Genomic DNA, 72,089 nt, shown 5'->3' on the forward strand with positions numbered 1-72,089 from the left:
TTTATACAATCAGCAAACCTACAACAGAAAGAGAGTAATGTAACAACCATAAATGCAAAACTTCTGTGATGTGATGACCGTCGCTGAGGGAGCAACTTGCCATTGCGCCGAGCTGGCGCTCTCCCGTTGCAATTAGTGATTCCGTAGCGAGATGCATATTGACGAACTCGGTAAACATATCCGTATTGCTGTGTTTCACGATTGACGCACAACTAACAACGCTGGAGAAACCGAAACGAGACAGAACCGAGTACTACTGGATGTGAACTTCAAGGCGAAGAGCAAAGTCAGTATTACCGTTGTCAACAGCAAGTACCGTGACTCAAAGGAAAAAGTTTGTTTCCAAACAAGTTACACATATTTGCAGCAGAAAACGTTATTTTATAAAGAAACGTATTGATGTTCAACATGATCGCCAAGCATTCCACACACTTATAAAAAATACGCGTGGCCCATCAGACAATATATCTCAAATTTCAAGGCTGTCAATATAACTAAACTCCTAAGAATTACAGTTGTGAGCAACTTAAATTGGAACGATTACATAGATAATGTTGTAGGGCAGGCAAACCAAAGACTCAGTTCTATTGGTAGAACACTTGAAGAAAGACGTTTTTCGTTGCGGTGAGATCTTGTCACGAAATTCCAGTCACTAACTTTGTTTCCGAATGCGAAAACTAGCTTGAATTCCTCTAAGACTCGAAGTTACTAAAACTAGGGCCAGGAAACGTACAGAGGTGAGACACACAACATCCGTGCTGTCACTAGCTTCTTCTGCTTTCTCAGTTACCTTATATCTGCTATGGTGGCACTGTGTGTTGCCACCAGATACTGCTCCCTCGTGCACTTTCGTTTCTATGCTTATCAGTTACAGAAATCACACTACGCAGTATGTCTGCGCTCCGTTTTACACAGAAATGATGATGTGAAAGTAAGAGGCAGAAAAAAGGCCCAAAGTCTTGCACATAGTGAAAACGGGAATTTGTTACATTATTCCATCAATTTACAGACCAGCTAACACTCTGTAATTTTATTAAATTTTATTGTGGAAAATAGTGGTTAAATATACATTTAATGATTTCGGTTAGCGGAACGTTAAAAACCTGCCATTTTAATCTCAATTGGTTGGATGTAACTGATATTTCGTATGTAATGCGCAAAATTTCTCAGCCGCCAGTGAAAGACTGTTTTAGGTTAAAAATTATTTTTCGACGCACTCTCCTTTTACGTTAACACACTGTCTCCAACATTTTTGCAGTGAGTAATTCCATCCCATAATTATAATCCTGATATGTTAAAAAACCGTGCACCTGCAACTGCCACGTTCTCTTCTTTGGAATGAAAGGGAATTCCAGACAATAATTTCTTTAGATATGAGAGAAGTTGGAGGTCAGAGTGTGACACATCTGGTAGATTGGGAGGTTGTGTAGAGGTGCTTCGTCCCGAATGCTGATTTTTTACCCTCGCTCTAGTCGAAAACTGACATTTTGAGAAACGTGGCTGTAGTGCTATAAGGTTTATAATTTAAACAGAAGCGAGCCATAAACATGAATAAAAAAGATTTGAATCGATCCATGACTGGGTTCGGATGTCCTTCAAATCCATCTTCAGATCGTTGTTACAGACTTACGTGCTTTCTTTCTAGAGCCTCGTTTTGTATTAATTATGGGTTTACTGCACTAGGATAGTCAGAAAGTTTTTTGTTCACAAATCGGTAAAATTCACGAGAGATTTAGTTCCTTTGATTTCTACCAAACATTCATGGAGAGTTTTTAAAGTTAGAAAAACGTGAAATGTGTGAGAAATTGCGTGCTGTATGATTCCGCGTGACGAATTGGACCTATGTTTTGTTATGAATTTTGAAATTTACACACGATAAACATTTATAAAGGGTGGCCCAGCTTCAGTAACTTAACAATCTTTCAAAGATTTACAGTGATAAAGATTTTAGGTTACAGGTGCTGTGAGAGTGTTTGAGCATAGTAAAATATGTCTTTGTTAGTGAAAAGAGATTAATTTAAAAAACGAAAAGAGAAGCCAAATTACTTACAATAATTTCTTTATTTAAAATGTCTAATATGGCATTCTATCGAATGTTTAAAATCACCCATATAAAGATTACGTACAAACAATACCAAACACTGTGTTCGGTCCATAAGCACAATAAGATACGTTTTTTGTTATAGTGATAAAGCTAAGTTTGAACATCGAGACACTATTTGCATTTCACAGTATAAATACTAATATAATATAGTTTGATTGCTCATACAATTACAACAAATAGGCTGTAATATTTTGACACAGCAAGGTATGAATATTATTTAAATGTAAATGTCACAATAAAAGTATAAGTAGTTTATATATCATTCATGCAACATGGGAAAAAATGTTTTTATGTAACAACTTTTAGAGTACTGCGGCTCTCTTGGACTATGGGAATATTACGTTGGCTTAAACGATAAGAAGAGCTCACGGAAGTTATTTAGTATGGAAGTGTTGGTTGACTCTGTTTTTTCATCCAGAATGAGATCAGAAAAGATGTCCTATTGATCTCAACCTCTTCCAGAAGATTTATTGTGCTGCCCTTATCAGTAAGGTGTAAGGTCTGCAAGTTGTTTCATATGTTACCTGCTGTATGATTATTTCCTGCAAGATGGGCACATAGGCTGATTTGCTTACGTTATTCAGTCTTAGGGCATCAAGATGTTCCTTACACCTTCTTTAGAAGTTCTACCTGTTTGGTCAATGTAGAATTTGGGACAGTTATTATAGTTCAGTTAGAGATTCCTGACCTTTTTTGGGGGATGATAGTGTGTGGATGGCGCGTACGACTCTGTGCTGAGGTCTATTATCGGTGAAGAAGCTGATTTTGGCATTCTTCTTCTTGTATAGATTGAAATTTCATACGAAAGCGGGCTGTATATGATACGACTGCATAAGTTATTGATTTTTTCTCCATCACAGTTACTGTAGATGTTATTGCAGAGATCTATTGTCAGGATTTCTTGATTTTATTTTCTGGCTTATCTATTATGGAAACAACCTTAAGTAGTTCACCGAGTTTAGCTTGGAATTTTTCTATGGGATTTTATTCTAGTTCTGTAAAGTTATTAGTCTGGTAGAATTCTACAGTTTTCTCAATTTACACTGCTTCATACTAATGACTGCAGAATTTCCTTTATCAAACTTCGCCATGAGGGCCTTGTTAGAGATTAGTTTATCGTCGATATGTTTAATAATTTTTTGTTCATTGTTAATTATACTATTTGCCTAACTCGTGTGTTTGGTAATGAGTTTGTTGGCGTTATATACCAAGGCATTTTTCTCATTACACTGACGTTTGGCAGTATTACATGAAAGCTTCGTAGCTGATAGTATGTCTTTCGTGTTTTTGCTAATAATTTTTTGGGTAATATTACGCTTGAGGCCTCCGTGTAAAAGGTTAAGTTCAAGTTCATTAAAATTGAAAGAGATGTCGGTTGTGTTTATCACTCTATTTTCTTTTGCAATCAGACACGCTGCTCGTGTTTTTACATACATCTTGTGCAAAACGCCAGCGCGTTAGATTTTATTTTGCACTTCTCAAGTTAATTAACTAGGAGAATCTTTTCTTAATCGCACAAAATACTGCTCACATCTTTCCGGCAGAGGAAAACCGATTTCGCCTTCCTCGTGTGCTCCTCCCAGTGCTTCAATTGCCATTTCTAGCTTAAAGGAACGAACTCACGTCTCATCCACACTGAACAACTACCGCACAAAATTAGTTGGATTGTTTTTAAAAATGTAAACATTGCTAGAAAACTCGTTTTCACATCTGATTTTGGTCAACATTTAACAAATGTAGCACTATATTGGCGTAGACTGTTTTCATACTTAATTCTTCGCGTGAAATGTACCCTGCTATTTCTGCTCACATTCGTATGGCGTCAACCATTTCACACATCTTCAATTATCGTTTGTTCGATACCATAGTACGTACTTTGTCGATGATCGTCTTTAAAGAAAATTCTTCCGCGTCACTAATACCATGTCACATTCTTTGGCGTTCGAAACGAAAGAAAAGACTCTTTGTAAACTATCACGAGCTTCGTATAAACTCCCATTGCGATACTCTACGAAACAAAGAAGTTTATTAAGTTACAATATTTCACTTTACCGATCTGAATGGAACATAAACTGCAAAATTACTTTAAAACTCCATAGTGTCACCAAAATGAACACGGATGATCGTGAAACAATCTTACAATCAATACAATTTCGTAGATCAAGATAGCAACTGATTAACAGTTTTGAGCAACCCCTAACAACATACAAAAAACAAAATTTCTTTTCTGTCCGTGGCATTTCGTGAATGCCAAGAAGTTCTGGCCTGCTGTCGCATTTGCATTTTTGCTTTTTATGGAATTACTTTGCGCTTTGAAACTGTCTTCTTAATTCGAATTACAAAGACCAAGCTAAAAGTAATGCTGAGTGGTAAACTTCAGGTTTCTGAAGCCTTTGTGTTGTGTAATTTATCTTAAAATATTGCATCTATCCAACCTAGAGAAATACTTGTAGTGCCAAAACAGATCATCTTATCCTAAGGGTACAAAGTTGTTGTGGTGCCGACAATTTGCCAGATACATTCGTACGATATTAGATCTTGCTACATACACTTCCTTCTAGAACACTGAGATGAAACTCGTTTCTTGAAACCTGGTGGACAGTGGAGATAGTTCAGTGATTTGGTTGAGATGGTAAATTTCTGTTTGTGTGTACTTTTTCTCTGTGTTTTAATCGCCAGTACAGTAAAATAAAAGCCACCTTCTCGTACATAAGAGTGGAAAACCGCCTGAAAATTAGAAAGGAAGCATCGCATCGAATGGCTAAAACTAAATAAAAATGATTTGAAAATACGGGAACGTGTCTGTTGTACCACCCATCAAGGAATTTCACCTGCAGAACTCTGCATCTGTGTGCACTCGATGTCTCATTGTTAACAAATCTTAAAACTTTAGAAACAATACCTCTAACAGAAAAGTGTGACCATCAAATTCACAACACTCATAAGCGACGTATTATTTAACAAAAAGCTAAACTTTTGCTTGTAATAGTATATATTAACACATGCAGCCCTCACAGAGCCATATTTACAAAAATAAAAGTTCCCGTGTAGCCACGCTTTCTTCACTTACTCGCCATCGAAGTATAATTACAAGTATGGAGCTTCAGTTACGTACTTCAAAGACAGAGGTATTAAACAGTATGCACACTTAATAATGACAACACGTGGATATGGCCAATCATTTTCGATGTATGCGCACGGCTAGAGCTGAGGACATGAAGCCACAATGGTCGCGTTATCAAATGATGCAACCTAAATATCAGCTTCACTTGCAGGCCTTTGTAAGTCATGTGTTAACATAGCTGTATTCGGTTAAGAATGTGGGTTGTAGATAAGAGTCAGGACGGAAGATGAAATACATTCTAAGACAATGTGATGTGCATGTAGAGAGAAACAAATGATTAGAATTTCAGAAAAAATTGGATGAATTATGCAAGAGAAAGGGCTTCACATATTGAGCAAGTCAATACTCCGTTGGCCCACTCTGGCCCTTATGCAAACAGTTATTCGGCATGGCATTGATGAATAGAGTTTTTGGATGTCCTCTTGAGGGATATCGGACCAAATTCTGCCCAACTGGCGCGTTAGATTGGCAAAATCTCGAGATGGCTGGAAGACTCAGCCCATATTGGTCTAAACCTTCTTAATTTGTGAGATATCTGGTTTGGAATCTCGTTGAATGGAGTCGAGTCATTTCACCGATGCGTTCCGCTTCGAATTGAGACCCAATGAGCAACAAAGACGTGTCTAGAGACGCCCCAGGCAGCAGTGGGACAGCAACCTGACTGTCGACCGCCATACAGCCCACAGCGAGGAGTGATGGTGTGGGGGCCGTTACTTTTCATTGCACGACCGCGGCACCCTTACCACACAGCGGTACGTCGACGATATTCTACGCCCCGTTCTGTTGCTCTTCACAGCAAGCCTTCCTGTGCTTGCATTTCAGCAAAATAATCTACATCTACACGGATATTCTGAAAATACATTTAAATGCCTGGCAGAGGGTTTATCGAACCATCTTCACAATTCTCTATAATTCCAGTCTCGTATAGCGCGCGGAAAGAACGAACGTCTACATCTTTCCGTGCGAGCTCCGATTTCCCTTATTTTATCACGGTCATCGTTTGTCCCTACGTAGGTCGGCGTCAACAAAATTTTCGCGTTCGGAAGAGAACGATGGTGATTGTAATTTCGTGAGAAGATTCCTCCACAGCGAAAAACGCCTTTGTTTTAATGATGGCCATACCAAATTCTGTATCATTTCAGTGACACTCTCTCCCCTATTTTGCTATAATACAAAACGTGCTACCTTTCTTTAAACCTTTTTGAAGTACTCAATCAGCCCTATCTGGTAAGGATCCCACACAGCGCAACAGTATTCTAAAAGAGGACGGACAAGCGTAGTGTAGGCAGACTCTTTAGTAGATCTGTTACATTTTCTAAGTGTCCTGCCAATAAAACGCAGTCTTTGGTTAGCCTTCCCCACAACATTTTCTGCGTGTTCCTTCCAATTTAAGTTGTAATTCCTGGGTATTTAGCTGAATTTACGGCCTAATGTACTGGTGAATGCTGGGTCTCTCCATTGCAAATTAGACGTGCACAACTGCTCGCCAGTTACGTAGCACACATTCGTAATTCTCCTGAGCATCCAAGTTACAGTCTCCTTTTCCCGCCTGTGGCAGTCCATCTCCCGCATCGGCGGCCCAGGTCGTGGCTAACGATTGCGGTTCGTATGCGATCGCTTCTGTCTGGAGTCCTTGCCCGGACCACCTCTTCTCGAGGTCCATTCATGTACACCTCTGTTGTGTCGCTGCAGGCCGAAGCTTCACATGGACCTCTCGCGTGGCCCTAAGGACTCCGTTAACCCTGCGGCTCTCCGCTGTCACTTCCTCTCTATTCTTGACGTGTTACGGGCTCTGAAGTGGTTTACACCGACGGCTCGATGGCTCGATGGTTGATGGGTCGCGTTGGCCTTGCCTACGTTCACGGCAGCCATATTGAATAGCATTCCTTACCTGATGGCTGCAGTGTATTCTCTGCAGAGCTGGTGGCCATTTCTCGTGCACTTCAGTATCTCCGTTCATGCCCTGGGGAGTCTTTTCTTTTATGTACTGACTCCTTGAGCAGCTTGAAAACTATCGACCAGTGTTGTTACCTCGTCATCCTTTGGTAGCGTCCATCCAGGAGTCCATGTATGCCCTGGAACGGCCCCGTCGTTCAATAGTGTTCGTCTGGACCCCTGGTCACGTCGGAATCCCAGGAAATGAACTTGTTGACAGGCTGGCCAAACAGGCTACACGGAAACCAATTCTGGAGATGGGCATCCTCGCAACTGACCTGTGTTAGTTATTACGCCGCAAGGTTTTTCAGCTTTGGGGGACGGAATGGCAAAATCTCAGTACGCACAACAAAATGCGAGCAATTAAGGAGTCCACGAATGTGTGGAAGTCCTCGATGACGGCCTCTCGCAGGGACTCTGTGGTTCTCTGCCGGCTCCGCATTGGTCATGCCTCCTGCGCCGTGAAGACCCACCTCAGTGTCGGTGCGGCGCCCGGTTGGCAGTGGCCCATATTCTTCTGCTCTGTCCTCCTCTGTCTGCCCTGCGACTTCATCTTCGGTTCCCGCACTCGTTATCATTGATTTTAGCAGACAACGCCTCATCAGCTGATTTGGTTTTACTTTTCATCCGTGAGGGTGGGTTTTATCATTCGATCTCAGTTTTAGCGCATGTCCTTTGTCCCTCTGTGTCCACCCTAGTGCTTTTAGGGTGGAGGTTTTAATGTGTCGCAGAGTGGCTGGTTTTTCGTTTTTATTTCCGTGGTCGGCCAGCCACTGTAATCTGCTTCCTTGTTTTACTATCTTCTAACTGTTTCTTGCATCTCTCTGTTGTTTTCTTGTCCTCTTTTGTTCCTTTTAGTGTTCGTTGCCTTTCCTTCGCTCTTGTGGTCATCCTTTCTTTCTGTTTTGTCTTATATGTCTTGTCTGTTTTATGCTCACACTTGTGGTATTGTTTTATTAGGAACAAGGGACCGATGACCTCGTAGTTCGGTCCCTTTCCCCCTCTTTTAAACCCACCAACAAATATCCTGAAGACTTTGCTAGTCTATAAACAACAGCATCATCTGCAAACAACCTAAGACAGTTGCTCAGATGGTCTCCCAAATCGTTTATATAGATAAGGAACAGCTAAGGGCCTATAACACTACCTTGGGGAACGCCAGATATCACTTCCGTTTTACTCGATGACTTTCCGTCAATTACTACGAACTGTGATCTGTTTTACAGGAAATCACGAATCCAGTCACATTACTGAGACGATATTCCATAAGCACGCAATTTCACTATAAGCCGCTTGTGTGGTACAGTGTCAAAAGCCTTCCGGAAATCCAGAAATACGGGATTCATTTGAAATCCCTTGTCAGTAGCACTCAACACTTCGTGCGAGTAAAAAGCTAGTTGTGTTTCACAAGAACGATGTCTTCTAAATCCGTGTTGACTGTGTGTCAGTAGATCGTTTTCTTCGTGGTAATTCACAATGTCAGAACACAATATATCTTCCAAAATCCTGCTGCACATTGACGTTAATAATATGGGCCTGTGATTTAGTGGATTACTCCTACTACCTTTCCTGGATATTGGTATGACCTGTGCAACTTTCCAATCTTTGGTTACGAATCTTTCGTCGAGCGAACGGTTGTATATGATTGTTACGTCTGGAACTACTGCATAAGCATACTCTTTAGGAACCTAATTGGTATACGGTCTGTACCAGAAGACTTGCTTTTATTAAGTGATTAAAGTTGCTTCTCTAATCCGAGGTTATCTACTTCTATGTTACTCACGTTGGCAGCTGCTCTTGATTCGAATTCTGGAACATTTACTTCGTCTTCATTGGTGAAGGAATTTCGGAAGGCCGTGTTTAGTAACTCTGCTTTGGCAGCACTGTCTTCGATAGTATCTCCATTGCTATTGCGAAGAGCAGGCACTGATTGTGTCTTGCCACTAACGTTTTTCTCATACGACCAGAATCTCTTTGAATTTTCTGCCAGGTTTCGAGACAGAGTTTCGTTGTGGAAACTGTTATAGGCGTCTCGCATCGAACTCCGCGCTAAGTTTCGAGCTTTTGTAAAGGATCGCCAATCTTGGGGATTTTACGCATGTTTAAATTTGGCATGTTTGTTTCATCGTTTCTGCAACAGTGTTCTAACCCGTTTTGTGTTCCAAGGAGGATCAGCTCCATCGTTTGTTAATTTATTTGGTATAAATCTCTCAATTGCTACCGATATTATTTCTTTAAATTCGAGCCACATCTGGTCTACACTTACGTTGTTAATTTCGAAAGAGTAAGTATTGTCTCTCAGGAAGGCGGTAAGTGAACTTTTTTCTGATTTTCTGAATAAGTATATTTTTGGTTTATTTTTGGAGGATTTGGGTTTTACAATATTCAGTGTCGCTACGACAACCATGTGTTCATTAATCCTTGAATCCATTTTGACGCTCTTTATTAACTCAGGATTATTTGTTGCTAAGAGGTCAAGTGTGTTTTCACAACCATTTACTATTCCCGTAGGCCCATGAAGTAACTGCTCGAAATAATTTTCAGAGAATGCGTTTAGGATAATTTCGGATGATGGTTTGTGTGTACCTCCGGAATTAAACATGTATTTTCGCCAGCATATCGTGGGTAAATTAAAGTCACCACCAACTATAATTGTGTGAGTCGGCTATGTGCTTGAAATCAAACTCCAGTTTTCTTTGAACTTATCAGCAATTGTATCATATGAATTGGGAGGTCGGTAAAAGGATCTATATCCAATTATTATTTTATTCTGGTTGTCTAGAATGACCTCTGCCCATGATAACTCATAGGAACTACCCACTTCAATTTCGCGACTACTTTTAACAACAACAAACAGGCCACCGCCAACTGTGTTTAGCCTATCCTTTCCTTTCCTTTAGGGTCTTTCGAAAAATTTTGGCTGAACTTGTATCCAGCTTTAGCCAGCGCTCAGTGCCTTTAACGATTTGAGCATCAGTACTTTCTATTAGCGCTTGGAGCTCTGATACTTTCCCAACAAAACTAGAATAGTTTACAGCTGTTATACCGATGGTTCTTGTATCAGCGTTCTTCCTTTGTTCGACCTGCACCCTTTGTGACTGAAGTCCTTTTTGTGTTTTCCCGAGACCCTCTAACCTAAAAAACCGCCAGTCCACGCCACACAGCCCCCGCTACCTTTGTAGCCGCCTCCTGCGTGTAGTTGACTCCTGACCTATTCAGCGGAACCCGGAACCCTACCACCCTATGGCGCAAGTCGAGGAATCTGCAGCCTACACGGCCACAGAACCGTCTGAGCCTCTGATTCAGACCCTCCACTCGGCTCTGTACCAGAGGTCTGCAGTCGGTCTTGTCGACTTTGGTGCAAACGGTCAGCTCTTCTTTTATCTTACAAATGCACCCCGCGTCCCGCACACTGCGAGGGTTTCTACTGCTTGTCTTAGTACTTGCCAATCCCTATCCTGGACAGCAAGGTCGTCGGATCTCTCCCCAAATGGAGAGCGTTTAGAGCATTACGGTCAGAACCCTCCAACCAGCTCTGGATTTTGACGATTTAACGCGCCAATTGGACAGAATTTGGTACGCTAACCCTCAGGAGGACATCCAACAACTCTATCAATCAATGTTGAGCAGAATAACTGCTTGTATAACTTTTCTTTATTTTTCATTAATCCACTCTCGAAATTTTTGTACTGACTGGATAGATTACATACAGTTGCAGAGTTTTACTGTTAACTGTCGTTAATGGGTGGGTGTATTTTTAAATAATTTTTTTTTCGTATTTAGTGGTTGGAGCAGAGCTACTTCTTGTATCAGACCTGCTGGAGCGCTAGCAAGCCTTTTCGTCATTCTGCCGCACTGAAATCAGTAACGACTCGCTTCAGACAAGGAAGTAACACACTTCAATACGTCTACAGTGAATCCTGCTGTCTCATTACGGTCTATGGGCAGAAAGAGGTACTTTGATTTTCTTCCAGATTTTCTGAAGAGTTTACGACTATCATTGTAGTAACATTCCAAAGTAGTTCATTGCCAACACCTGATGCTTAACAGTTGCAGCTCTACGAAACTGCTTTCGTTGCAAGTAACAATACCGCCATGAAATTTGTGTATAATCACGAAGTCTGAAGTGGATGAATAAAAGGTACGAGAACCAGATCACCATGCCTCATGTATAACACGTTTAGGTCTAAAAAAGCAACAAAAATTGCTTAAGGATCAAATACTAGAAACACTAACGTATCTCGTATTCAATGTCCATGCTTTAAGCTATCAACACTGGCAGAAAGCTTTTCATAGCTTTTCTTAGTTTTAGTGCGATGAAGGAAGACGAAGGGGTTCCGTAACTAATAGTTTATCAACAGTGTTTGTGGAGTGTGTGTTGCCGTGTCTAGCATCATTGTTTCTTACTTCCAGAACGGTGAAATACGACAAACATATTCTTGACAGGAGTCAAGTTTGCTACTGTACTGGCTACCTTAAAATACGGCCGGCCGTGGCAGCCGCCGAGCTCCAAGAAGAAATTTTGTTGCTGGCCGAGAAATAAGCGTTGCTCTCAAACACCATACCCTTATTTTTGAACTTCTTAGTACTTATTTTTCGTCAAGAAGAGAGATAACAAGAGCTGTTGTACAGCTTACAGCCTGCGGAGCTATTTACGAGGGCGTGCGGAGAAGTAATGCCTCTGAATTTCTTATGTGAAAACGCTTAAAGCTTTTTAAATAAAAAAACGTTAATAGCATTCTACATCTTTATCGTTCACGCCTACATATTTGCAGCACTCTGCTGGTAGGGGGTTTCGAATAGCAGCGTGCTACATGGCGATTTGTAATGTAACTATGTTGGTGCGTGAGAAACAGCGTGCTGTAATTGAGTTTCAAATTCGAAGAGTTCGTCCACATGTGGAGCACGCTCTCCTTAAACATGACGAGGCCAGACCACACACGAGCGCTGCTACATCTGAAACAGTCCCACGCCTTGGGTTCACTGTCGTCGATCATTCGCCATACGTCCCGACTTCACTCCGTCCGATTTTCATTTGTTTCCAGAACTTAAAGAACATCTTCGAGCACTTCGCTTTTGTTACGGTGAAGATGTGCAAGCAGAGCTGAGGTTGTGGCTCCGTCACAGAATCAAAAATTCAACACTGACGGTATCAACAAACGGATCTCCCGTTGGGAGAAATGTGTCCGTCGCCACGGTGACTATGTTTAGAAATAAATATCTAGACACGAAGAATAAAGACGTAAAGTGTTAGTTGCGTTTGTTTTATCTAAAAAGCTTTGTTTTCACATAAAATATTCGGAAGCATTACTTTTCAGTACATCCTCGTAGTAAGTAATATGCATTATTTTTAGCACAAAAAGTTTAATATGTAATAGAAACTACATTAGCTATATCTTTTACCGTACGATCGAAGCTATTTATTCCATACTATTGACTGAAATTTACTGTCCATTTAGCCCTTTATTTTTTCTTTTTTCTTGGGGGGGGGGGGGGGGTTGTTATCAGTGTGGGTATTTGTGCACAAACACTTTTGTTTCTCCACCGGGCCTGGATATTAGGTTCAACTGATGAAATTTCACGATTTTTCCACCAACAGAAGCTGCAACATGTGGCAAGCTTTGTACTAGATCAGTATGGCATTTGAAACGCTACGTTATGTCGCTTGTCACGAAGTCTACCACCAAATTTCATCACTGTTTCCCCCTTGTGGTATTTATAGCACAATCCATGTTACAGAACACCATTACTAACTCCTTTTTCGAACATTACGTCACTCTGAGTTTGTTCTCCGACGGCGCATCAGTGTGATTCTGATCAGCACACAGCTACTTTGGGCGTGTGGTGATATGCGCAACAATTGTGATCACTTCTATAACGTCTTCATACCAACGTAATACAGTAAGGGTTTTAATAAGTGTGTCGTTGTTCGCTGACACTTCTAGTAGTAGTCCCTGAAGATCTTCCACATCCAGGAGGTACTAACTTCTCTAAAAATGCTCTTTGTCACGCAGAATGCCATACACTTTATCGTGTAAGAATGACGAAGTGATCTATCTAACTATGAAGGTGTTTCAAAACTTGACGGCAAAACTCTGAAATGGATTCCTCACATAACAAGAAGAAAAAAGTCTTGTAAACATGGGCCTTAAAACGCTATGAGCACTACTTCGTCTTCGATACTGTGAAACATATCTCATTTACTGCAAGCTATTTGCTTTCCATATTTTGGAAAGAAGTAGTATGGAGCAAAAGAATAAAAAATGTCCAGCAAACATGGACTCTAAAATGCATACCTTAAGACGTGTTTCACAGTAGCGAAGATGAAGAAGTGTTCATGGCTGTTAAGATATACATTTTAGAGCCCATGTTTACCGGAAATTTTTTCTTGTTCTGCTCCGTATTTCCTCCTTCAAAATACAGAAAGCAAAGAGTTTGCAGTACAAGAGATTTGTTTCACAGTCTCAAAGATGAACAAGTGCTCATAGTTGTTAAAATATGCATATTAGAGCCCATGTTTACTGGACGTTTTGCTCTTGTTATATGATGAATCCATTCTTGAAGTTTTGCCATCTAGTTTTGAAACAGCTTTTATAGATGGAACCACCAATGGTCTCAAGCTATTTGTCAGTGAGCGTGGCACTGGGAGATTTTGTAGATGTTACTGGTCAAAGTCAGCAGGGTCGATACTACTCTCTTAAAACTATTTGCGTTACGGGGAAACACTGCCATAGTCTTTATAGGCTTACTTCTACACGCCCATCATTTCGCTGTGAATTACATTCGAAAATTTTTCATTTGACCACAAATTACAAAGTACAGCTCTTTACTATTGACGAGTTAATATCAGTAACATGAGCGGTATTTTTTTCTGATTGTGAATAGTTAACGCTCCTCCTGGAAAAGCCCTGTCTGGTCGAATGTATGACGTATATGGAACAGACTGTGAAATTGAAGAGTCCTAGCTACATTACCATAGTAGAAAATATCTGCTACGCTTTATTTGTTGACACATCCTCTCGTGCTTTGCACACAATGGCTTTGCATAAACAGCATTCTCAATGGCTTACATTAAATGGTGTATTCGGGAGGATCAAGGTTAAAATACCACTCCAACCATCTAGGCTGGTAGTTTCCATAGGTTCCACAAATCACTCCAGACGAATGTCAGGGTTGTTCCTTAGGAAATTGCTTCGCCATTCGTTGTCCCACTGAGCTAGTGTAATTAATAAAGTTTATAGTTTAGTCTCTGTTAAAAATGAGACTATGTGGCTGCTATCGGTTGTTGTATGCCAATAGCCAAATGCCTCTAACAAAAACCATAAAGGGCGGAGAGCGTTTCATTCCACATCCTTATTTCAAGAGAACTACTACAAGAATGAGACAGAAGGCACATGTGTGTGCCCCGAAGAGTCGAGATGGCGTTCTCTGCATCAGTAAACAGTAAAGTCGTTCGTTAAAATTTAAATTTTCAGCTATTCGTTCTCATACGAATTCTGAGTCGAATGTCTGTTTAAAAGACAATCTGTAAGAGAGACATCAACTGCGTAATGTATTATGATCTTTGGCTGGTCGAGTGAAGGCAAAGATCCCGAGTTCGGATCTCGGTCCGGCGCACAGTTTTAATCTGCCAGGGAGTTTTCAAAGCATTCTGCATTCGGTTGCTGTTCCTTCTGCTTCCTGCATACATTTCTATTCTGGATAACTGGTGTCGCAGCTTGTTCATAGATGTTGATATTGGAACTTAGAGTACTCTCTGATGCTAGTTCTGAGTTACAAGCGACTGGTAAAAAGCACAGGTGACTCCAATATATAAGAAGGGTGAAAGAACGAAGTCACAAAATTACAGACCAATATCCCTAACATAGGTTTACTGCAGAATCCTTGAACGTATTCTCAGTTCGAATACAAAGAATTTCCTTGAGACCGAGAAGCTGATGCCCACGTACCAGCATGGTTTTAGAAAGCATATGTCGTTCGAAACTCAGATTGCCCTTTTCTCACATGATACACTGATAACTATGGATGAAGGGCAACAGGCACAGTGCATATTTCTAGATTTCCGGTTAGCGTTTGACACGGCGTCCCATTGCAGGCTGTTAACGAAGGTACGAGCATATGGATTAAGTTCACAGACAGGTGAGCGGGAGGAGGAGGATATTAGTGTTTAACGTCCCGTCGACAACGAGGTCATTAGAGACGGAGCGCAAGCTCGGGTGAGGGAAGGATGGGGAAGGAAATCGGCCGTGCCCTTTCAAAGGAACCAACCCGGCATTTGCCTGAAGCGATTTAGGGAAATCACGGAAAACCTAAATCAGGATGGCCGGAGACGGGATTGAACCGTCGTCCTCCCGAATGCGAGTCCAGTGTGCTAACCACTGCGCCACCTCGCTCGGTCAGGTGAGCGGCTCGAAGACTTATTAAGTAACTGAACCCAATATGTTGTCCTCGACGAAGAGTGTTCATCAGAGACAGGAGTGACCCAGAGAAGTGTGACAGGACCGTTGTTGTTTTCTATGTACATGAATTATTTGGCTGACAGGGTGGGCAGCAAATTGTGGTTGTTTACTGACGATGCTGTGGTGTACAGGAAAGCGTCAAAGATGAGTGACTGTAGGTCGATACAAGATCACCTGGACGAAATTTCTAGTTGGTGTGATGAATCGCAGCTGGTTCGTAATGGAGAAAAATGTGAGTTAATGCGGATGAGTAGGAAAAGTAAACCTGTAATGTTCGGATACAGCATTAATAGCGTCCTGCTTGATACAGTCACGTCGTTTAAATGTCTGGCGATATCGCTGCAAAGCGATATGAAGTGGAACGAGCATGTGAGGACTGTAGGGGGGAAGGCGAATGGTCGACTTCGGTTTATTGGAAGAATTTTAGTAAAGAGTGGTTCACCTGTAAAGGAGACCACATATGACGCTGTGGCGACCTGTTCTTAAGTATTGCTAGAGTTCTTGGGATCTGTACCAGTTCGGATTAAAACAAGACACTGAAGCAGTTCAGAGGCAGACTGCTAGATTTGTTATCGGTAGGTCTGAACAACACGTAACTGTTACGGAGATGCTTCGGGAACTCAGATGTGAATCCCTGGATGGAAGACGCTTTTAGAGCAACACTATTGAGAAAATTTAGAGAACAGGCAGTTTAAGCTGACTGTCGAACCATTCTACTGCCGGCAACATACATCGCGCGTAAGGACCACGAAGATAAGATACGAGAAATTAGGGCTCTTACGGAGGCATACAGACAATCATTTTTCCTTTGTTCTATTTGCGAGCGGAACAGCAATGGAAATGACTAGTAGTGGTACAGGCTACCCTCCACCACGCACCCTACAATGGCTTGCGATATATCTTTGTAGATGTAGATGTTGAACTACGATAAGTGTGGTGGGGTTTGACATACGTTTTGCAACTTAACATAATACACTCCTGGAAATGGAAAAAAGAACACATTGACACCGGTGTGTCAGACCCACCATACTTGCTCCGGACACTGCGAGAGGGCTGTACAAGCAATGATCACACGCACGGCACAGCGGACACACCAGGAACCGCGGTGTTGGCCGTCGAATGGCGCTAGCTGCGCAGCATTTGTGCAAAGCCGCCGTCAGTGTCAGCCAGTTTGCCGTGGCATACGGAGCTCCATCGCAGTCTTTAACACTGGTAGCATGCCGCGACAGCATGGACGTGAACCGTATGTGCAGTTGACGGACTTTGAGCGAGGGCGTATAGTGGGCATGCGGGAGGCCGGGTGGACGTACCGCCGAATTGCTCAACACGTGGGGCGTGAGGTCTCCACAGTACATCGATGTTGTCGCCAGTGGTCGGTGGAAGGTGCACGTGCCCGTCGACCTGGGACCGGACTGCAGCGACGCACGGATGCACGCCAAGACCGTAGGATCCTACGCAGTGCCGTAGGGGACCGCACCGCCACTTCCCAGCAAATTAGGGACACTGTTGCTCCTGGGGTATCGGCGAGGACCATTCGCAACCGTCTCCATGAAGCTGGGCTACGGTCCCGCACACCGTTAGGCCGTCTTCCGCTCACGCCCCAACATCGTGCAGCCCGCCTCCAGTGGTGTCGCGACAGGCGTGAATGGAGGGACGAATGGAGACGTGTCGTCTTCAGCGATGAGAGTCGCTTCTGCCTTGGTGCCAATGATGGTCGTATGCGTGTTTGGCGCCGTGCAGGTGAGCGCCACAATCAGGACTGCATACGACCGAGGCACACAGGGCCAACACCCGGCATCATGGTGTGGGGAGCGATCTCCTACACTGGCCGTACACCACTGGTGATCGTCGAGGGGACACTGAATAGTGCACGGTACATCCAAACCGTCATCGAACCCATCGTTCTACCATTCCTAGACCGGCACCCTTGCTGTTCCAACAGGACAATGCACGTCCGCATGTATCCCGTGCCACCCAACGTGCTCTAGAAGGTGTAAGTCAACTACCCTGGCCAGCAAGATCTCCGGATCTGTCCCCCATTGAGCATGTTTGGGACTGGATGAAGCGTCGTCTCACGCGGTCTGCACGTCCAGCACGAACGCTGGTCCAACTGAGGCGCCAGGTGGAAATGGCATGGCAAGTCGTTCCACAGGACTACATCCAGCATCTCTACGATCGTCTCCATGGGAGAATAGCAGTCTGCATTGCTGCGAAAGGTGGATATACACTGTACTAGTGCCGACATTGTGCATGCTCTGTTGCCTGTGTCTATGTGCCTGTGGTTCTGTCAGTGTGATCATGTGATGTATCTGACCCCAGGAATGTGTCAATAAAGTTTTCCCTTCCTGGGACAATGAATTCACGGTGTTCTTATTTCAATTTCCAGGAGTGTATTATCTGCAGTGTTTCGTGTCTTGAATGTGCCTTCACTTAGTTCAAACTCAACTGCTATTGTTCAGTGTGGTGTCACCGCCAGACACCACACTTGCTAGGTGGTGGCCTTTAAATCGGCCGCGGTCCGGTAGTATACGTCGGACCCGCGTGTCGCCACTGTCAGTGATTGCAGACCGAGCGCCGCCACACGGCAGGTCTAGAGAGACTTCCTAGCACTCACCCCAGTTGTACAGCCGACTTTGCTAGCGATGGTTCACTGACAAATTACGCTCTCATTTGCCGAGACGATAGCCTTCAGCTACGTCATTTACTACGACTTAACAAGGCGCCATTATCATTTGCTATTTATCTTGTGATGCATGTACCGTCAGACCGATGTTCACCAATTATGGATTAAAGTTAAGTATTCCAGAAGCTACGTACCTTTTTTGCTAGTATAATTACTTTACCTGTTCCAGACCTCACGCCAGCCTGCGTGAGCTTAAACGCGTGCCTTTCGGCTACCTCCTAGTGGCTTGGCTGTCTTGCTAAGTCACAACATTCAGGGAGGTACATCGTGATGGATGTGTGGGGTACAGAATCGGGTTTTTACTTGTCTGTCCATACGGTAGGCGTATTAGCTACATCACATGTCCGTTGATTTAAATGTGTTCAAGATTTCTTAATATTTCTAGATTTGCTCTGTTCAGCTTTTCATATATCGTGGATTTGCATATCGTGTGATATATCACGAGACAAGTGTAGTCTTTTGTTGATGACTGTTTTCGAATTGAATCTTAATAATCATAAATTTAACTAAAGCATTTAAGATTTATTTTCATTGCCGAGTCACTTGAGAAATCCGTGAGTTTACATTCATAAGCAAACTCTCTGTTCTGGCTGCAGCAAGAATATTAGTGAATGTGAAGTATAAAGATAATTAGCAGAGGCTTTTTCAAAACTGCAGTCAGCAGAAACCTTTTCCAGTTCTTTGCATGCACTTTACAGCTCGGTGCTGCAGAGACTATGAGACCCCCTACTGCTTATCATATTATGTTCGACGTTATTGTTGTGTACATATTTGACGTTTTGGTGTGGCTAGGTATCAGGCTATCAGACTGAGGCACGCGTCTTTATGGCGCTCGGTCCACCCACAACAAAGATCACACTTTCACCGAAGCAGGTTATGAAATTTCTAGAAGCAACTGTGAACTTAAGTTCACTCAAATATTCATTTATACTCCCTCTTGTTCCCATTGAGCAGTGTAACTCTTAAATATGTTTACGAAACTGTGGTCAGACTGCGTTACAAATGATTTCTCGGGTCACAATTTTGTATAAGAGGGATGTAATATTCGGGGCTTTTTTCTGAGGACACTTATTATGTACTCATATCAATTACAAAGAAGAGTAGATGGCTTGCAAGTGATGAAAAACGAGACTCATCACCTCCCAAATAATCGTTCTGTTAGTGGCTTCTGTGCCGAAACTGCACCCTAAGTCCCTGCAGTAGCTAGCGGCACTGTGGCCCTTGTCAATTAATTTCTCACAAGGAAAATACTCCAGCTCCAAACCGAGAAAGAAGGCTTTGAAATGCGTTCCTGTGTCTGTTCTACCACCCATGAAGCTCATCTATCTATAAAATTCTGCATTTTTGTACGAGCGATATTTGAAGGTAACCATCTAAAGACAACAGAATAATAGTCGATGAATAAACAATAGAGTGTAACCATAATATTTTTATATACAGTACAAACTCCGTGCTAGACGTCTTGTTGATGTTATACGATTCCAAATTCACAAACCGTAGGTTAAGTTACATGACTGATTTCTTCGTCGGTCTTCAGTGTGTTACGTACTGTTGTTTCCTGCCTACTCGTCGAATATGGTGGGCCTAGAAAACCTGCTTTCTCGGATCGCTAGACTACAATTCAAGCAAATCGTGTTAAAGAATTTTTTTGCTGTAAGGTAAATGACAGTACTTTGAGACTTTACAATGGTGTGTCGCAAGCAATGGGCCGCAGAAAAAATAAGAAAAGCTCTTCAGTATGGAGAACTCTTAATAGGAGTGGAGCAATACAGCCCTTAAGTCGCTGCTGTAGAGCTCGTAGAACAGCTAGTCTTCAGCTGGCCACGGCCAGGCGGCGCAGCGCCTATGTTCTCTTCGCCTGGAGGCCGCTGCTGTCTCTGTCGTCCTGGAGAGGGGTCGGTCAGCATATTATTGGCCGACATCATCTTCACAGCCCTCTCTGCACTCCCGTTCCTCACCGTTGTGCCGGCGCTTGGCTTTTACGCTGTAACACATACAATCCACTTTCTGCACTGATACATATAACTATGTGAACGGTAAACGGTAAATAATGGCTACAAAGTTGATGTTCTAGTTTCATCACTTGATAATATGGTCTCTGTGAGTTTGATATTTCTACCGCTGAAGTTATGATACACTGCAAATGTTACATGTCCACATATTGTCCTTTTTTATATTCCGCTGTCTTTTCATCACTTCTCTGAAACTCCAAATTTGTACTTTCATGACGAATATAGTAGGAATGTGTGACAACATAAAAAATGGTATTTTGGGAAACCTAAATATGGAAGTACTGCAAGTGTTAACGTACAGGTATATTGCTTCAAGCAAATGTTAAGCTTTTCGACAAATAGTATCTCATTTATTGTTTTTGTGAATCTGCTGGTCATAATTGTCTGTTATGCGTTACTGTTCCTTCTGCAACTTACGCTTCTATAGTCTTTACGCCTTCAAACATCGATTGTTCCTAATTGTAAGCCGCGGGGGGTAGCCGCGCATTCTGGAGCGCCTTGTCACAGTCCGTGCGGCTCCCCCCGTCGGAGGTTCGAGTTCTCCATCGGGCATGGGTGTGTGTGTTGATCATAGCGTAAGTTAGTTTAAGTTAGATTAAGTAGTGTGTAGGCTTAGGGACCGATGACAGCAGTTTCGTCCCATAAGACTTTGCCACAAATTTCCAATATTTTCCTAATTCTAAAGTCTTACAATATATCATCTTACTATTTTCAAATCATTTTTAATTCTGGTTTAACCATTCTTGCTTTGATATTTCCCTTGTCAGATCTACCACAGCTAAGTTCTTGTTGACGTTTTCACATCACAATAGTACTTCTAACAGTGGGAATCGTCACTAGTCAGCCAGAACATGATGACCACCTACCTAATAGCCGACATTTCCACCTCTGGCACGGATAACAGCGGCGATACGTCTTGGCATGGACGCAGTGAGGAGGCCTCGGTAGGTCGCTGGAGGGAGTTGGCTTCACATCTGCAGACACAAATTCCGGGGAGGGGGGCGAGGGGCTCTGACGCCACATTGAATCACAGTTTAGATGTGTTCATCAGGTTCTGATCTATCGAGCTGGGGGGCTAGCACATCAGTTTCGTCACTGTGTTCCTCGAACCACTCCATCACACTACTGGTCTTGTAACATGGCGCATTGTCTTGTTGAAAAATGCCAGAGCCATCGGGAAGCACAATCGTCATGAAGAGACGTACGTGGTCTGCAACCCGTGTGCGATTCGTCTCGGCCGTCAGGTGCCTTGCACTAGCACCATTGAGCCCATGGATGCCCACGTGAATGTTCCCCAGCACACAATGGAGGCGCCACCAGTTGGTGTTCGTCCCACAGTACAGGTGTCAAGGAGCTGTTCACCTGGAAGACGACCGATTCCTGTCTTCCCATCGGCGTGATGAAGAAGGTATCGGGACTCATCAGACCATGCAACACCCTGCCACTGCGCCAGCGTCCAGTGTCGATGGTCAAGTGGCCGTTTCAGTAGTTGCGATTTCGTGGTGTTAACACATGCATGGGTCGTCGGTTGCGGAGGCCCGTGGTTAGGAGTGTTCAGTGCACTGTGTGTTCAGGCACATTTGTACTCTGCCCAGCATTTAAGTCTGATGTTATTTCCGCCAGAGTTAACTGCCAGTCCTGTTTTACCAGTTTGCCCAGCCCAAGACGTCAGACATCTGTAATAAAGAGGTGGCTGGCCAACCCCACGACGGTTGGACGTGGTTCCTCCTTGGTTTCGCCACCTGTTGCAGACACTCACCACAGCCCTTCTCGAACACCCAATAAGTCTTGCCGTTTCCGAAATGCTCGTGCCGCGCCACCGGGCCGTCACAATCTGCCCTCGATCAAGCTCAGACAGACCGCGCGCCTTCTCTATTCCACACATGGACAGCACGCTCACTGAACTGCATACACCGTGCGTGTGTCGGACTAGCAGTCATTTCTCGACATGTGACGCTGCTATCGCCTGTATGGGTTTATATCGATAGTCGGTTGGTGGTGATAATGTTCTGGTTGTTCAGTGTCTGGTCTTAGTACTCTCAGCTGAGTCATTCTGACGTAAAACATATGTGGTGTGTCGACATTTAACCTGCACTTATATACCCTTCGATACACAGTCTGATATCACCCGGAGCATGTTCAGTGTTGTGTCCTGACATATTTGTCCACGTGGTATATGTTAATGGCCTGTAAACTGACTCGTTCTGCACCATTAAGTTGTTACTTACCAATCAACTAATTGCCTAATTGATAAACTAAACAGCAATTCAGTAAGTCCATATATGACGGCTTTCCTACAATTTTGTCTCAGAGTAGGGAATATCATTCCACAGAAAGGTCATGTTTCGTATTCTACGTGTCGTCCGTCTCCTTCGTTGTCAACTATGTGCACAAATCGGGAAAGAATTATGTGTGTACTTGCTTGAAAAATAGCAAACACGCTCCGGAACTTGCTTGATCTTTGCAGCAGCAAAACTATATCGTGTTGCATACTGAACTATTGATTTACGTATGCTAAACAAAATGTTCTTCATATTTGACAAACAAATCGCTGGTAGCTGTTTTCATGTTCTGATTTAGGTTTTTCGTGATTTCCCTAAACTGCTCCATGCAAATGACGGGATGGTTCCTTTCAAGGTCACGGCCGGTTTCCTTCCCTATCCATGACGTATTCTGAGCTTTTGCTCTAACACCAATGAACTCACGCAGGTTAGAAATGACGATGAATGCTTGTGTGCGATATGTTTGTGACATACGCTCTTCCAGCCATATCACTCCCGCCTACGAAAAGTTATCATGGATGCGAGCCGATAAGCGTAGAAACTGTCACACTCTACGTCAGCTCTGTCTTCATCTCAGTCATTGCACTCCCTCTTATTTAACTGCAATTCTTACACAACTATCTGAAGAGCACAGCAGAAATACAAGTTCATAACAAAGTAAAATCCTCTCTGTATTATCACATAACACTAACCATAGTCTCTAAATCATTTTCTGTATCAACAAATAGACTTTGCAACAACCTTCCTCAAGAATCAGAGAAAGTGAGTTCATTACAAACTCACTCTCGTCAATCCCCCTCCCGCTCAACTTTTCCCTCCCCCATGTTGGCAGAGATCTGTATTTAAATTCTGACAGTCACTGTCACTATCATTTCAATCGTCTCCTCTTTCTTTATCTTTTCCGCTTTTATAATACTAAACATCTATTGAAATGTTCTAAACTAATCTGCATCATTCTTAATGCTCTTTACTATTATGATGATTATTATCATCGTTCTTAAGAAGTTAATTTCCGCAGACTGCATTCTTCGCTCATTTCCAGCTGTTATTGTCCAAGTCTCACTGCCGTAAAGTGCAGGTGGTATTGCCATTGTTTTACAGAACTTTATCAGGTTTATTTTTGATCACTTCACACAGGCATTCGGGGCGCGTAAAGGAGCGCCATAGTTGTCTCCTCAGTTCACAAGCGCAACCTCATTTTCTGCTACAATGCGTCAAAACCGTTTGCGATCTCCAGCTTTGTAGAAATACCGTTCTCACGAACGCGCACCAGTCAGTGATATGAAACCGTCCCAGGAGGCCTTGCGATGTGAAAACAGAACGACCCAAGTTCCAAATAAATAAATAAATTGCCTTACCCAAATTGTATATTGAGTTGATCCATTGTACCTTCCATAATGACGAGATCATCCAGGGACTGCCACGATAATACAGGGTGTTACAAAAAGGTACGGCCAAACTTTCAGGAAACATTCCTCACACACAAAGAAAGAAAATATATGTGGACATGTGTCCGGAAACGCTTACTTCCCATGTTAGAGCTCATTTTATTACTTCTCTTCAAATCACATTAATCATGGAATGGAAACATACAGCAACAGAACGTACCAGCGTGACTTCAAACACTTTGTTACAGGAAATGTTCAAAATGTCCTCCGTTAGCGAGGAACATGCATCCACCCTCCGTCGCATGGAATCCCTGATGCGCTGATGCAGCCCTGGAGAACGGCGTATTGTATCACAGCCGTCCACAATACGAGCACGAAGAGTCTCTACATTTGGTACCGGGGTTGCGTAGACAAGAGCTTTCAAATGCCCCATAAATGAAAGTCAAGAGGGTTGAGGTCGGGAGAGCGTGGAGGCCATGGAATTGGTCGGCTTCTACCAATCCATCGGTCACCGAATCTGTTGTTGAGAAGCGTACGAACACTTCGACTGAAATGTGCAGGAGCTCCATCGTGCATGAACCACATGTTACTTGTAAAGGCACATGTTCTAGCAGCACAGGTAGATCATGATAACGTGCTCCATTGAGCGTAGGTGGGAGAACATGGTGCCCAATCAAGACATCACCAACAATGCCTGCCGAAACGTTAACGGAATGTGGTGATGACGTGATTGCACAATTGCGTGCGGATTCTCGTCAGCCCACGTATGTTGATTGTGAAAATTTACAATTTGATCACGTTGGAATGAAGCCTCATCCGTAAAGAGAACATTTGCACTGAAATGAGAATTGGCACATTGTTGGATGAACCATTCGCAGAAGTGTACCCCTGGAGGCCAATCAGCTGCTGATAGTGCCTGCACACGTTGTACGTGGTACGGAAACAACTGGTTCTCCCGTAGCACTCTCCATACAGTGACGTGGTCAACGTTACCTTGTACAGCAGAAACTTCTCTGACGCTGACATTAGGGTTATCGTCAGCTGCACGAAGAATTACCTCGTCCATTGCAGGTGTCCTCGTCGTTCTAGGTCTTCCCCAGTCGCGAGTCATAGGCTGGAATGTTCCATGCTCCCTAAGACGCCGATCAATTGCTTCGAACGTCTTCCTGTCGGGACACCTTCGTTCTGGAAATCTGTCTCGATACAAACGTACCGCGCCACGGCTATTGCCGCGTGCTAATCCATACATCAAATGGGCATCTGCCAACTCCGCATTTGTAAACATTTCACTGACTGCAAAACCACATTCGTGATGAACACTAACCTGTTGATGCTACGTACTGATGTGCTTGATGCTAGTACTGTAGAGCAATGAGTCGCATGTCAACACAAGCACCGAAGTCAACATTACCTTCCTTCAGTTGGGCCAACTGGCGGTGAATCGAGGAAGTACAGTACATACTGACGAAACTAAAATGAGCTCCAACATGGAAGTTAAGCGTTTCCGGACACATGTCCACATAACATCTTTTCTTTATTTGTGTGTGAGGGATGTTTCCTGAAAGTTTGGTCGTACCTTTTTGTAACACCCTGTATACACACAAATGGCCATACGGCCGATGGAGCATAAAACGAGATTCATCTGGAAAGGCCACCTGTCGCCACTTAGTGGACGTCCAGTTGTTGTTTTGGCGTTCAAATTGCAACCTTCGTCGACGATGAACAACAGTCAGCATGGATGTACGAACCAGGCCCCAGCTGGGGAGACTCATACACAGCAACGATAGCTGAACGCTCGTTGAGGAGACATTGTTGGTAGCCTTTCGGTTCATCTGAGCGGTCAGTTGCTCGTCTATTCATCCCCACACATCTCCGCAGCTGTCGTTCACACCTGTCATCAACGGACCGTGGTCCGGCATTGTTCCCTCGGGGCCAGTTTCGGATAGCGCAGTTTTACCATGCACGATATACTTTAACCGGGACGATACGCGAACGGTTTACAAACTTAGGCGTTTCGGAAATGCTTCCACTCTTGTCCCGAAAGGCATTGACGATGTCCGTTTGGACAGCAGATAAAATTCTCCGTTTCCGCATTACGACAACGACTACACTGTTTAACGCGTTTCCCCGCCACGCTTTATATACCCTCCAATGCTATTGCTGCCACGTGACATCTGTGAGTGTTTATTGCACGTCTGCGGTCGTCACGTTAATGTGACTGGGCCGTGTAGTAAACAATTCGGGGTAGTGTAATGACAGAGAGATAGTCTGTTAATGGTAAATAGTCTTCTGCTTGGTAAAACCTGTATTTTTTATTCACAGATATGATGAAGGTACTCCATGTTACCACTTTTCTGTTAACGTTTTTTGGTCGTATTCTTAAGTTCGCCGAAATAGGAACATAGTAAGTCAACACTTTCTGGAACTTGCAATATACTCGTCATAAATACCGGGCAACATGCTAAGGGTGATAACGGAGGCACGGTACAGTTTTGTTCAAACGCAGCTCGGTAAGGCCCTTGCCTGGCAATGGAGGCACTACGAACAAACTGTAATTCGTAGTTTGACGTTGAGTATTGTATTTATAGCAAGAAAATAAAAGCTTACACTGTTTCTCCCAACGTTAGTGATGTCATTGTTGACTGAATATGAAAGGTATCAGAGAGGAAGAGGAAAAAGTAGTTCAAAACTAGAGTTTTATCGAACCTGAAGGTGATACTTTCCTCTCCATCTAGCTGCGTCAGGCAGCTACCTGAATTATTCCTCACTTCTCATCGGGCTATGACCAATTGAGAGAACGGCAACAAAGTTTTCTTCTTGCATTTCTACTAAAAAAGAGAAGGGGAATCGTTAGGAAAATGCTAAGACATTCTATGTATGTTACTCAATTGTTAAGACGTTAATACATGGTGAACTCGAACTCCACAGGAAAACTTTCGGAGTCTGTTCACAGACATTTTCTGAATATGTTGGTGTGAGAGACACGTGGTCTCCCGTCGCTCGTTACAGAGGAAATCCGTTGGTGATCTCCACATACCTTTGTAACTGAATTGCAGTCAACATTTATGCACAATAGTGCGCACTATGTGCTTTGTTCGAAAGCCAGTTTCTGTCATTCACTGACGGTACTGCTTGGTTCTGTGTGAGTTTGCCTTTCCGGCAGTGTTAGTTGTACGCTAGGACTGGTACACAGCAGTATGGGTAGGTTTCCTGAAGAAGACTACCGATATGCACCTCGTACATCGATGCAGTGGAAGAGCGGCACAACGACGCCGTGCGCAACTACTCTCCCAGCTACGGCAGGGCTGCTGCATAACTCTTTGTTTTGTGTTCTACTTTTCGGTGATTGCATATTACAGGCTTTATCACTGTTTTGAAGGTGTTTTCGCAGAAACAAAGCTATTTCAACAAACCGCATAAATCGTAGTTAGCCAGAACGTGTCTGAATTAGACAGCGTCAAAATGGTTGCCTATTGGCACTGTGGTTTGTCGTTCATTTGTTTTTCTTCTCGGATGGGCCAACTAAGGACCACGTCCCAATTTCAGTTCCATCTTCGTTGTTCTTTTCTTTCCTTCCAGTGGTGTTTTATCCGTTCACACTGTTTTTTCTTCCTGCCTTCTGACTACTTCAGATCAGTTCTTTCGCTCTTCTACCTTGGAATTCTTCCATGTTCAATACTTTTTCCTTAAACACTTCTGTCATTTGTTTCTTCAGCTTTTATATTATAATTTTTTTCTAAATGCTTTTTATTTCATCGGTCCAACTTCTTGTTGACTTCTTATTCCACAAATATTTGAAGTTCTTTTTGTTAATCTACTGTTTTGCATTCGGTATAAATGTCCAAATATACCAGTCTACACTTTCTCGTTGTTTTTGATGTGTTGTCTATACTTTGGTAAATTTTATCATCTCTATGTAATTTCCGACCTTCCGTAGTTTCCCGTGGCCTAACATTTTCCCAGTGAGTAACCTTTCTAGTACTTATAATTTACCTACATTTAATGAAAGACCAGACATTGCCATGCATATTGACATTCCGGCTTCACTACTGTAGTGTAACGCATTATTTTTGCGCTTTTAGGCTGCCAATGTTTGTTGTTAACTTTTATAGTAATACCATATGCCCTTCCCATTTCACGTATCTTTTCCTCTACAGCAGCTTTTTCCAAACTATTTTCTTGGATTATCTCGTAAAGATATCTGAATTTTTTAACCTTTTCAATTTGGCCAGTATCTGTTATCATAAATTTCGGTGCATTTTAATATATGTAAAAAACTGTTTTTCCTTCAGTAATTCTTAAGCTGGCGCTACTGGTTATTTCTTCTGAAAGATTAATTTGTGTTACAGCACATGACATTTTCACAAAGTATAGAAAAGTCATTTGCAAAAAGCGAGACAGTTTATTCTAATATTTTTGTTTTCTCTTCCCAGCCTTATTCGTAAGATATTATATTTAATCAGTCTTTTATTCCAAAGTCTCGTTTTCCCTAGGATACAACTAGGCGGTCACCTTGCCGTGCACCTGTGTTTATTCCGAAGGGCTGAGGTATCTCCCCCGTAAATTTTACTTGAGATGAGTCTAGTGTGTCAGTAAGCGTTTCACGAATTAGCTTTGCAAATTTAACTTACACCAAATCCTCGGATTATTTGATATACACTTTGTCTCTCAATGGACTTAAAACCCTTTTTGCACTCAAGAGCCAAAGAAACTGGTACACGTGCCTAATATCGTGTAGAGCCCCCGTGAGCACGCAGAAGCGCCGCAACGCGATGTGGCGTGGACTCCACTGATGTCTGAAGTAGTACTGTAGGGAACTGGCACCATGAATCCTGTAGGGCTATCCACGAATCGGTAAGAGTACGAAGGGGTGGAGATCTCTTCTGACAGCACGTTGCAAGGCATCCCAGATCCGCTCAATAATGTTCATGTCTGGCGAGTTTGGTTGCCAGTGTTCCTGGAGCCACTCTCTAGCAATTCTCGATGTGGGGTGTCGCATTGTCCTGCTGGAATTGCCGAAGTCCGTCGGAATGTACAATGGACATGAATGGATGCAAGTGATCAGACAGGATGCTTAGATACGTGTCACCTGTCAGAGTCGTATCAGGGGTCCCATATCACTCCAACTGCACACGCCCCACACCATTACAGAGCCTCCACCTGCTTGAACAGTCCCCTGCTGACATGCAGCGTCCATGGATTCATGAGGCTGCATACCCCTACACGTCCATCTGCTCGATACAACTTAAAACGAGACTCGTCCAACCAAGTAACATGTTTCCAGTCATCAACAGTCCAATGTCTGTGTTGACGGGCCCAGCGAGGTGTAAAGCTTTGTATCGTGAAGTCATCAAGGGTACACGAGTGAGCCTTGGGCTCCGAAAGCCCATATCGATGAAGTTTCATTGAATGGTTCGCACACGCACTTGGTGATGACCCGGTATTGAAAGCTGCAGCAATTTGCGGAAGGGTTGCGCTTCTGTCACATTGAACGATTTTCTTCAGTCGTCGTTGGTACCTTTCTTGCAGGGATTTTTCCAGCAGCAGCGATGTCGGTGATTGAATGTTTTGCCCGATTTCTGATACACACGGTACACTCGTGAAATGGTCGTACGGGAAAATCCTCACTTCATTGTTGCCTCGGGGATGCTGTGTCCCATTGCTCGTGTGCCGACTATAATACTGCTCTCAGACTGACTTAAATCTTGATAACCTGCCATTTTAGCAGCAGTAACCGATATAACAATTGTGCCAGACTCTTGTTTTTTTATATATAGGTGTTGGCCGCCGCAGCGCCATATTCTGCCTGTTTACATATCTCTGTATTTGAATACGCATGCCTATACCAGTTTATTTGTCGCTTCAGTGTGTTTATCTAGTTTTATTTATCTGTTACGTTATGGTCTGTTGCCTGTAATTTAAGACTGACATCTACAGCCGTCCACAATTGCGAAAGTGTTGCCGGTGCAGGATTTTGTGTACGAACTGACCTCTCGATTAAGTCCCGTAAATATTCCCTGGACTTCATATCGGTGGATCTCGGTGGCCAAATCATTAGCTCAAATAGTCCAGAATGTTCTTAAAACGAATCTCGAACAATTGTGGCCCGGTGAAATGGCGCATTGTCATGCATAAAAATTCTGTCGCTGTTTGGGAATACAAACTCTAGGAATGACTGCAAATGGTCTCCAAGTAGCCGAACATAACCATTTAAAGTCAATGATCGATTCAACTGGACCGAAGGACCCAGTCTATTCCATGTAAACACATCCAGTACCATTATGGAGCGACCACCAACTTGCTGAGTGCCTTGTTGACAACTTAGGTTCATGGCTGTGTGGAGTCTGCGCCACACTCTAAAGCTCCCATCAGCTCTGACCAACTGAAATCGAAAGTCATATGTTCAGACACGGTTTTTCACTCGTCTAGGGTCCAACCTGTATGATCACGAACCCAGGAGAGGCGGTGCAGGCGGTGTAGTGCTGTTAGCAAAGGCACTTGCATTGGTCGTCCGCCGCCATAGCCCATTAACGCCAGATTTCGCCGCACTGTCATAACGGATACATTCGTCGCACGTCCCACATCACGCAGTGTTGCTTGTCTGTTAGCACGGACAATTCTACGCAAACGCCCTGCTCTCTGTCATTAAGTGAAAGCCGTCGGTCACTGCATTGCCCTTGGTGAGAGGTAATGCCTGAAATTAGGTGTTCTTAGTACACTCTCGACACTGTGGAATGGCTCTGAGCACTATGGGACTTAATTTCTGAGGTCGTCAGTCCCCTAGAACTTAGAACTACTTAAACCTAACTAACCTAAGGACATCACACACATCCATGCCCGAGGCAGGATTCGAACCTGCGACCGTAGCGGCCGCGCGGTACCAGACTGTCGCACCTAGAACCGCGACACTGTGGATCTCGGAATGTTGAGTTCCCTAACGATTTCTGGAAAGGAATGCCGCATGTGCCTGTCTTCAACAACAATCCCGCGTTCAAAATCTGCTAGTTCTCGTCTTGGGGCCGTAATCACGTCGGACACTTTTCCACATAAATCATCTGAGTACAAATGACAGCTCCGCCCGTGAACTGTCGTTTTATATCTTGTGTACGCGACACTGCCGCCATCTGTATATTTGCATATCGCTATCCTATGTCTTTTGTCACCTCAGTGTATGTTCGATCGGCTGTACACGAAGGCATCGCCGCGTCACATACATTGAGTGACGAAACGGACTTGTTTGCAGCAACATGTACCCATAAGAAGAGAGAGACGACTGCTGGAGCACCACTGACTGCCAGCATGGCGATCATTGCTGCTGCTTCCCTTCAAGTAGAAGCGAAAAGAGTCGCGTTGACGGTGTTGTCAACACAGGACACAGGAGTGTCACCAAGTATTCTTTCAGACGAGTACTGGTTCGGCGTAGAGCAACTCGATGGAAGTAGTTGTTTGTGAAGGCTCGAAGGAAAATGATTTTTTCCAGGTAGCGTTTGTCGTCATCATGCGGGCCCAGCACCTCGTGTGATGCTACTGAATTCAACTGGGTACACAACACAATCACTTTTAGTTCACTTAGCCGGTAGTTTGAATACGGTCGGTATCATTGCCCTATCTTCGAGGTCTCCGTGACGTTATCTTTCAACAAGATAAAGCAGGACCGCATGTTACCCGTACTGTTCTGACCAACCTAAGAACAGAGAGTGTTAGACTTTCGCCTTGGACTACACTTTCTCCTGGTCTCTCAGCCAATGAAACCACCTTGTCAGGGATGAACGAGATACAGGCGCGCCACCACTAGCTAATCACTACAATTGGCGAAGTCTGCCATAGAGAGCAGCACGTAATGAAGTACCCGTATCTGTCGTCCAAGCTCAATTCGATTCGATGCTCAATCGGGGTAGGGACATCGTTCCGGAAGAGATGGCAATACTGTGTATCAAATTTCGCGCCTTGCATACTCATAAATCACCTAAACATTTAATCGTGTATTCTTCCTACAATACTGTATGCGCACAGTAAGTAGAATTTCGTTATTTGCCATTGTTCGTGGTGTCGCAGTTTCAACGGCCGGCACTGCGTTAAGCAAAGATTCGGTTACAGCCCATATGTTCAGAGGACGAGACAAGATGGCTGGGGAATGATTTGGCGACAGGTTGTCAGTGGCAGGAACAGCCGGCGACGGGGGCGGCAGTGAGGCTGTCGTGCCGCACGGACCTGTCCGCCGGCTTCACGCACCTCAGGCACGCAATGCGTCCTCCCGCAATTTACGGCGATGAGTTTGCCCTAAAGCGCCCGCTGCCTTCGAATTTTTGCTCGAGGAGGAGCTTTCGCAGCTAATTGTACGACTTGTTAAAAAATAAAATTCCGAAGCGAAGTTAATTTTGCGACACAGCTCTGAAGGGTTGAAGGGCAGGCCGACAAACTGGAGTCCGTTCTAAGGTCGACAAGGTTTTCGTTGTAATTCCGAAAATTTAAACGCCCACTCGAGTTTGACGTAAATACGATATTTCTCTTCCTAACCCTATAGACGGCACTCTCCGATTTCCTTCGCACTTACAGGATTTTAATCTCAGTGCCCGGATGTTAATTTCCTGACACAAACGACGCAACTCTATAATAACTCGATAAATCGGCAATTAAGGTTGGAAGATTTAAGCCTCGTTGAGTACAAAATAATTTCTGCTCATTATATTCGCTGGCAGTTAAAAAAGAAAGCGAAAAAAAGTAGCTGAGTGTGTAGCGAAGAAGTCTTCTAACCGTGGAGTCTCTGACACGAATCACAGTAGAAGCTACTTCCTTTTTACTTTGATTTAAATACACTATACATTAACAAATGGAAATATTAATTAACATATCGTTGGCTTATAATGACAGCAAAAGCCATGCGTGACTTTCTCAATATGGTTGCCTAGACATATACTTTTTAACCTTCCCTCACTAAAGCGCATTTCGTACGTTATTATTTCTCATTGGCTTACTAATAGTTGAGATAGAACCTTTTTTTTTTTAAAAAAAAAAGAGATGCAAGGTTTTCATTCTAAGCCGACGAAATACTGAATTGCACTTTTCAGTTACTGATCGTATAAAACTAAATTGAAATTTGATCCAGATATACAGGATTACATAAATAGATAACTAAAGACTCGGTGAACGATTAAAAATGAACGGGTCCCAAAAAGGACCGGTCACCGGTGAACTAGTTCCCAATTATGACAGTTTGCCAATCTCTACCGTGAATTTCTCCCCTTGTAAATACTACATCACGTCTTCTGCTGGCTGTTCGGTCATCCGCGCCAGTCGGAACCTAGTACGTAAGAGGGCGCTGTGAAAAGTCTTTTTAGGCCAAGGCATACACTTACTCGTATTTTTCCACATAATGATGTAAACGAACAAGAGGGGGGGGGGACGTTCTGCAATATTATAAATTGAAAGCACTAAATTGTGGATGTTCTGCAGTATTAAATTATTTCGTTAACCGGTTTTCGGTCTACGAGGCCATACAAGGCCATCATAGGCCATCAGACCTTAACTGACTATTGTGGTCAAAGAGGATGTAATAGAGGTGCACAACATTTGGAAAGAATTTCATCTATGACAGTGCAGTGGCGACGTAGTTGATTTAATTTATAATTATGAAGATATTCTACCTAAAAGCGGCGGACGAATGAGTTAATATGACTCTCTGCAAAGTTTTCAGACGTAATTTTCTTTAGATGTGCGAATAGCTGGATGTTATGGGGTGCCTAATCTCTCTACCACGCTGGGTGCTCCAACAATTTGTATTTAAACTCCCTCTGATTGTATAGTGCCAAACCAATGTTGTCCTGATGAAAGATAATTTCCCTACTTTTGTAATCGTGATCTTTCTTCACGTATTGTAACATCAAATAACTGGCTGTAGCTATGCGGAGCGGCTTAAAGTAGCATGAGCACATAAAACGAATGGTAGGAAAAGTAGATTGGAGACTGAGATTCATTGCGAGAATCGTAAGAAAATGTAGTTCGTTCACGAAATAAGCGGCATACAAAACACTTGTTCGACCTATTCTCGGTATTCATCATCAGTCTTGGAACGCTTACCAACAACGATTGATGGGAATCTTAGAGAAGGTCCAACGAAGAGCAGGACGATTCGTCACGTAACTGTTTGGTCGGCGCGAGAGCGATACGGATATGCGCAGCACACTCCAATGGCAGACGCTGCGAAATTCGCTTTGTGTATCACGGTGAGGTTTTCTGTGGAAACTGCGGAGCATACTTTCCAAGAAGAGTCGTGCAACACAATTTCTCCCACAAACGTCTCGCGAAATGACCAGGGCGAGAATGCGAGAGAAATTGTTGCCCAAACGGAATTTTACTGACGATAATTCTTCCCTCGAGTGACTTGTGATTAGATCAGGGAAGAGGGAAAAAGAATCATACCAGAGGTACCCTCCCCGCCAAAAACCGTAAGGTGGCTTGCAGAGTGAAAATGTGAATGTGCCACGCTCGTTCGATAAATAATGTCACAAACTTTTTACGGCCGTTACTTCACATAAGAAAACGTTCTGTTGGGTGCTTTACGTTTGATGTTTCTTCTGCACATGTGCGAAATTGCGAAGAATTCATACAGATAGCTGAGCAGTAGACAGTCACAAAACTGCGACTGTGCAAGACACTCGTTACAAGCAAAGTGCTATAACTGAATTCCTGGTTGCGGAAAAAAACCTTGGTAAACAAACTTAAACGTTTGTGTGCTGCGTATTGTAATGATACACTTGGTAGGAGTACTGTTCGACAACAGGTTACCTTCCCGTGGATGCGCTGGTGTATAAAGTACGCCAAACTCAAATCAAGTCAATTTTTTCAACTGTACGTAATTTGTTGACTCTGCGCAAACAGTTTCCCTGTCATTAGTGCTTCAGATACCTTGCTGATAGGTTTTGTCCATTGTCGAATACTAGTCCGTCTGTGGGAAGTTAAAATGTGTTTTCACGTTGGCGTACAAAATACAACCCGTGCCTGGTCATGCACGTAAAATTTCTCCGGTTTAGCTTCTCTTCTTTCGCTTTTGTATCCAAGTGGTCTATGCAGCACAAAAGATGTTTTTCTTGTTCAGGCCGTATAGAATCGTCACAACTGACAAATTTTACGGGCTGTCGAGTATGAATTTCGATGCTGAAATGGAGTAGATGGGCATGACGACAGACCCGAATAAAAAGATGAATCCATTGAGAATTGAGAAAATGATCACAAAAGACAAGGAATACGATGCTGAAGCTTATTGCAGTGAACGTAAGAGTGGACTCGCAAATTAGATGTACAGGGTGTCCATAAAGTCTCTTTACAACTTCAAAATTTTATTACAACCAGTAAGTGTTGAAATATTTTAACATTTCTTTCATTGTATAAGTGTTTATAAAAGTTTTTTACAGTGTTTAATAGACCTCTATATTGGCGCCTTTAGTTGCACGAAGCACACCTAGACGGTACTCGATTTCTTGCCTTGTTCGCTGTAGCATATCGTCATTAATGGTGGCAATGGCATTACGAATCCTTTGCTTCAAGCCAGAAATGTCCCGTATCTGTGCTTGATACACGATATCTTTTACATACCCCCATAAAAACGTCCAAGGGTTGATATCTGGCGAACGCGGTGGCGAAGGAATTGGCCCATGCCTCCCAATGCATCTGCCTGGAAATTTTTCATTCAGGAACCGACGAACATGCAGTCCCCAATGTGGTGGTGCACCATCTTGCTGGAAAATGGTAGTTGGTTGTAAGTCAATCAATTGTGGTGCTACATATTCGGTCAGAAGGTCGAGGTAAATATCTGCAGCAGTTGTTGACTCGTGGAAGAAAAATGGAACAATTATTCGGTTGCACATGATTCCACATCACACGTTCACTTCTGGACTATCACGGTGAAGATCCCTAGTCACATGGGGGTGTTCAGATCCCCAGATTCTCACATTGTGTCTGTTTAATGTCCCAGAAACATGAAAAGTTGCCCCGTCACTGAAACAAACTCGCTTGAGGAATGCTTCATCCTCCAAAAGGCATTCCAGCATGTTGAGTGCAAACTCGGTCCGTTTTGGTCTGTCATTTGTCTCAAGTGTCTGTAGCAGTTGCACTTTGAAGGCGTACAACCACAAGTTCTTGTGGAGGACCTGATACACGGTTCCACGTGGTAGTTGCAACTGTCTGGCAGCAGTGCGGATGGACTTCGGAGGTGAATGAGTAAAGAAGTTTAAAACGCGATCGTTCTTGGTCGCCCGCTTCTCCCTTTATCCAATACTGTCCCTGTCTCCATAAATATTTTGTGCCATGCACGGATTGAAGGGCGCGATGGTGGATCTTTTCCATACTTCTTTCTGAAGGTTGGTTGAGTCTGAACATCCAGTTTTGTCTCAATAAACCAGGACTCACATTGTGCCTTCTGTTGAGGAGTTGCCATTTTATAGAGGTTCAGTTCCTTCCATCAACAGAATATCTGAAACACAAAATTTAAGTATATATAAAACTTTAGTAAACAGTGATTACAGTAAAAGAAATTTTGTTAAAATATTTCAACAGCTGCCGTTGTAATAAAATTTTGAAGTTGTAAAGGGACTTTATGGACACCCTGTATATCATAGGAAGAGACAAGCTGAGTAAATGAAAGAAAATCTGCGACGTCACTAAAAGCAAAATAAAACAAAAAGGCGTTGTGAAACCATTTTTGTGTATAAAGTTAAAAATTGTGAATCTTAAAAAAAGAACACATTTAAATGACAAAACAAAAATGCTTTGTATCATAAAGTTATCAGAATTTTACACATTGTGAATCCCTGCCCATAGTGCTACCAGAAGCAGGCAATCTGTAGGTTGTCATTAAAGATATTGAAATAATAATACACTGAAGTGCCAAAGAAACTGGATAGGCATGCGTATTCAAATACACAGGTATGTAAACAGGCAGAATACGGCGATTCGGTCGCCAACACCTATATACAAAAAAATAAGAGTCTGCCACAATTGTTAGATCGTTTACTGCTGCTACAATGACAGGTTATCAAGATTTAAGTGAGTTTGAAGGTGATGTTATAGTCGGCGGACGAGCGATGGGACACAGCATCTCCGGGGTAGCGATGAAGTGGGGATTTTCGCGTACGACCGTTTCACGACTGTACCGTAAATATCAGGAATCCGGTATAACATAAAATCTCAGACATCGCTGCAGCCGAAAAAAGATCTTCCAGGATCAGGAATAATGACGACTGAAGTGCAACCTTCTGCAAATTTCTGCAGATTTCAATACTGGGCCATCAACAATTGTCAGCGAACCATTCAACGAGACATCATCTATATGAGCTTTCGGAGCCGAAGGCCCACTCGTGTACCCTTGATGACTGCACGACGCAAAACTTTGCGCCTCGCCTTGGCCCGTCAACACCTACATTGGACTGTTGATGACTGAAAACATGTTGCTTTGTCGGACGAGTCTCGTTTCAAATTGTATCCAGCGGATGGACGTGTACGGGTATGGAGACAATCTCATGAATCCATGGACCCTGCAGGTCAGCAGGGGACTGTTCAAGCAGGTGGAGGCTCTGTAATGGTGTGGAGCGTGTGCGGTTGGCGTGATACGGGACCCTTGATACGTCTAGATACGTCTCTGACATGTGACACGTACGTAAGAATCCTGTCTGATCACCTGAATCCATGCATGTCCGTTGTGCATTCCGTCAGACTTTGGCAATTCCAGCAGCACAATGCGACACTCCACACGTCCAGAATTGCTACAGAGTGGCGCCCGGAACGCTCTTCTGAGTTTAAACACTTCCGCTGGTCACCAAACCCCCAGACATTAACATAATTGAGCATATCTGGAATGTCTTCCAAGTGATGTTCAGAAAAGGTCTTCACCCCCTCGTGCTCTTACGGATTTATGGGCAGCCATGTAGGATTCGTGATGTCAATTCCCTCCAGCACTACTTCACATTAGTCGAGCCCATGCCACGTCGTGTTGGAGCACTTTTGCGTGCTCGCGGGGGCCCTTCACGATGTTAGGCAGGTGTATCAGCTTCTTTGGCTCTTCATTGTAAAATGCTACTAAATGATGTATTACTCGAATATGACTCCACTGAAGTGATGGGTATTGGACAGACTGGTATGCAGTACGTAGTACGCCGTGCGTCCACTAATGTAGAGGAATGCACGAGTCCGCTAGAGGGTTAAAGCGTCGTGATATGCAGAAACGGACCTCCATGTTGGGCTACGTTCGGGCAGTCTTGTCACAGCCGCTTTACGACTCGCGCGGGTGCCATAAATCGTGCGGACCGCCTCGACACAACTCGACAATTGCTTCTACAGCTGTCAGTGAGTGACACTGTTGGATATTCTAAGGCGTGCTACGACGGGAAGCACAAATACTCCCAACATAGCACAACATTCAATGAAAGGCCATTTCACCTGCACCGCCGGAGCCGTTTGAAACCAGTGGAGAGGCCGGGGCCTTTCTGTCACGGACAGTTAGACAAAAAGAAAAAATTCGAGGAACCTCCCTTTGCTGGCAAAGTCACGATAATGTGAGACATATTTTGATGACGACGAGAGAGTAATTGTTGCAGTCACGATAATGTGGGACATATTTTGATGACGACGAGAGAGTAATTGTTGCACTCAAAACATGGCTTCGGGCACAGGACAAGACCTTCTATCAACTGCGATTACCTGCACACAATGCTGGCGTAGGGCCGTCGAACGTAATGGAGACTGTGTAGCAAACCAGTGAATGTGAAAGAAATGATCACTGATATTGTCAACAAATTCTAAATGTTAAGAATAAATATGGTCTGAGAAAAAAAATGTCATGCATTATGTATTGGACGGCCATCGTAGGTCCATTTAAGCCAGAAGATTTGCGCAGCATTCGCCAGTATCTTTTTCGATCTTTACAGGGAAATAAGTAAGTGTATAACTTAGTATTCTTGGCTCGACCTCTCGGCTCTTCGGGACATCATAGCCAGATCTCGGCGTTCGGTGATAGGGAGCTTTATCCAGCCACGAGCGAATTGGCTGCTGTTTCCGCAATCTGTCTAAAGTGCTTTGTGTCCGGAGCCTACTGAACTGACTTAAGAGCTAGTGAGGTTCCCATGTAGGCTCGTATTTTCTAGCACCTGTGTGAAATAAAGTTGAGAAAAGTCATCTGAGGTAGCGGCGCTTTGTGGAAGAGTGCTTTTCGCGGAAGCTGGAAGTGACCTGTAGAAATTTGACGCTTTGATTGGCTGAAAGACCTAAATGTTAAAACAATTTCGTGGAAATATCTGTAGACGGAGAAATCGCGGAGGCCGCTGGCAGTCTTGCTGGTTGTAGCACGCACATCGTGGGCCTTGTGGGGGCGAGGTGATGATTTAAGAGTGCTGCGTATATTAAATCGGTAGTCAGTGATCTCAGTGAATTATAAAGTCCTTATGGCAATACAGAAAGCATAAAACGTTCCGCAAACGTGTTCCATTGCGCAGTCGTGGGATTCCGATTATTCCTTTCGGATTTTATAGGTGAGTGATGCTGGTTAGTTCAAAATGGTTCAAATGGCTCTGAGCACTATAGGACTCAACTTCAGAGGTCATCAGTCCCTTAGAACTTAAAAAATGGTTCAAATGGCTCTGAGCACTATGGGACTTAACATCTGTGATCATCAGTCCCCTAGAACTTAGAACTACTTAAACCTAACTAACCTAAGGGCATCACACACATCCATGCCCGAGGCAGGATTCGAACCTGCGACCGTAGCAGTCGCGCGGTTCTGGACTGAGCCTTAGAACTTAGAACTACTTAAACCTAACTAACCGAAGGACATCACACACATCCATGCCCGAGGCAGGATTCGAACCTGCGACCGTAGCGGTCTCGCGGTTCCAGACTGCAGCGCCTAGAACCGCACGGCCACTAAGGCCGGTTGCTGGTTAGTGCTTGCGCACGTAATTGCTGGGTGTGTCTGTTAATAAAATCAATGGACTCGATGAGGTCTGTTTGAAGCCAAAAAAGTACATTTCTATTAGTGGACAATTTAAGTTGGGTGTTTTTGTGTGCCTTTTGACGTATTGTCCTGTTTTGTCTCGGAGAGCATTAACGGCTTACGTTACTAGAAAGCAGCTGGAGGTGGTGTATTTCCTTCCAGCACTGTACATTTTTTCCAGCTCAGTCGTCGTATCTCAGGATCTTTCTGAATGCAATTAGCTAACTGCAGAGCATTAATCATTGGATTCGGAGAAGAGACAAGTTTAACCGTATGTGGCGAGTCACCGTGAGGTTGGCAGTTTTGATTAGTACAGGGCTATTACAAATGATTGAAGAGATTTCATAAATTCACTGTAGCTCCATTCATTGATATATGGTCACGACACACTACAGATACGTAGAAAAACTCATCAAGTTTTGTTCGGCTGAAGCCGCACTCCAGGTTTCTGCCGCCAGAGGGCTCGAGAGCGCAGTGAGACAAAATGACGACAGGAGCCGAGAAAGCGTATGTCGTGCTTGATATGCACTCACATCAGTCAGTCATAACAGTGCAACGACACTTCAGGACGAAGTTCAACAAAGATCCACCAACTGCTAACTCCATTCGGCGATGGTATGCGCAGTTTAAAGCTTCTGGATGCCTCTGTAAGGGGAAATCAACGGGTCGGCCTGCAGTGAGCGAAGAAACGGTTGAACGCGTGCGGGCAAGTTTCACGCGTAGCCCGCGGAAGTCGACGAATAAAGCAAGCAGGGAGCTAAACGTACCACAGCCGACGGTTTGGAAAATCTTACGGAAAAGGCTGAAGCAGAAGCCTTACCGTTTACAATTGCTACAAGCCCTGACACCCGATGACAAAGTCAAACACTTTGAATTTTCGGCGCGGTGGCAACAGCTCATGGAAGAGGATGCGTTCAGTGCGAAACTTGTTTTCAGTGATGAAGCAACATTTTTTCTTAATGGTGAAGTGAACAGACACAATGTGTGAATCTGGGCGGTAGAGAATCTTCACGCATTCGTGCAGCAAATTCGCAATTCACCAAAAATTAACGTGTTTTGTGCAATCTCACGGTTTAAAGTTTACGGCCCCTTTTTCTTCTGCGAAAAAAACGTTACAGGACACGTGTATCAGGACATGCTGGAAAATTGGCTCATGCCACAACTGGAGACCGACAGCGCCGACTTCATCTTTCAACAGGATGGTGCTCCACCGCACTTCCATCATGATGTTCGGCATTTCTTAAACAGGAGATTGGAAAACCGATGGATCGGTCGTGGTGGAGATCATGATGATCAATTCGTGTCATGGCCTCCACGCTCTCCCGACTTAACCCCATGCGATTTCTTTCTGTGGGGTTATGTGAAAGATTCAGTCTTTAAACCTCCTCTACCAAGAAACGTGCCAGAACTGCGAGCTCGCATCAATGATGCTTTCGAACTCACTGATGGGGACATGCTGCGCCGAGTGTGGGAGGAACTTGATTATCGGCTTGATGTCTGCCGAATCACTAAAGGGGCACATATCGAACATTTGTGAATACCTGAAAAAACTTTTTGAGTTTTTGTATGTGTGTGCAAAGCATTGTGAAAATATCTCAAATAATAAAGTTATTGTAGAGCTGTGAAATCCCTTCAATCATTTGTAATAACCCTGTACTATTTTGTAAGTGTGAAAGTGCAGTAAATAGTTTCGGGTCCACCAATAAACGTTGGCTAGTTAATCATCGGAGTAATAAGTCCCATAATTTATGTCGCTAAGAGTGTGGATTCTGGCCGCATACCTAAGGCAGACTTCGCTCAACGAAACGAAACACCAAGTACGACGTGAGGGAAGGTTTCAAGATGAATCTCGTTTGCATACTAGAGGACACAGCCCTGGCAGCTGAAATCAATATCGACCTCTTTGCTGAGGAACCAACGGCTTCTGTCCTCTGTTTTTGTTGCTGTTTATATTCGGACGGGAAGTAGTCGATCCACGTGGCACCCACAAAACGAAACCGGTTTACAGAATTAGTGTGCTTTCTTTTAAAATATTCCAAGCATTGTCCATTCATTTATTGACACATTTGGCTTTTATCCATTTGAACAGAACCCTTACAACAATTTTAAAAGACCATATAAGCTAAATTATTCCGCAGATCGAGTTTAGACATGAACTTCTTTATAGTCAAATAATTACCAACGTATAAAACAATTCATTGATATTAACTTCATGTCTGTGTCATAGCGAAAAATTTTCACCTTGTTCGCGGACAATATCAGCACTTGTCGAGCTCGTCCTAGAAGATTTCTGCGCACTATAGCCGCTTTTACTCATTAAGCAGGTCCTAGACTTGTATTCCGATCAGTAGATTCCAATCGCGTCAGGTTTACTACTATGTTGAAGAGACACGTGCTTCTCTAGCCACTGGGGTTGTTTCACGAATGTATGTGGCGTCGGATAACCACCATCGTTTGATATCCTCCGTGGACAGGAGCCATCAAGTTTGTATTCACATCGGGCCTCCCGGACAATCCTGCCAAGTTCATCTTCGATATCCCTGAAACTAACGTATTTCAGGGAACGAATTTTTAATTCTCATTCCCAATTCACAAGAATGTTCAGAGACGGGGAACCAGGTTATTTATTGGAGAGAGGGGAGAAAATCGGGTGTGACGTTGTTAATAGTTCAGTCCGAAGTGATTTGGTATAAGGGTGTATGAATTCTTTTCTTATTCTTTTGTGTAGTGAGCTCCGGGCTACGTTAAATAATAAATCAATTCACGGTAGGTGAAAAGTAGTTTTAATGGTATTCGAAATCGATGAAAAAAGCATCTTTTCTCACAAACTCAATGTACCGCACAACGTGACGTGGCACAGGATGAAGATATTCGACTTACAACGTGTCGTTCTTAAAATTTTCGTAGTTCTTTTGCTTAATCTGTTGAAGGGAATTCTTGGGAGGTTCCTTCACTACTGATCAGCTTCAGCCGCGACCAAGTGTCTAATGGTGAAAGAGAGCTTCGCAGTGAATAATTGCAGAGTAACCTGTGTGGCTCCTTCCCTAAGTAAGCGCCAGCGAAGATCATGAAGGCACTTTTCTAAGCACCTAAGTCGTCCTTAGAGATGCCAAAGAATAATTCAGCTACTTTCATTATAAATACACTCCTGGAAATTGAAATAAGAACACCGTGAATTCATTGTCCCAGGAAGGGGAAACTTTATTGACACATTCCTGGGGTCAGATACATCACATGATCACACTGACAGAACCACAGGCACATAGACACAGGCAACAGAGCATGCACAATGTCGGCACTAGTACAGTGTATATCCACCTTTCGCAGCAATGCAGGCTGCTATTCTCCCATGGAGACGATCGTAGAGATGCTGGATGTAGTCCTGTGGAACGGCTTGCCATGCCATTCCCACCTGGCGCCTCAGTTGGACCAGCGTTCGTGCTGGACGTGCAGACCGCGTGAGACGACGCTTCATCCAGTCCCAAACATGCTCAATGGAGGACAGATCCGGAGATCTTGCTGGCCAGGGTAGTTGACTTACACCTTCTAGAGCACGTTGGGTGGCACGGGATACATGCGGACGTGCATTGTCCTGTTGGAACAGCAAGTTCCCTTGCCGGTCTAGGAATGGTAGAACGATGGGTTCGATGACGGTTTGGATGTACCGTGCACTATTCAGTGTCCCCTCGACGATCACCAGTGGTGTACGGCCAGTGTAGGAGATCGCTCCCCACACCATGATGCCGGGTGTTGGCCCTGTGTGCCTTGGTCGTATGCAGTCCTGATTGTGGCGCTCACCTGCACGGCGCCAAACACGCATACGACCATCATTGGCACCAAGGCAGAAGCGACTCTCATCGCTGAAGACGACACGTCTCCATTCGTCCCTCCATTCACGCCTGTCGCGACACCACTGGAGGCGGGCTGCACGATGTTGGGGCGTGAGCGGAAGACGGCCTAACGGTGTGCGGCACCGTAGCCCAGCTTCATGGAGACGGTTGCGAATGGTCCTCGCCGATACCCCAGGAGCAACAGTGTCCCTAATTTGCTGGGAAGTGGCGGTGCGGTCCCCTACGGCACTGCGTAGGATCCTACGGTCTTGGCGTGCATCCGTGCGTCGCTGCGGTCCGGTCCCAGGTCGACGGGCACGTGCACCTTCCGCCGACCACTGGCGACAACATCGATGTACTGTGGAGACCTCACGCCCCACGTGTTGAGCAATTCGGCGGTACGTCCACCCGGCCTCCCGCATGCCCACTATACGCCCTCGCTCAAAGTCCGTCAACTGCACATATGGTCCACGTCCACGCTGTCGCGGCATGCTACCAGTGTTAAAGACTGCGATGGAGCTCCGTATGCCACGGCAAACTGGCTGACACTGACGGCGGCGTTGCACAAATGCTGCGCAGCTAGCGCCATTCGACGGCCAACACCGCGGTTCCTGGTGTGTCCGCTGTGCCGTGCGTGTGATCATTGCTTGTACAGCCCTCTCGCAGTGTCCGGAGCAAGTATGGTGGGTCTGACACACCGGTGTCAATGTGTTCTTTTTTCCATTTCCAGGAGTGTATGTTTCACTTACTTTTGCTGCCTGCGTGTTGAGTAACACATTTCGCTGGGGCTGACTACACAGTCGCTCACAACTTTTCTCCCAGGGCGTTACGAAACTTTTCAAATGACCAAGCTGTCCATATCTGGTAGAATTACACTGTCATTGTTAATTAAACAAGTGAAAGGTCTGCTGTTGGGCAGTAAAGCAGTTAAGCTGTTTCAGAATTGATGTAAAATTCTGTAAATTAATTTAAAAAATACTGGTTATCATACTCTTGGGATTCACAGTGGCATTTATGTAATTGAAGCTGACAATAAAAACGCATTCTGACAGCCATATATAAATGAGCGAATCCCCCTCATAATTTTCGTGTGGAGGAGAAACCGACATTTTTGCTTTTGCTCGTTAATCCTGATAGCTGTTCTGCTGAGTAAGCCTGACTGATTGCTTGCCCTGTTTGAGCTCTTTAATTTTGTCGACAATAATTCATCTTAACACTTGGTTACTGACAGAGTACTTCAAATTATGGAGGATCCATAAGATTAAATGAAAAGCAAAACGTATGCCTAACAATGCCCGCCCGACACGCCGCGCGGTCTAACTCGCTGCTTCCCTGTCGGGAAGGCGTGCCGGTCCCTGGTACGAATCCGCCCGGCGGATTAGTGTCGATGTCCGCTGTGTCGGCCAGCCTGTTTTTAAGGCGGTTTTCCATCTACCTCGAGGAATGCGGGCTGGTTCCCCTTATTCCTCCTCAGTTACACTGTGTCGGCGATTGCTGCGCAAACACCGTTTGCACGTGCGCCTACACCGTAATTATTCTACCACGCAAACATTTGGTGTTACACTCGTCTGGAATGAGACGTTCCCGGTTTGGGGGGGGGGATGGCATTGGGGGCCGAAACACACTCACGCAATAACCCTGCGTTCGGTGTGGGGCGGTGGTGGGGTGTGTGGACTGCTGTGTGGCCTGTAGTGGGGTTGTGAACCACTGAGGGCTACGGCGGGACGATGCCTCTCCGTCGTTTCTAGGTCCCTGGTTTAATACCTACAATTATCACGTCGCTCTGTTACACTTACTGATCTGTGTTCTTCTGGTATACGAACAACTGCTGCTCAGATGAGGAGCATACCCCGTGAATCAAACTCACTCAGATCTTCAAAAATATTTCCTAGCATCCGATCTACAATAAAAAAAAGTAAAGTCGCATGGCATGAATGGCTGAGAGACCCCAAAAGGCGATTCAGCCGCCTAAGTGGTAAGGTTTCCCCTGTGCTTCGCACCCGCAGGCCCCTTCCCTTCGCGTAGTATGAGAGCTGTGTACGAAAGTTTATCTGTGAAGTGTAGGCTACTGTAACGTGTGTGTGTGTGTGTGTGTGTGTGTGTAGTTTAATGTCATGTTCGTGTTGGAGATGATGAGAGGAGAGTGGAAAGTGTTGGTGACACATACTCTACTAGAACACAAAGGCGACCGTCGACTTCAACGTCCCCATCTGACGGACGGATCATCACCAGTGTTACATGCCCTCACTTCATGAGATATTGCGGATGGATTTTGAATTGATTCCAGGACACTTTCGTAAAGATTCGTGATCAGGGGCCACCCCTACTGTCCCCACTGCATTAAAGGCCAGGGGAAAAGTGTCAACAGCGCGCAGCGTACCCGTACGATCACCAGTCCAAGTACTGGCCGCACCCGACGGCGTCTTGTTAACGATGCGAGCTTAGTGGCACTTTCCAATTCTCCTCTCAAGCCTGACAGCAGGAGCTGCAGACAGGTGGAAACGGCTCTCAGTGTTCACTGCGATGAGTACTTGGTTGCTCTACAACTTTTCCCTCGGAGTGGTCGGATTATCAATGTGACACTATTTCAGCTCAGATAGAATGCAAGTGTGAGGCACTCTTTTTAAACTGTCACTAAGGTAAAAAGTGCATTGCGATAGTAATGGTAATTTGTAAGCCTCCAGAAGAAATCCGCTCCTTTTCCCTCCTGTTTTTAAATTTCTGCTGGGATGAACGGCTATTGAGCAATTACGACACACACACACACACACACACACACACACACACACACACACACACGCCATTAGCCTAATTCATAGTCCTTTTAAAACTCGTAAAATTGGTTGGAACAGCGTTCAAGTCTAGTGCGTACTCTCACTTCTGTGGTATGCTGATCGAAACTGTTTGACATAATTCGAGAATGTCAGTGATGTATTGTCTTGCTGAAGAAAGTTGACATCGTTCTATGGAAACCCTGTCGGATAAATCTCGAGAACCGATTTCCAGCGTCAGTTGTGTAAAAATTGGATCTCGGCCGTACTGTGTTCCCTTTCCGTGTTTTGAGAAACATACTGTCGTTGCTTGAAGTGTTCCTGCGCTGTTGTTGCCTCGCCGTATGCATCACCACAGTTCTTGCTTGCTTGCCTCGCGTTGCCCTGGTCGGTCGTAGTGTCGGTCATCCCCTACTTGTTCGTCTGTGCTGTCTGTTCGTTGTCAGCGATACCTCCAGCGGGTCCCCGTCTGGCGGCTTGGCGTCTCCATTCTCTACCGGGCACCGCTAGCCGTTCTTAACATTGGCGACGAGATAAAAGATTCGGTAGCATGAAGGCTAAGTCGGTCTGTCTCCTGGAGCAACAGCAGCAGCGCCAGTTAGACGTCTTGCAGTTGCTGACGGACAAAGTCAACGCACGGGACGCCCTATCGCACAACGTTCCGAGTGTCCCATTTCCGGACGCTTCCGCACGTCCGCCGCCATTTCCGCCCTTTGACGGCGCTAAGGAAGAGTGGAAACACACTTGCATCGTCTGAAACAACATTTCACAATGTTTTAGGTCACGGATGATTCCCTACAGCGGTCGTTATTTCTGTCCTGGGCATCAGCAAACACGTTCTTTCTGCTCAGCACCGTTGTCAGACCCCATGGCTCTCCTTTTTAACGAGATATGTGTGCTGCTGACTAACTACTATTCCCAGCGATACCATGTCTTACCGTCTCGGCTTGAGTTCCACCAGTACCACAAACAACCCGGTCAGTCATATCGTTGTTGGGTCACGGACTTATAGGGTCTCAGCTGCAAATGCGACTTCACTTGCACCGATCAGCATTGTAAGGCGTCGTATGCGGACTCCTCGATTCGCAATTTTTGTCGTCCAACTGGCATCCGATCCAGAGGTCCTCACAGCTGCGTTGAAACTCGATAACCCCCGGCTGGAAGACATTCTGCGCATAGCTCACTCCTTTGAAATCGCACAATCGGCGAACGAGCGTCTCGTGGTGAGACCACAGGTGGCAGCAGCCTCCCTCGCCCCGTCGGCGTGGTGCAACCAACAGAGAGCAACGTCGTCGAGTCTCCTCCCTGTCTGACAACTCTAGGCTTCGGAGCCGCCGGTCGCCCCTCGTCTGCGGTCGCGTGGGTCATTTCCGTCTTGTCCGCAGTGCTTCTCCGCCCACTCTTTCGCAGACTGTTCCAATCGCTGGAAGACGTGCACGCTCTGTCAGAAAGACGGTCATCTTCGATCTGTCTGTCGCAGCCGCTCAACCTGCTCCCTCCCCCACCCACGGGGCATCAGGATACCGTGAGCACGCTGCCGTCAGTCGTCCCACTGGACACCCAACTGACACGGAAGTTCTTCCTCACGCTCCGTATTTTTAACGTGGACGTTCGTTTGCTGGTCGATACGGGTGGCACCGTCTCCTCGATCAATCTGGCGACGTATACGCTCCTGGGTTCCCCGGAGCTGCCTCCCACCTCTCGGCGGTTGGTCGCGGACGGTGACGCTTCTATCACCCTCCGTGGGTAGTTCACGGTCCTGGCCACCTACAAAGACGTTCCCCGGCTCCTGACCCTCTACCATCCCTTGGCTTCAAACATTTTTGGACTCGATGCTTTCACACTGTCCGTCTTTTCGATTTCTGACAAAGTTAAGGTCATTTCCACTTCCGTCCCGTTCCAGGCTACGATGATCTGTGCTCGGCCTATGCCTCTCTTTCAGTCTGACTTAGGGTGTGCTTCGGACTTCCAGGAGCACATTGCTCTCCAGTCTGATGTTCAGCCACAGTTCATCCGGGCTCGACCCATTCCGTTGACCTTACGGCCGGCAGTCGAGCAAAAGCTAGATGGACTACAGGCTGCTGGCGTCATAGAGCACGTGAAAGTGAGTGCTTCAGCGACCCCATTAGTGGTGATCAAGAAACCCAATGACTCCCTTCGCCTATGTGGGGGATTTCGGAGCTACAATCAGTGCTCAGTCCCTGACTGAAACTTATACCATTCCACGGCCAGAAGCCCTTTTCGCTAAACTTGCGCGTGGTGAGCACTTATCTAAGATCGACCTGGTGGATGCTTACCACCAATTACCCTTAGATGACGAATCCCAGGACATCTTTGTCATTAACACACCTTTCGGATTTTATAAATACAAGTGCCTCCATTTGGTATTTCCTCAATGTCGGTTATTTTCCAGAGATACCCGGAGCAGCTCACATAGGCTTGTGTCAATTATTGCGGTGACATCTTAGTCAGCAGCCGTACACGCCACGAGCATTTTCAAAACCTTGGTACTGTATTTCACGCCCTGCAGACTGCAGGCTTACGCTGTCGGCTGGAAAAGTTCAGTTTCTTTCAAGTGGAAGTCGAATACCTGGGGCACTGGCTCATTAAAGACGGCATTCATCCGTCGGATCGCAACGTCGCGGCCATCAACTCCCTTCCCCGCGCCAAGGTTTTATATGAGCTCAAAGTTTTTTTTAAATTTTTTTTTATTTTGCAGGGTGAACTACTACTTAAAGTTTTATCCCAGGCTGCTAACTGCACAGACCCTCAGTCGCTTGCGTCGCAAACGGGTGCCTTTCAACTGGACTCCGGCCTGTGCTCAGGCTTTTCTCTGCTTGAAAACTATGCTCAAGTCGTCCTTGCCTGACTCCCTTCTCTCCAGACCGCCCCTTGGTTGTGGCGGCCGATGCTTCGGCCTATGGTATTGGAGCAGTCCTGGCTCCCAGAATGAGGATGACTCAGAACAGCCCACTGCGTGTGCGTCCAAGACGCTATCCTCAGCAGACTGAGAAAGAGGCTCTGGCGATTGTTTGCCATTCAAAAGTTTTACATCTACCTCTTTGGGACGGAGTTCACTCTCCTCACTGATCCCAGGCCCTGGGTTACCTTATTTGGGGAACACACGCCTCCCAGAGCGAACTGCTCAACGTCTTACGCAATTACGCTTACGTTATCCGATATAAGCCCACCTCTCATCACTCCAACGCAGATGACTATTCACGTCTCCCCTCTGGCCCTGATTCCGAGTTCGAGCAGGAGGACGTCCTCTGCTTTCACTTTGATACAGCCCGCCAACATACACTGGACGGATTTCCTGCCACAGCTGCACAGGTCGCCTCTGCCACACGCCGGGACCCCATTCTGCGGCAGATTGTCCGCTGCGTGACCAACGGTTGGCCCACCTATCTGACTCGTCGGTTGAAAACTGAATTCAGCCCCTGACGGCGCCTCTCACGCAGGCTCTCGGTTGTGGCGGGTGTCCTTCCGTTTGTCACATAGGCTGACGCCCATCGGGTGATCGTCCCACCCGATTTGACCCACTGCGTCCTACAGTTTCTATACCGTGGACATTGGGGGGATGTGCGGTATGAAGGTGTTGGCTCACCAGCAGGTGTATTGGCCCGGCATCGAACGCTCGGTCCGTGGGTGCACGGTGTATGCGCGTCACCAAGCCAGCCCAGCCCTTCGCAGTCATTTGCACCTTGGCCCACGCCTCGCCGACCTGCGACCGCATCAATCTCGATTTTGCGGGTCCATTCTTGGGATCAATGTGGTTACTCATTGTGGATGCACGCTCCAGATACCCGTATGTGGTGCGCATGGCGTCCACCACGACTGATGCCATACTCACGGGCTCCCCGCATGGCTGCATCGCTTCTCCATTCTCTGCCCTGCACCGCTCGTCGATCGTTCGCGGTTATAACAGGCGTACAGCACTCTCACACATTTAGTGGGTTGCCTGATATCGTTACTAGACGTGTCTATTCAGAATCATACTTTCCCAAAGCATTTCCACATCACTGACGAAGAAGCATGTGTGTGTCCTAAGGGCCGGCCGGGATGGACGAGCGGTTCTAGGCGCTACAGTCTGGAACCGCGCGACCGCTACGGTCGCAGGTTTAAATCCTACCTCGGGCATGGATGTGTGTGACGTCCTTAGGTTAGTTAGGTTTAAGTAGTTCTAAGTTCTAGGGGACTGATGACCGTAGAAGTTAAGTCCCATAGTGCTCAGAGCCATTTTTTTTGTCCTAATGTGCTCCCGTCCTCAAATCACCGTAAAGAATAGGAAGTGATATCTTTTACTTGTGTATGAATGGTGTAAACATTCTCAGAGTATTGTAGTATTTCAAGTTTTAAACAGCACCTAAACCAAATGTGAGGTACATTTGTACACTATATGCCTGAAACTCGTGTAATTTCACGTGTATGTTCTGTTGTATGTTAATCGCTATACACTGAGAGTAGTGGACGATCCTGTCACTCGCCTTAATGGTTGGTAGGAAATGTCTGAAACAACTGGACGATGGAAAAAGTCTGCTCTGGAAGACACATCACAGTTTCTCGCAGAGTATATTTTCAGTCATAAGGAATGATAGAAGACGTTCCACGGAGCCCACGTTTCCTGTACGAGTTTACCGCTACAGAGGTGAATAGCATTCTGATCAAAAGAAATCCATCGCTTCGCGTGGTTTTTAGTCACAGTTTTACGAATATGTACCGCCAGTCCATGGGACCTTTATTCATGCTGCAGCGTCGAAGACTATTATGTATTCATTCTATTCTGTACGCGCTGTGAAGTGCGTCCATCAGAAATGTCCGTCTGAAAAGCTTAATTTCGTACACCATAGCAAGGAGTTTGTGCGTAATGGTTAGCGCGACTATCCGTTGTCGTAGTCAGTTGTGGAAATGAGGAGTGTACTATGTGGGCCCTCATAGCTCTTATTACAAGCTTCTGCTGTCCATACATTGTCGACGATAACATTTCATGCTGAAAGCTGTCGTTTTACTCACTTAGAAGTTTTCACGGTACACCTTCAACACAGTAATTCGTAAAAGAAATCAACGAATGTACTATGGAGATGCAATGCCTCGAGCCTTATCCCTAATGACGTGACCGCTTATGTATTTTCCATCCTGCACACACCTGTCACTCAGATGGTGAATGAAAATTCTGACGATATGATAGTGACGCGCCACGCCGGACTACAAAATGGTCGTTACGGCATTGGCGTTGGCTCTTCAAGAGGGTAGCTGTCTCTAATAAATATGCTTATAACTCGAATGTTTTTCGTGGAGCTAAGGTACTACAGATGGAACACTTCCTTGCACTTGCCAAGGCCCAGGAAAAAGTGGATTGTGAGTTGGGGTACGGAAATATATCCGTTCCCACCGGGGGAGATTTACTGAAAGCCGGGCGAACGCGAGTGAGTGAGCGTAAGCCGAGCGTATGTTTATAGCGTGTACTTTGCAATGTCGTGCTCTGCCGGGCTGTGGTTGTTTCACGCAAGCAATGCTCAGCTGCAGGCACTGGTAGCCTTCTGTGCCAGTCTACAACTACATTCCGTTATCCTCGTTTTGCTATTGTTGATGTTCATCTTATATCCTCCTTTCAAAACACAGTCCATTCCGCTCTTCCAGGTCCTTTGCAGTCTTTGACAGAATTATAATGTCATCGGCAAATCTCAAAGTTTTTATTTCTTCTCCATGGATTTTAGTTCCTGCTCCAAATTCTTCTTTTGTTTCCTTTACTGCTTGCTCAATATATACGAAGATTGGAATTTTAATAGTGGAAACTATTTATTTACAGCTCGTACAAAATAGATACGTGTTTCAAAGTTTTACTGACCTACAAAGTAGTCACGAGTATTGTGTATAACTCGTTGCCAGCGATGTAGAAGTCGTAGGATACTCTTCGCAGTGTCAGTTGTGTTGACAGTTCGAGCGGCACCGTCTGTTTCCCAATGAATTTGTTGCAGTTCTGAAGCGAATGCCGTGATGTGCTTCCTTCAGTTTAGAAATCGAGTTGAACTCACGAGGGCTTAAGTCAGGGGATGCAGTAGGTGATATAGCACTTAGCAGCCCCATCAGTCAAATAAATCAGCTTGCACTGTACGTGCTTGAGCATTGTCCTCCAAAATGATGGTCCTGCAGAAAGTGTCTCACTTCCGTCTCTATGCTTTTCCTTTTTGAACACAACCTACGACCAGCTTAGAGACAAAAGTGATGACACTTTCTGCAGAACCTGACCATCATTTTTCAGGACAATATGCAAGCACGTACACATGGCAGCAATTTCTGATGTTAAGGACTGGTAAAAATGTAGAAGGCCAGGCTACATAGAAAGAACTAGAGCACAATGTACAACTTGTAACATTTTCCTGTGCCTTACAGTGAAAAGAAACTGTTTTAAAATGTTTCTTGAAAACTTAACTCCCATGACTCTGTTATATGTTTTATTTACTATATATGTTACTGTTTTTAATTGAACTAAAATGTGTTTTTCAACATACATTGTAATCCATTTTATTACTTTCGATAAATGTTTGAATAATATTACAGTTGTTTACTTTGGATGTCATTACTGAATTTATATATGCTCCTTTCATTGGACGGAGTCTAGAAGTACAGTATACTGTACCCACCATTTCATGAAAATTGTCAATTAAATATTTTTAAGCAGTATACTGTACCCACCATTTCATGAAAATTGTCAGTTAAATGTTTTTAAGCATTTTCCCAAGTAGTTTTAGGCCTAAAGGAACACAAAAATAACAATTTCGCTTATAATTTCTACAAAAATGTGTCTGGGTCGCGGGAGACTATACGGGGAACAGACAGTTGTTGTAAATAGCGTTTGTTATTTAATCGGAAGTTTATCGACGGTTATTTGTACTTAGCCATTGAGGGCCTTTTTTGTGTTATATTACATGCAATAATGCAGACTTCACTACTCGACAAGTCACAAAGATAAGTAAACATTTTTTTACCTCATTTGTGTGACTTAGTTGTCAATTCGTTGGAATGTTGTAAAACTTTCGTTCTCCTATCCTGTTATCTCACAAATTCCGCCAACCGTAACAACAGCGGCAACTCGGCCTCCACAGCAATAGGGACGAGACCTTTACACAACTGGCGACGAGGGTGAACAAGAGTTCATACCAGGGTCCCATATGCGGTCTCTTTTACAGGTGAACTACTCTTTCCTAAAATTCTCTCAACAACCGAAGTCGACTGTTCACTTTTCCTACCACACTTCTGACATGCGTGATTTCGTCAAGTTTGAATATCTGGGAGTAAGGTTGCAAAGCGATATAAGATGGAACGCATCTCATATTGCTTTGCAACGTAAAGCCCAGATATTCAAACAACTTGACTGAATCACGCAGGCCACTAGTAATCCTGTATCCGAACATTACAGATTTGATTTTCCTACCCATCTGCATTAACTTACATTTTTCCACATTTGGGGCTAGCTGCCATTCGTCACACCAACTGGGAATTCCGTCTAAGTCGTCTTGTATCTTCCTCCAGTCACACAAGTTTGACACCCAACCGTACACCACACATCATCAGCAAACAACCGCAGTTTGCTGGCCACCCTGTCAGCCAAATTATTTATGTATATAGAGAACAACAGCGGTCCAATCACACTTCCCTGGGACACTCCTCGTCGATACCCTTGTCTTCGATGAACTCTCGCCGCCGAGAACAACATACGGGTTTTTATTATTTAAGAAGTCTTCGAGTCACTCACACAACTGTGAACTTATTCCAGATGCTTGTACTTTCGTTGACAGCCTGCAGTGGGGCACCGGGTAAAATACTTTCCGGAAATCTAGAAATATGGAGTCAGCCTGTTGCCCTTCATCCATTGTTCGCAGTATATCCTGTGAGAAAAGGGCAAGCTGAGTTTCGTACGAGCGATTATTTCTAAAACCATGCTAATTCGTGGACATAAGCTTCTCAGTCTCAAGAAAGTTTGTTATAATCGAACTGTGAAGATGTTCAAGGATCCTGCAGCAAACAGAAGTTAAGGATACTGGTCTGTAATTTTGCGGGTCGGTTCTTTTGCTCTTCTTATACATTGGAGTCACCTGCGCTTCTTTCCAGTCGCTTGGGACTTCGTGCGAGGGATCCACGATAAATACAAGCTAGGTAAGAGGCCAATGCAGGGCCCACTGCTATGACAGAGATGCGTGTTTCAGACCAGTGGGTAAGACTCAATGTAAACACAACACAACATAACCTCCATCTTGTACACACGACCATAGTCATCAGTACAGCTTCATCTGTATAGAAACAGACTTCCACTGTTTAGAAACTACAAACGTCTCAGACAGCAGTGCGAACGAGACTGCCGTCCCTCTTGTGACAAAACATTTCAAACTGACTTACCAGACGGTGATGAAGTTGTTACACGCTGCTGTGGTGACAGAATTGTAGTACGGTATGGTGGAGAAACTTCGAGTGTCTTGGTTAGAGCAAACAATACGCCACTACGAATCCAAAGTACTCAGGACTATCTGAACTCCAGCCGATCGAGGTGATACCCGAATAAGACAGTGGGTGGATATTCAGGACGACAGGAGTTCAAATCCCTGTCCGGCCATTCAGTAATAAATATTCAGTGTTTTCTCTTAATCAGTGGAGGCAATTTCCGGGTGGTTCCTTTGAAAAGAACACGAGTGATTTCCTTCTCCAATCCGAGATTGTGGCCCGTCAATAACAACTTAATCGTCAACGGGACATTAAACTATAATCTTCCTTTCTTCATTTTGAACACAGAAAGAGAGCGGTGATACTTCCAGCTCTTAAGACTATTCCACGTGCTATATTTATAGAGGATAGAGCCGTTCACGAATGTGAAACCACTCATCATAGATTAATGGATAGCACTGCATCCCTTGTCTACAGGTGCACATACAAACAGCATGGAGGTAGAGTCCTCTGGAAGATAACCAGCCAGTGGCGTTCAGAGACTGTGTCGGGGTTTCTTGGAGAGAGAAGTCACGTACAGTTCGTTAATAAAAATTATTTCTGTAATGTTATGTACCTAATCTGCGGTGACATTTTGTTTCAGCCACAGTCTATGAGAAAATTGCAATGCGACAAGTGATGGGTCTGTAACGATGCCAGAAAAGTACTGAATGTCTGTCTATGAGACAGGAGCCTCCATCATGAGTTTTTTTCTGAAGAATATACAAATCTCGCTCAAAAGATCGCATTTCGTACAGAGCCTTCTCAGACACAAGTAATGTTTTTCAACCTCAGGTACGAGAGAGCAGATACTCGTACACTTGCTGGAGATAATGGACTTATCAGTATAGTTAGTGTCACAGGAGGAAACGTCAATATATCGTCTTCGTCTTCCCCTCTTTCTTCTTCGTGCAGTCTATATGTCCAGGCTAATCTTAGAAACTACTGCAGGGATTTTGGTACGGTTTTCACAACTAGACAGACTGATTCACGAGGAATATCTATGTATATAAATATTTCATGAAGACTGACTGGACTCTGATGAATTAAAGTCCACCGCTATTATGGGAGCGACACCATTGCCATCTCGCAGTGAGTGGCAGAAGTCCTTGGAAACACAACTATGCACGGCGCGTCGCAGCCTTGTTCAAACTGGAGCTCATACTCCGTTATCTTTGATTTACCTACAACACACGGAATACGTTTGGCACAACGCGCTCAGTGTGGAATGGCCTTCATGTATTAAGATATTACTTGTTTCGACACTTTCTTGGTAAAACGAATCTCTACCGGCAGGAACGTTAAGTGCACCAACCGAGAAGTAGCAGCATTGCTTCTCAAAGAAGTAAACAGACAAGGGCATTATCTTCTTGGTACCTTAAACATAGAGGATGGAATGCGATCCAGAAATTCTTTACACATGCATACAAAACATTTCGCAAAACTTTTACAGAATTGTTGGGTGACCCCATTTGCAAAAAGGAGCATTTTCTGATGACCAATTTATGCTTCTGTAAATTTAGTATTCGCATTTCGTACTCATAATTCACTGCCACATCTTTCACCAATAGACAGTAAGTTATTAAATATCTCAGTATCGTAATAAACACAGCCAATACCGTAAAAATAATCACTCCATGATCAAGCAGGGATGTGAGACTGTAAAGTGCGCAAGTGGCAATATTTTCACCGAATAGCTTCCCTGCAACCGTTCGGAAACAACTGCATGCCGAAAAAAATACACGAATCCAAAACCTGTGGATTTTAATTTTTTATACCAAAAGTAAAAAGAAAAAACCACTTCAGCGAGGGATGCAGCTTTGTTTTACTTACTTGAAGTTTTTTCACCAGCGCAACAGATGACTCCGTTTACAGCTTTCTGCTTTCCTTGAATCAAACCTAGATGCGAACACGATTCTTTGCGAGGCAGGGCGAAAAAGTCTGTCTCAAAGAGTCTGCGACAAAAATTTGCGGCAGTGTGTACAATGAATCGGTGTGTACTAAGCTTTACAAAGGAAGAGCTGTCACGGACTGCAAATCTGCAAGGCGTGGTTTTGCTATTTCATTTGTTGCCTTCAGACATGGTCCACTCAGCTCAGACACATGATATGCTACAAAATAAGACATACATGATTCGAAGGAGGAGAAGATTATAGTGTGTAACGTCTCGTTGACAACGTGGTCATTAGAGGCGGAGCACAAGCTCGGATTAGAGAACGATGGGGAAGGAAGTCACCTTTCAAAGGAACCATCCAAGCATTTGCCTGAAGCGATCTGGGGAAATCACGGAAAACCTAAATCAGGATGGCCGGACGCGGGTTTGAACCATCGTTCTCCCGAATGCGAGTCCAGTGTGCTAACCACTGCGCCACCTCACTCGGTCTCACAAGATTCGCATACAATATTTACACTGATTGTATAAATTTAATTAAGTCTCGATCTACTCCCATTATTACCATGAATGGCCCTCCAAACGCTAATTAAATATGGAATAGATAACATTCATGCTTCCTAAGGGCATTCCTGAAGTGCCTTGCTTCAGTTGTTTAAAGTATGTGACACCGATGATAATCAGTTACCTAAACCTGTTCTCTAATTTTTAATCTCAACTGTCGGCAGGGGTCCGTAAACAACTGAACAAGTCGTCCGGCTACACATACATAGTGCTACCTGTGCGAAGCCATGCCAGACCGCTAGTTCGTTGTAAAAAAATGATCATGCTAGGCTCAAATTTTGTGTAAGGTATAAGCTCTTCACAGTCATATATATTAAACATCTTAAAAAATCTTATGCTGCATTGCACTTAACAGTTATTCAGACGGGTATTAAAACAGTCTCATTTCACTATCATTCCTAACCACCACTGTTGAAATTTAGTGATCGAGATTATGATGTTATGCGAGTACCGTGTGTGTGTGTGTGTGTGTGTGTGTGTGTGTGTGTGTGAGAGTGAGTGAGTGAGCGAGTCATGAGTAACTGCGGAGCAACGAATTCGTGAGTAGATGAGCACTATTTCTTTGTTATTCTGTTCCATACAGGTGGTGGTTTGAAACGAAGTGTTTTCAATGGCATTGCTATGAATGTACGGCGCTGTAACCGGCGTTATAACTTAAATGGCGTCTGTCATGCATCCATCCCCACAAAAGTTTTATTTTAGTTGTCATGTTTCATTTTTATTTTGGTGAGAATTACATTGACGTGTATAATGATTCCGTTGTGTAATGTCGCTTGCGAATTAGTTGCTTAGTCCTACCCACTCCGATAGCTAATCAATAGAAATTGTCGAGTTATCAAGCGGTAGTTAGTATTTAAATAGACTATTATTTGCTTCTTCCGTGGATCATAATTGTGACCTCTCACTATGATATGAAACAAATCAGTTTTACAATTTTAGTATCTCTTTTTAACGTTGTATTGCAGCGTGCTAACAATTTACATGATTTCTTAAGGTTTCTTAATATGCATGCATAGAGTGACGTGTGGTTAACTATGTTCAATGCCCCTTTCTTCTCTCTTACACACAACTGCCCAAAATCCTTGTACAACACATTCAGAAATTCTTCTATAGAGCAGGAGTTGTCAAGCAGATAGCTATTTATCAGTTTTGCTGTTGATTTCAAACTGTGAGACTCTTTATGCCCAACTGATGTCTACAAGAGGTTCTAGAATGGACACCACACATTATCCTTATTACACGCTTCTGTGCAACAAATACTTTTTCCGTCAGTGACGAGTTGGCCCAGAATATGACGCCATAAGACATTAGTGAATAAAAGTAGGAAAAGTCAGCTTTTTTTACTTTTTTAGCATATCTCTAAAATCTGATGTTATGCAAAACGCAAAAATTGCAGAGAGAAGACGTTTAAATCGACCTGTAACATTTGACTTCCAGGTCGGGTTCTTATCAAAATAAGCATGTAAGAATTTAGAAGGCTGTGGTCAGCCTTTGTACACTGTTAAATTATATGTAGGGTAGGTGGGGGTAAAAGTGCGGAATTTTGGTTTTAGTAAATATTTCAAAAAGTCTGCAGCAACATTATATCACTTACGCGTGCAACACCTAGTTTAACATTTTGGTAACATAGTGTAAAATTTTATCATCCAGTTGTTATTAGAGGAGTAATAAAAGTTTTGATAAAAGGTAATTATGCGTACTCTTCCCACATGCTGTTGGGTAAGAGTACAGGGGCTTGGGGCAAGAGTACGCAGCTCGTACATTGAAAAGGATTACAAATAAATACGTGGGAAAACAAATTAGGAACTCACTACTTTTCGGTGAGTTTAAAAAGTAAATGATGTAATGATCTGAGAGTAAAGCCGAAAAAAGTTTTTCGAAAAAAATGCGCTGCTGCACTATTGCCTATTCTTCATCCAGTGAAAAAGATTTTGTAAATCGGGCGAGGTGATCACATCCTTTGCCGATCTTAAGACGTTTTCGTAAGGCAGCCTCTGAAAACCCGATAGCTTTGGATGCTTGCCGTATTAAGCTCGCATTCTGAATTATGGCAAAAGCTTGATGGTAGAGCAGCTCCGTTAATGACTGTCGACTTGATGTTCTCGGTCGGTTTTTGGAAAAGAGATGTCTCTATGGCCGGCCATTGTGGCCGAGCGGTTCTAGGCGCTTCAGTCCGGTATCGTGCGACTGCTACGGCCGCAGGTTCGAATCTTGCCTCGGGCATGGATGTGTGTGATGTCCTTAGGTTAGTTAGGTTTAAGTAGTTCTTAGTTATAGGGAACTGATGACCCCAGACGTTAAGTCCCATAGTGCTCAGAGCCATTTGAACCATGTCTCTATGGAAGATTACACTCGAAATGTGTTTGGGAGATAGGTATGTTTGAGAAGACAACTACAAAACGAAATAAAAAGTCCAGAAAAGAAAAATTAATTTAAGTTTTGTAAGCTGAATAATGAAGCAACTACGGTAAACAAACAGCAACAAGAAATGTTTGAATACGATAGAAGAGACTACACAAGTCAGAGTACATGTTATAGGATAAACATTCGCAAATAGTTTCTTGATATGGTTAAAAATGTACGCGAACTTCTACCTCATTGGACCTGCGTACTTTTATCCCAGTCCGCTATTTTCTTTTTTCGCACTCTACAGATAACACCTACAACTGAAGTCACGGAGATCTGTGAGGATGTTGAAAGCTTATAGCTGCCTGTTCCAGTACTGTTTATCTAATTTTTAAATAGATTTAGGTTCACCTAAAACTCAATCAAAATTATACAGATTTTGAATCGGAAACATTTAAATGCGAGATACCGCATTTCCTCCAGTTGTAAGCGTCGGACTGCCACGAGGTTCCAGAATAAAACTGAAATGGCGCATCCGCTGCCTGGTGGGATGTTGAACTGCTTTAGGGACCTAAAAGCTTCATGCGTACTGTTGCCCCAAGAGTACATTAATCCCCACTTACACCATTGCGTTTTATCTAAATTCAGTGACATTCAACTTACACAGAACAATGTTCAAGAAAATATTAATTATATTTTCAAGTGTTTAAGTTACTCCTTTAGGTTTTGTTATAATACTTGCATCATCACCCAAGAGAACTACTTCTGTTTCTTGGATATATGACGAAAGATCATTTGTATGTAAGAAGAACAAGAGCGTTCCCAGTATCGATCTCTGTGGTACACGTGTAGTGATTATTACCCATTCATTACGTACGCCTCCTGAATTTCCTTTCAGTTAGATAGGATCAAAACCAGTTGTCAACAAGGTATTTAATACTTATACTTTGGCTTCGCTGGACATTACTACGAAGATGCTTTTGACAAGCCGCTGAAGATACCAGTTGGAAATATTTTGTTCTTCAGTTTTTGTATGAACTGATTTGTGAAACGAAAAAGAGCATGTTATGTGGAATGATCCCTTTGAAATTCAAATTGGTATTCACTGTGTATCTTATTTTTAAAGAGGTGTAACATGGTTCTTGCATATATATTTTTTTATAGTGCCTTCGAGAAAGAGGTAACTCGTGAGACTGGTCGGTAATTGTTGATATGTGTTTCACTACCTTTCTTGTAAAGGAGTCTGACAATGGTATAATTCAGTTTGTCTGGAGATATCCCTTGTGATAGTGATAGTGATGTGCTGCATATGTGACCGAAAACATTGCATTTACACTGTTGGAAAAAAAAGCGACACCAAAAGATAATTGATGTAGAGTAATGAAATTTCGGAAATACATGTGTCTAGGTAACATATGTAAGTGATTAACATTGCAAGATCACAGATTAATGTAAGCACAAGATAAGCCATTGCGCATGTGAAATGCAGGTACATTAATAACCGGTGTAGCCACCAGAATGTTGGATGCAAGCATGCAAATGTGCATGCATTGCGTTGCACAGGTGTCGGATGTCATATTGTCGAATGGAGTTCCATGCCTGTTTCACTTGGTCGGTCGATATAGGGACGGTTAATGCTAGTTGTGGATGACGCTGAAGTTGTCATCCAGTGATATCCCATATGTGCTCGACTGCACATAGATCTGGTGTTCGAGCAGACCAGGGTAACGTGTTGACCCTCTGTAGAGGATGTTGGGTTACAACAGCAGTATATGGACTAGCGTTAACCTCTTAGAAAACACCCCCTGGAATGCTGCACATGAATGGCAGCACGAGAGATTGAATCACCAGGTTGACGTACAGTTTTGCAGTCAGGGTGCGTGGGATAACCTCGAGACTGCTCCTGCTATCACACGAAATCGCACCACAGACCAGTGTGTCTAGCACGCAGACAGGTTGGTTGCATGCCCTTAACTCCTTCTAACTCCTAGCATACGGGCATCACTGGTACCGAGGCAGAACCAGCTTTCACCAGAAAACGCAATAGACGTCGACCCTGTCTTCTCCCCTCCCCTCCAAATGTACTCTCGTTTGACAACACTGAACTAGCAAATGGGTGTGGTTTGGGGTCGGTGGAATGCATGCTACAGGGCGTCTGGCTCGGAGCTGCCCTTGAAGCAGTCGACTTGTAACAGATTGTTGTGTCACTGTGGTGCCAACTGCTGCCCAAATTGTTACTGCAGATGCCGTACGATGCGCCACAGCCATACACCGAACATTATGGTCTTCCCACGTGGCCGTCCGGAGCCCGGTCTTCTTGCGACCGTACATTATCGTGACCACCGCTGCCACCAATCACGTATAGTGACTACATTCCTGCCAAGTCTTTCTGCAGCATCGCAGAAGGGACATCCAGCTTCTCGTAGCCCTATTACACAACCTCTTTCACACTCCTTGAGGCCCGCATCTCGTGGTCGTGCGGTAGCGTTCTCGCTTCCCACGCCCGGGTTCCCGGGTTCGATTCCCGGCGGGGTCAGGGATTTTCTCTGCCTCGTGATAGCTGGGTGTTGTGTGTTGTCCTCAGGTTAGTTAGGTTTAAGTAGTTCTAAGTTCTAGGGGACTGATGACCATAGATGTTAAGTCCCATAGTGCTCAGAGCCATTTGAACCATTTTTTTGAACCACTCCTTGAGGTGTTGATAATAGTGTCTTTGTCGCCTTAAAGGCATTCGTGACTAATATCTACTCACCACGTCTAATATCAAGGGTAACGAACGCTCACGACAGTTAACAGTGTGTATTTTAAGCAAACCTGATTTGCATACTCATATTGGCGCTACTACTGCTGTTCTGAAAAAAATATTTTTATTTCCACACACAAACTGTCACAGCGATTCGCCATCGTCATACTTCAGTGTAATTTCGCGTGAGAACTTTAGGATTGTATTTTTTCATTTACTCGTGCTACACATGTGCCATAGTTGGAAATCCATTTTTAGAATTAAAATTTCGGTTACTCTTGATCGGATAAGAAGCTTTCCGCTATATTGCAGGACGTTTCGAAGGCGAAACGTATTTACTGTTCAGCGGGACACATTGTCTCCCCTGCAGGAAGAGGTGCCTTTAGCGTTAGGATCACGTTGCTCCAGCTGTTCTTCCACGTTTCGGTGCGAAGGCACCACGACGTCTTTCCCAGTCGATTGACCGCTCGAGGCGGACCAGTTGCTAGGCCCACAGTGTCGCCGGACGTCAGTACTTTCTATCTCCTCCATCAGAGCGCGTGGATATCACTGTGTACGCATAAACCGACCGAAGGAACAGAGTTTCACATCCAGTCGACGATGGGGTCTTAACAGACTGAGCACAAGCTCGGACAGGGGAAGGATGAAGAAGGAAATCTGCCGTGCCTCCTCCTAGGAATCATCCTAGGAGAATGTCTTAAGCCATCAGGGATATCACGGAAAACTAAATCTGGATTGAAAACGAGGATATGACCCGCCATCTTCCTGAATACAAGTCCAGTGTGTAAAATTGTCATCATTTTCTTTGGGCCTTTGTCCCACTTCAAATCAGGGTCGGCCACGTTACTGCGGGTTTCCTTGAAATCTAAAGAACATAAATGTGGCTTTGAACTTTGCAGGAGTTGTTAACAAGCAGCGAAAATTGGAAATCATAAATGTTACATGCAAAACAATTTGCAAAAAGGAGGTACCTGTGATAGAAAATTTAGTGAGAATTTTATAGTGCGAGGTTGTCCAAATTATAATAAAGATGGTTGTTATATTAATGGAGAATTCAAAGATTTTTATGTGTACCAATGCTTCATATACAGCAAAATAGTTGCTGGTAAACAGTTTAAATGCTGTGTGTTGGATTCCCTAAAAGAGTGTATTGTACCCATACAGAAAGATACATGTGGTTTGATTATGAAGCTCAACAAGAAACTGGTATACATACTGCAAATCTCACAATTGTTCACAATTTTAGTGGAGATACTGTTTATAGAATTAAGATAAATGAAGAATTCCGTAGGTGGTTGATATCTAAAAAAAACAGTTATTACACATTCATAGCTCATTATGCTAAGGGTTATGATTCACAATTCATTTTGAAGTATTGTGTTGAAAATAGAATAAACCCATGTACCATCTACATAGGAACAGAGCTGATGTTATTGGAGATCAGTTAGGCCTAAAAATTATATCGCAATAACTTTGACCAAGGGCCACTTAGTAGCTTTCCAAAAACATTTGATTTGAAAGACATTTGCTCAATACACAAGAAATTGAAAATTACATAGGACCTATTCCAGATACTCAATATTATTGTGTTGACACTATGAAGCCAAAAGATACAGAAGCATTTCTCAAATGGCACAGCTCAAGAGTTAAAGAAAACTATCTGTTCAATATGAAGAAAGAAATTGTTGAATACTGCAATTCTGATGTAGATATTTTGACAAGCGGTTGTTTAGAACTGAGAAAACAGTTCTTAAAAATAGCTAATATTGATACATTCTGTTATTTAACTGTTACTGGGGTTTGCATGGCTATTTGCAGATCTAAATATTTACCTGAAAATACAATTGCTGTATTGGATAAAGAACAGAAAGATGGTTTTGATAAAGAAACTAATGCTGTTTATCAATACGATGGTTATTATTGGCATGGTTGTAAAAAATGTTTCAAAAGTGAGACAATTAACAATAAAAATAAAGAAAAAATGAATGACCTTTATCAAAAGAACTTAACGAGAAGTGCAGAAATACGAAATGCGGGATATAATGTAGTAAAGATGTGGGAATGTGATTGGCTTAACTCAGCGGAGTAAAAAAACTTGAGAAATTAAAACAGTTACCTGAAACTGTCGAGCCATTGAATCCAAGAGATGCTTTTTATGGTGGTCGAACAAATGCAATAAAATTAAGAGCAAAAGCTGATGGTGTTAGCACAGAAATAAAATATATTGATGTATGTAGTCTTTATTTGAATCGTATTAAGACCCTCGTTAAGTTGTTAACTAACCACGAAAGACGTTTAATATGGTTTCACCCACAAGTAACAATGTGTGCTAATGTTTAAAATTGAAATGCGGTTACCTAAAGTGATGCAAAATTTTGTGATGGGGATTCAAACCCAGAACATCATCGGACTGTTGACTAAGTAATATAAAATGTCAGATACCGATTTTTTCACTAGTAACGAGATGTTTTAACTGGAAACTTTTCTTTCTTGACGGGAAATTCTCTGATGACTAGGAGTCGAACCCAGCACTTATCGACATTGTTGACAACAATAGAAGAGATATTTACTTTCGAATAATCTTTCACAGGTAGCTAGGAGCAGAGTGCTTGAAGATGTAATGATGTACTGAAAGGTTTGAACTTGTGATGTGATGAGAAGTTCAGTGTATGGCTACGAGTGTAACCGGCAACTAAAGTTATTGTTGACAACACACGAGGAGACGTTAATAATGAAAATTATTTTTCAAAAATAGTTCGGTGTCCACACGCTAAGGCTTGAAATGGAATACGAATATTTTTGTGCTGGACCAGGGTTCGAACCCAGATACGTGCCTTTCGTGGAGACCTGCAGAGGTTTGCATTCTTGAGGAAAAAAATAAATGTTGCAACTGTATCGTCCCTTGAGAGTCAAATACCGCGAAAGGGGAGATCCGAATTCGAATCCCAGTCCAGCACCAACATTTTCGACGTCTCAACTTCATCGAAGATAAAAAAAAATCTAGCTTAATGGCGACAGGGTTTGTTTTCCAAAACTGTCGCTTCGGTCAGGATATAACCTAAACATATGGATTATGAACTACTGTGCAACCTGACGTTCTTCACCTGGTGTTACCATAGGTGGAAGAAATCTGTGCGTGCCTGCTAAAAATGGAAGCCTGAAGTGAGAACAGAACCAATACCTTCGACACATCATTCTATGATCACTCAACCATACTACTGAAAGACACCTTCTACAGTCATGCCACCGCCTTGGAATGGAAGGTGCGCGACAGTGTGTGAGAGGTCTCAATCCCCGACTCCATGTTAAAGGCATTCATTTCCTGGCTCTGTAGTAATTTTGTTCGACTGTTTCGAAATTCAACAACTGCCTCGGCTACAAAACGCATGCTTTAGATACGTGCACAAATCCCACACTTGAATTATGCTTGCATCAAATTGATAAATTTCCGTCTCTAACTTTAGAAGCACCTACAAATTAACTGGTTAATTTTCAGCAAACTTTTGATACGGAAATTATGCTGTCCTTTTGTCTGCGGGTTGTAAATCGCTTTCTACTGTTATAGCCGTTTGGAAATATTCCCTGTTTCAATAAAGTTCGAGAACTGCCATTGCAGATTATGAAGTAAACAGATAATTCTATTATTACCATTATTGTTTCTGCTATTTTCTTCGTTCAGCTGCTGCTGCAGGTGTGCTTGCAAGATACATTTAATGTAGTTTGGTCATTATTTAGTAGCAGTTACCGAAAAACGTGTAATTATTTACTTCCTTCCATATCTACGGATTAATTTTCAAGTGAATATCGGACATCTCGAATTATTCATTGATTACATTAAGACTAATTTAATTAGCGAAGACGTTACTTGATAAAAGAAATCGCGCTACATTACTTCAGTTACTTGTGATTTGCAACGACGGTTGTAAAACTCTAAAACTGACGGTAAATGCCAATTCATAAGGCTCAAGAAACATGTTCATTCCTTCAAGATAATTTGGTCGACGTCACGTATTTCAAGTAGCGTAAGGAACAAAATAATGCAAAAAACCAACAATGAAATTTTAGCATTCTACATGTTCTAAGTTTACATTTTCCCAGAACTTTTTAAATTTAGCATCCACGTCAACAATGTAGAATAATACTGCGGAGTTCGAAACCTCAAATCCGGCTCAGTGATCTTACACTTAGTCGCAAACAAGGAATTCTAACTCTATGGAACACCAGGTTCAATAATCTGATTCAGCGAAGACTGTTTGCAGTGCTCTTTTACGTCTGAAAACATGCAACTGACTTATTGGTTCCTTAACCAAACTGCAACAGTAATTTCGTATCCAAGCTGTGCTTATTTATCGGAGAATTTAATAGAGCCGTGACATCCAGTTCAGTATATGCCTGACCTAAGCTGACCCTGCATCAATTGAAGCCCCAGGCAGTGCAACATCGTAGTCTCACCAGCAGCGTGCTCGTACTGTCAACTTTACTCGGGTCTTGTAATCACTGTAATAACCTCTCAACATGGGAGCTTTCATTTCGTCCCTCCTTTCCTTCAGGAAGATGTTTTTTATCAGTCAGTTATTTGTCTTTCATCCAGCCAAATGCGGCAAAATGCAGCCTGTAACAGATTCCAATACCGCTATTAAGTGCTGTTCAGAAGATTTCTTGTAAGATTGGTTGTAGATGAAGGAAATCAGTTTCCTCGAAAAACTTCTTAAGCCACAAAGTTCACAAATTTTGCAAATAAGGGAAGCTAATTGTCCAGATAGGAAGAGGATTTAAAACAGTACACACAGTTTGAGCCAGATCGATCCTTTCGTCTGACAGCAGTGCATAACTATTTTGCATAAGAGGTATCAGAAGTTGCGTTTCTGTAGCTATGAAATCATTAACTGAAAACGTGTTTAACATCTGTTTAACTGCTTGAAACACAAAACGATTATCAACCGTAGGTTGAGGTTATTAGCAAACTGAGACGTATTTATAACATGGAAGTTGAACTGTTTGGTCTTGCCTTCCTCCAGTGAGCATTGAGGCCATATGCATGAATGTATGCAATTTTGTGTATTGTGTATTGAACCGGGGACCTAGAAACGACGGAGAGGCTTCGTCCCGCCGTAGCCCTCGTGGTTCACAACCCAACAACAGTCCACCCACCCCACCGCCGCCCCACACCGAACCCAGGGTTACTGTGCGGTCCGGCCCCCCGTGGACATACCCCACCCCCACCCACTCCCCGTGCAACGTCTCATACCAGACGAGTGTAATCCCAAATGTTTGCATGGTAGAGTAAATATGGTGTACGCATATGTGGAGACAGTGTTTGCGCAGCAATCGCCGACCAGGGTGTGAGGAACCGTCCACACCCCACACCTGGCCACGTACGCTCGTTCCTTGCGGTACGTGGCTGTGAACGGCAAATTAGCCACAGGACAGCGCTTCCATTCCTTCCATCCTACGGACGACCCTTTGTGTTCGCACGCTCACCGCTTGAGATGTGCTGCGACGAGCAGCTGCAGGGATCGTATACAACGCATGCTGTTGCGACTACAGCCAGAATGTATCACGCCGCACGAACTCCTATGCAGAGATATTGTATACTTTCCCACCGCCCAAACAAACGCCGCCAACTGGCTGAAAGGTATGATGCTGTATTACGTTTTGCGTGCCGCGCCCGAATGCGCTCTCGAGTTGTGGTTCCACTTGACGACGACTCGTAAGGCGTTCCGCCGCCATACATTGTACTGGACGCAACTGTCGCATTATTTAGAATCGTTCTGCCCATTGGGACGTTCCGAGTACTAAAAGGTACACTTGAAGGTGATTCGAGGCGCACGATGGATCATCAGAGGAAACGGTTCAGGAGAAGTCCCCCCCTCCATTACATTACGCGAAGACGACTCGGAAGTTTGTAGTGGCAGTAGTACGATCCGGTTAAAAAAAAAAAAAATGACGACGTCAACCGTTGTCGTCGCTGAGCACGTACAGACTACCCTGGAGTATCGAGACAAGAGTATAGCCCACCGCAGTGATAAACACCTTTTCAAGACCAGAATAGAAATTAAGAACATCCTTATGCTACGTGTGACCATTCGACCATCTGTCATAGCTTCAGCGAGGAGGGAAGACTATGGACGAAAGGCGGTGGTTAAGAAAACTTTGGAACAGGAATTATCATAGCCATCTTTAAGTCTGAAGGTATGCAGCCTGCCTGATGTATTTTGCATACATGGTGGAAGAGTTTTGTCTTTATATCTTAATGTTTTCACAATGAAGTTTTCTCTGGTGTTTCATCTGTGTATTGTGCAATAACTGCTCTTCAGTTATTCTTCTGAGAAAGGTGATGCCCCAAGGATTTGTTATATAAATTTCATTTTACTTATTTCTACGTCTTTTATTATGCTTCTGGCCACTTTTATTTATAGCAGGACATCAAGATTTGTTTTTCCTTCAATCCAGCTAGTACTGGATAGTTTTCCGTGACACCAAAATTTTCGTTGCCTTCAGACATTGTTCTCCTGCATCCCTAGCGTCAAGTTTTGATATCCATTTACGCGATAAGTCATTCTACATCTCACTCCTATTAAATAGCTTTTACTTTCCGTAATTTTTCTGTGGAGATAGACTGTTTATTGGTTTAAATTTGGTACCATAAATATGTATTTCGACTGGTAATAATTTTTTCTTTTATACTTGCAAAAATATCCATTAATGCATCGGAAAATTAGCTACAAATTAATCATTTCCTTTACAGAAAATTTTTGCATAGCTGTGGCATTAGTAGCGCCACTATGAGGATTCAACTCAGGTCTGCTATAACGGTCGTGAGTGTTAGTTACTTTTGAAATTGAACGTGATGAATTGATGTTAGCCAAGAATGCCTTTAAGGTCACAAACACATCATTATCAGCACCTCACTGAGTCTGAACGAGGCCGTGTAATAAGGCTACAAGAAGCTGACTGTCCTTTCCGCGATATTGCAAAAAGACTTGGCAGGAACGTTGCCACTGTATGTGACTGCTGGAAGCACGGGTCACGAGAATGTACGGTCCTAAGAAGACATAGGTACATGACACTACTGAGAGGGAAGACCATCGTGTTCGGCGTATGGCTCTGGCATACCGCACTGCATCTGCAGCAGCAATTTGAGCAGCAGTTGACACCACAGTGACACAACTAACTGTTATAAATCGGTTAATTCAAGGACAGCTCCGAGCCAGATGCGCTTCAGTGCGCATTCAAGCTACCCCAGACCGCTGACCTTTGCGAATTCAGTGGCGTCAAGTGAGATCACATTGGCGGGTAGTGGGGATCTGTTGTTTTTTCTGATGAAATCTGGTTGTGCCTCGGTGCCAATGATGGCCGTGTGTTGATCAGACGGAGGACAGTTGAGGGTCTACAATCAACCTGTTTGTGTGCTACACACCCTGGACCTACATCTGGAGTTATGGTCTAGGGTGCGATTTCATATGACAGCAGGAGAACTCTTGTGGTTTTCTCACGCACTCTGACTTCAAAACTGTATGTCACTCTGGTGATTCGACCTGTCGTTTTGTCATTCATGAACAGCATTCTAGGGCCTGTTTTCCACAGGCTAACATTCGCCCACATGCTACTGTTATAATCCCAACATGCTCTACAGAGTGTCGACATGTTGCCGAGGCCTGCTCGATCACTTGATGTGTCTCCAGTAGACCACATATGGGTTACTATCGGACGACAGCTCCAGCGTCGTCCACAAGCATCATTAAACGTTCCTGTATTGCCAATTCTAGTGCAACAGGCATGAAACTCCATCCCACAAACGGACATCCGGCACTTGTACAGCGCAATGCGTGCACATTTGCATGCTTGCATTCAACAGTCTGTAATTACGCCGGTTATTAATGTTCCAGCATTTCACTTTTTCAGTGGCATACCTCGAGCTTACGTGAACCTAATGATCTTCCAATGCTAATCACTTAAATATGTTACCTAGACAAATATGTTCCCAAAATTTCATTACTCTACATTAATTACTTTTTGGTGTTGCGATTTTTGTCCTGGAGACAGAAAACATCCCTGCTTTACATCTTTCCAAAGTTTGCACTTCCATTCTGTTACACTTACAATATTTTTCGTGGTCTTATTCTTGTACAATCCATCGCTTATTTATCTACCCGCGCAAATCAGTTCATTGTGGTGAAAAGTAGTTCTTATGTTCACACTACTGGAGGCCTTTATCAGATTAGTAACATGAGAAAAGTTGTCTTTCCACCAGCACACGTCAGGCCGGAATTTTCTTCCATTCCAGTAACTGTCCAAAACCCAAAATAATCTGCTACAGATGCACCGAAAGATGTTGCCTTTCTTTTCGCTGTATTTGGAGGTATGTTGGGTGCAAGTAATCAGATGGGTAGTGTCCTGTATGTTGCTCAGTAATCACCTTCGCTGTTTGTTACATATTTAACGTTCTTTGACATATACGCAGCAGATAAAAATAATTAACATTATATTTCTGACAATATACTCAAATTTCACAAGGTTATTCAGTGGGTGATAGAAGTATTGACAGTACTTGCACTACTGCAACTGCTGCCAGTAATAGTGAAAACTGTAGTAATAATAATAATAATAACGATAATAACAGTGGCAGGCATAAAAAAATTGTAACTGTACAAGATAGACGTTTTCTGATATAATGAGTTCTAGGGAAAGGCAATTTATGGAGACGGCATCACCTAATAACACTGGGAAATGAGGAAGATCTGATTGAAAAGAAGGATGTGAAAGGGTAACGAATTCGCACAGGGACAACGGCAATCCTTATTGTTGCTTTAGTGGATATGCCATTAACTGTGATCTGAAGTTGGGGATGTTATTTAGCTCTCTCATGTAATGAAGGAGGTGATTACATAGTCGGGTTCATGCTACTGAGAAGGACTAAGAGAAAGTGGCTGAACGATGAAGATGGACCGAAAGGATATTGCTCTGATGGGAGCGGGTGTTTGCGCCATGTTTTTCAGAGAAGATTGTTGAGTTCGAGGACAGATAGGGGCGACAGTGTTCGTCGACAAGACAGCAGAGAAGCCAGAGTGTATGGAAACCTATGCGCTTTTCTGCACACAGCCAGGATACCTATGCATTTGATTGTGAAATACGATCAACGAGTCAAACATCACCGATATACTGAACACAGGCTTTTATATCCAGTTTCAGGTGTCCTGAGCTTTCCTGAGAAAGGCCCTGCTGGATAACATCGCTGTAATCAATAACTGGAAGTAGAAATGTATGTACAAGTTTCTTTTCCACGCCAAGAGGGGAGAGTTTTTTATATTTTTGTACGGCACGGAGAGATTCTGATGTTTTCTTGCACATAGCAGTTACGCGCTCAGTCTAATTTAGATTTTATTTATTTATTGGTGCTCGTAGACTCTTTTCTGAAGGAGACAAATTACTATTTGTCCCATTTGGGTTTAAAGATGGTGGGGATACCCGATATTTCGGGCTAATGAGCCTAGGATGACCAT

This window comes from Schistocerca piceifrons, chromosome X (genome assembly GCF_021461385.2).
Source record: "Schistocerca piceifrons isolate TAMUIC-IGC-003096 chromosome X, iqSchPice1.1, whole genome shotgun sequence".
Taxonomy (NCBI): domain Eukaryota; kingdom Metazoa; phylum Arthropoda; class Insecta; order Orthoptera; family Acrididae; genus Schistocerca; species Schistocerca piceifrons.